Source organism: Oryzias latipes, chromosome 23 (genome assembly GCF_053564925.1).
Source record: "Oryzias latipes strain Hd-rR chromosome 23, Olatipes_Hd-rR_3.1".
NCBI classification, from domain to species: Eukaryota; Metazoa; Chordata; class Actinopteri; order Beloniformes; family Adrianichthyidae; genus Oryzias; species Oryzias latipes.
This window is the reverse complement of record NC_136259.1, coordinates 4,352,325-4,424,080: the sequence shown is the minus strand read 5'-3', so window position 1 is coordinate 4,424,080 and position 71,756 is coordinate 4,352,325. Positions and strand designations below refer to the sequence as shown.

General features: G+C 42.2%; 1 protein-coding gene, 2 long non-coding RNA genes and 1 other non-coding gene across 7 annotated transcripts; 2 read left to right on the top strand and 2 right to left on the bottom strand.

The window, feature by feature from the left end:
• Positions 1–1,562: 1,562 nt before the first annotated feature.
• Positions 1,563–1,634, bottom strand: trnaq-cug (transfer RNA glutamine (anticodon CUG)). The gene has a single exon. It is a non-coding gene; the product is annotated as a tRNA-Gln (tRNA).
• A 24,833-nt stretch (positions 1,635–26,467) lies between these two features.
• Positions 26,468–29,223, bottom strand: LOC144989368 (uncharacterized). Its single transcript, XR_013653516.1, has 3 exons — positions 28,800–29,223; positions 28,490–28,653; positions 26,468–28,416 (listed from the first exon to the last, which is right to left on the bottom strand). It is a non-coding gene; the product is annotated as an uncharacterized LOC144989368 (long non-coding RNA).
• Positions 29,224–35,772: 6,549 nt separating this feature from the next.
• On the top strand, positions 35,773–39,798 carry LOC105355696 (uncharacterized). The gene is made up of 6 exons (XR_002872828.2): positions 35,773–35,947; positions 36,686–36,914; positions 37,043–37,202; positions 37,287–37,354; positions 37,452–37,608; positions 38,640–39,798. It is a non-coding gene; the product is annotated as an uncharacterized LOC105355696 (long non-coding RNA).
• Positions 39,799–42,998: 3,200 nt separating this feature from the next.
• slc38a4 (solute carrier family 38 member 4) lies at positions 42,999–71,433 on the top strand. Of its 4 annotated transcripts, none has more exons than XM_011490891.4 (16): positions 42,999–43,277; positions 55,165–55,393; positions 55,545–55,641; positions 56,010–56,125; positions 57,576–57,649; positions 57,729–57,821; positions 57,903–57,984; positions 58,053–58,135; positions 59,914–59,972; positions 61,165–61,314; positions 61,783–61,862; positions 64,479–64,579; positions 64,651–64,775; positions 67,240–67,384; positions 68,062–68,159; positions 68,259–71,433. In XM_011490891.4, the coding sequence occupies exons 2-16, from the start codon at positions 55,281–55,283 to the stop codon at positions 68,361–68,363; spliced, it is 1,521 nt and encodes a 506-aa protein (XP_011489193.1). In that variant the 5' UTR covers positions 42,999–43,277; positions 55,165–55,280; the 3' UTR covers positions 68,364–71,433. The 4 variants fall into 4 exon arrangements, with proteins under 4 accessions (XP_011489193.1, XP_078797808.1, XP_020569903.1 ...); XM_078941682.1 differs by lacking the exon at positions 42,999–43,277 and adding an exon at positions 43,584–43,722; XM_020714244.3 differs by lacking the exon at positions 42,999–43,277 and adding an exon at positions 49,596–49,894.
• The last annotated feature ends 323 nt before the right edge of the window (positions 71,434–71,756 follow it).

Here is a 71,756-nt window from a genome sequence, read left to right as displayed (position 1 = left end):
TAAGGAGTGAAGTTCCTCCTTGATAGACACAGAGTAACACCGCTGCTGGAGAAAACACACAAATGCAGAAAGGTTTTGCTGATTTAGCAAACACTGTTGTGTTAAAGTGACAATGTTGGCAAACCTACGTATAAATGTGAAATGCAGTAAGCCAGACGGAAGTCTGGTGGAGATAAATGCTTTGATGATGCTCAGAACCTTCTGTCCTTCATCTACGGTGGCCGACAGGGCTCACACTACACACAAAAGAAACAACGCAACGGCATTACCCGCGGCACAAAAAAATAAACCACAGCACAACGGAAATGACGGAAAAAGAGAAAATAAGGACTTTTTTTTTCCTGCCGCCGGAAAAAAAACAATTCAGTTCCAAACAATTCGGCGCTCCTGAGAGCTACGTGATATTTGGACAAGATTAGGGTGTTTTCTTATTAGATAAAGTAATTTACCCAGCTCTCCACATAGTGACATCTCCATCTAACGCTTTTTGTCTTTTTTTTTTTTTTTATTACGCCTTTCAAGTCGTAAATTTACAAGAAGAAATCTCGTACATTTACAAGTTTTAATCTCATAAATTTACGACTCAGAATTATAGATTAACAAGGAAAAAACACCAAAGTTTTCCGTTTATCAGAGCGTAGCTTGAAGATGAAATATGTGGAGCCTTTTCTGAAGCTTTATTCCAGGATAGGTTTTAAAAAACAAAGAGATTCTGAACCTTTTTACTACTCAAAATCAGATTATTGTCAGTGTAGCCGTCTTTCCAGGGTTCAGTGTCGGTAAAGCGGAGTTTCATATGTAAGATAAGAATCTCGAAGACACGTTTGGGTGTAGAGGACCGCTGCAGCCTTTATTTTCCTTTTCATTCACATAACCTGAAGTTCATTTGTCATCTTACGGCATCAACCTGTCATCCAAACACAAATGTGGAAGTAAATAGTGTTACATACGCCCCCTCCTCCAGATGAAACGTCCCGTTTCAACATAAAACAACAAAGAGAAATGAAAATAGTCTGTTGTATTAGCAGAAGAACGTTAACAATCCCAAGTGCTCCTCCTCAGACGAAGGCATCACACAGACGTAGAGATCTGGTCTTTGATGGAGGAAGAAAGGATTAAAGTGGACATCTGCAGGGACACCGACGTCTTCATCATCGGGCTGCAGAGATCCTGCAAACCACCCATCAATAAATAAAACATTAATAAATCATAAATCAAACAAATGAGCTTCCAAACATTTGTAACGTTATCAATAAACATTCAGGTCACCTGTTTAATTAAGTTTAGCTAGCAGTCAGTCAGCATCATCAACTGACTGAGAAAAACACATTGCTCAAGATGCTAATTATCCTAATGTGGTTTAAAGTGCTAGCATTACAATCAGCATGGTGGGATATTTTCTACACTAACATTGAAGAGCATAGAATCTTTACAACAAGAATATGGTTTCTAGAGGCCAGGAAACTGAAGTTATGTACACAAATGTCTGTTATTTTAATTCTTTCGTTTGAGTTGCTGCATTGTTTAGATCCACGTAACAATGATGAGTTAAGAGAGTTTCAAGGTTCCACTGAGATTTGAACTCAGACTACTGGATTCAGAGTCCAGAGTGCTAACCACTACACCATAGAACCCTACAAGCATATGCTTTGTTACATGTTTCTATAAGAACAACTGTAAAAATTGGAAACTATGGTAACCGAGATAAAGACTTATAATTAAAATAAATATATATAAAAAATAATATGACACATTGTGGACACTAACAGTGAAGATCATAGAATTTTCTTTCGTCTGTTCCTAGAGGTCAGAAAACTAAAGACATGTTTGAGGTTGTTTGTTATTTTGAAATCAAAACATTGAAGCACTAAGGAGAGTCAGTTTGGTTTGAAGGTTCTACTGAGATTTGAACTCAAACTCCTGGATTCAGAGTGCTAACCACTACACCAGGGGTGTTAATAGAACCCTATTAACACTTACATTTTACAGCTTAAAAATCCCAACGATGAGTTTTCGTTTGTATCTGGTACTAAAGGTACTGTTTTTTTTTAAATTAAAGATGGCGGCCTCTTTCGGGGTCAAAGGTCGGCGAAACTCCAGAGTTGGTTATAGAGTTAAGCGAGCGGAATGTGTGTAAAATTTTGTGAAAATCGCTGATTAAAAATAGCTAAGATTTTAAGGATAGCTAAGATCGCAACAGTTTCAAATTTGCTACTCACAGGCCGTTACAAATCTACAACTTTTAATTCCAACTTTTTTTCTACAGTATCTCGTCATTGATGCCCTAGAAGTTACAAAACGATCGTTAAGAATCCCAAGGACGGGTTTTTCTTTGTCTCTGGAAGTAAAGGGGCTTTTTTTTCATTCAAGATTGCGGCTTCTTCCCACGGTCAAAGGTCAACAAAACTTCTGTGGTGTCTGTAGACTCAAGCTAGCAGCACGTGTGCGCAATTTCATGAAAATTGACGAACAAAAATGTCGTTTAGAGGTCCTGACCCTCATCCCAGCTGCTTATCACTCTTCCATAAACCTCCCTAATGCATGCTGGAGGTCCTGGCTCAAAGACGTAGAGAGGATTTCCTCTCTACTAGCATGACAGAGTTGAATGCCTTCTCCAAATCCTGAAAGACTGGATGAGCAACTCCTATGAACCCTCCAGCACCATACAGAGCATATAGAGCTGGTCCAATGTTCCACACCTGTCAGGATCAGTGTGGACACAATATGCACGACGCAGAAAGATCCAGAATCCAAAGTTCCTTTTATTAGGAGACAAACTGGAAATGAAGGTAAGATGATCGTAGCTCTCGTACAAACACACAAAACAATCCGACAACGAATGCAAGGGAGACCTAGACTATAAAACAGGAAGAGTGATTAACCCCTGTGCTATCCTAGGCACTTTAACATTGGGAGTTGGGTCATCTAGACCCACTAGACAGTGCTCTGAACCTTTTTTCTTCAATGATTTGTGATCTTCACTGGTGTCCATGGATTACATGAAATCTTTCCACCTTCATCCACCTTTGTCATGGTAGGGAGAACACGTCAATGGAAGGGTGGGGTCATCTTAGAGAGCACAAGGGTTAAACAATTACAAACAGGTGCACACAACAGGGGGGGGGACAGGTGATAACACTGAGGGAGAATTACACTGGGAAGGAGGAGTCCAGACATTTGAAATGAGAGGACAACAGGAAGTAACACAATTAACCAAAATAAAAGCAGAAAAACCGCACTGGCCCCAATACCTCACACAGCCAGGATGGAAACAACACTGTTTTTCCTGGATCTGATCTGTTGTTCCTGGATCTGATCTGTTGTTCCTGGATCTGATCTGTTGTTCCTGGATCTGATCTGTTGTTCCTGGATCTGATCTGTTGTTCCTGGATCTGGATCTTCAACTGTCAGACTAACTCTAATCTCTTAAAACCCTTGCATAGACTTTCCCATGGAGGCTTAGGAGAGTGATTCCCCAGTAGTAAGGAATCACCCTCTGCCCCCCCTCTCAAAGAGGGAACCAGCGCTCCTGTCTGCCAGTCCAGTAGTACTTTCCCCACTGCCATGCAATGCTGTAGAGACGTGTCAACCAAGACAGTCCCACAGCATTCAGAGACTTGAGGGACTTGAGGACTTCATCCACTCCTGCTGCTTTGCCACAGAGGAGCTCGTCGACGACCTCAGTGACTTCAGCTTGGCTGATCTGGTCTTCTTCATTCAGTAGAGGGTCTGGTACGATGGGTTGGGGGGGATAGGCAAACACTTCCAGGTGAGTAGAAGTGAGGATGAATTGGAGGGACTAGGTAGCCATGAAAAATCTAACATTGTGTTGTGAAGTCTAAAGTAAAGCAGCAAAAAAGGAAAGATAAAGGTGACTTAGATGTAACAATTTCCATCGTGATTTTCTGAACCGCTCTTAGTCCGGCTTGTCACCTAGGACCTGTTTGCAATGGGAGACCCTAACAAGAGGGTTAACCCAATACAGCACAGCTTCTAGGATCACTCAAGCCCTCAAACCCCTCCACCACGGTAAGGTGGCGGTTCACGGAGGGGATTTTTATTTTATTTATTTATTTCAACCATTAATAGTAAATACACTGAAATACAGTCAGTACAATAAAAAAATAACATATTTATCAAACTCATTACAGAAATGATGAAATCCGGTTCTGATCAGATAGTTTCTTTTCAAGTAACAAAATCTTTTTTATTTTAAATTGTGTATGTGTGTATGTGTGGGTGTGTATTTGTGCTTTTTCCTGCTTTGCTTTAGCAGCTTGATTTATTTCCAACAGTTTGTCTGTAAGGATCCCAACTTTCTTTCCACTCTGATCCTAAACTTGAACTCTCTGTCCATAGTTCTGTTTTGGTCAAAGAGCGTCTTCTTAATCGTCCAATCATCCATGGCCTAAAGTTTCTTCTCTTCTAGATGTGCATCTTTCTCAAACAGCTGTTTTTTCAAGTCAGCTATTCTTTTTTTCTATATCATGTACATTTTCTTTTGATGTCTTCTCGTCACTGGCAGCCAAATGTAAATGATAACTCTGGTTTTCATCCACCCACCCATATTCTTAACCCGCTTTATCCCTTCTGGGGTCTTGAGGATGCTGGAGCCTGTCCCAGCTACTGTTGAGCAAAGCAACGTTTCTCTTTCTACATTCTAGATGGTTCTGCCGGCCCTCCTCCGCCCCATTCTCCACCTGGACCAATATTCTAACGTGTTCTGGCCTTCAACCACCATCAGCGTCTAGGCTCTGGGTTTTATTCATCTATTGTCCGAGCTTATCCCACCAGAATAAAGACATCATCTGCCCAAAGCCTGACCGCCTAAAGACTATGGACTATTTCAGGAACATTTTTCTATTACACACACATCTTTATTATTTACATTCCTTAGATCTCTAATCAAACTTTATATGTATAGCACTTTTCCATTTGACCTAAATCAAAGTGCTAAACATTAGAAACATTTTCCACATTTAAAAACTAAAAGTGAGACAAAAAAATACAAAAAAACATCATAGAAGAACTGAAGAACTGAATGTTAGAAAAACTTATTCCACTTGACTACCTCTTCAATAAAGGCTTTTTTTATGTTCAGACATTCATTTTTATTGTGATTGAAATATAATTTATTTTCTTTTAATTTGTTTATTTTTTTAGGTTGTTGATGCTTCATTTGCAGAAATGACAACTTTGGAAAGCAAAGTGAAATAAAATGTTTTTTTTTTATTAGTAAAGTCTTTGAGTGCTATTTATAAGTTCATAACTTAGTACATTTCATATAAATGCTTTACCTTTGACTCTAGATTTGTTTCGACTGAATCTCTACTCTAATTCAGTCGACTAAAATTATATTAAAACTAACAGAATCAACAGGACTAAATTGTGACTAAAACTAAAGCTTATTTTAATTAAAATACTATTCCTACAACTAAATTAAATTCTCTGTCACATTAACCCTGGTTTTCTTTGTCTCTGTGATTTCTGTGGCGTGGCTTAAAAAGCTTTTTGAAGCGCTTCCACAGTGATGGTTTCTGTGCTTTGGTCTGTTCAGACGGCAAAGCTTCTGGTTCTTCCCTGTCCTCATGTCCTGACTCCATTGATGGAACAGGCTCTGATGGTGATGGGGGGCTGACTTCTTCCTGAGAAATCCTGAGGTCTTGAGCTTCACCAGTGTCCAGAAAGTCTAGGATGGTGGTGTCCGTTTCCTCAGCCTCCTCCTGTTCTGAGACCACATGTAGTTCTGATGCTGCATTTCGTGGCTCTTCATTTTCAGTCTGAGGGGCTATGATGGCGTCAGTTCTCTCATACTCCGCCTGTTCCCAGACCACTTCTGGTTCAGAGAGATGGTTTTGTGGCCATCCATTTAAATCCTGAGGTGCTGAGAACATGTCAGTTTCCTCAGCCTCCACCTGGTTATTTACCACCTCTGATTCTGACACTTTGGTTTGTGTTTCAACACGAAGCTGGACTTCGTTGGCAGAGAAACTTTGTGCAGGTTTCCCTGAAATCCCATTGACTGCAGTCTCCAATGGGATTTGGATCTCTTCCATCTTGTGTTTCAGATCTTTCTCTGCATCCTCTTCAAGTTTCAGTCTTTGTGCCAGTTGCAGATTGTAAAGGGTTTTTTCCTGCAGCTCTTTCTTCAGCAGTGCCAGTTTGTTCAATGCTTGGATATGAGCCTCTTTCTCTCTCTCCTCACATTCTGGCTGCTTTGCTTCAGCAGCTTCATTGAGATCCTTCAGTTCTTCTCTCAGAGTGACCACTTTACGTTCACACTGGGTCCTAAACTTGACCTCTTTCACCAGCTTTATGTTTTTCACATTGAGTCTATGAAGCTTGTCCCCCCGATCCCTCCGGGCTTCACGTTTTTCCTTCTTCAGTTTAGAAAGATATGCGTCTTTCTCCATCAGCTGATTTCTCAGGTCAGTTATCTCTTTTTTAATGTCCTCTACATTCTCGTTTGATGCCTGGTCCTCACTGGCAGCCACATTTTCTTGGTTATTCTGGTTGTCTTGTTTTTCCAGTTGAGGACTTTGATTGGCTGACTGAGGGTCGGTGCTTTCTGAACGGGGAAATTGTTTGGCAATTTCCCTCAGTTCAACGACACTGGGAATGAAGGGGAATGCAGGGTTGAACAGATGACTGTAGTTCTTCTGTTCCAGGGAAGGGGCTGGTGGATCTTGGGTGATTGTTTCCTGGGGTGGGTATGCAGGTTTGGGGGGGACATTGTCCTTTTTGGGTCCCCAATTAGGATTCATGTGTGGGGTAGGGGCTGGTGGATATGTGGGGTTCCTTCTCTGGGGTGGGGGAACACGGTTGAAGGGGACACGGGGGTTTTTGTGTCCCCAATTTGGGTTGCTTTGGGGGACATGGACTGGTGGATGTGGGGGTCGCATGCCAGTGGGGGGAAATGCAGGGTTGAAGGGGACATGGGGGTTTTTGTGTCCCCATCTAGGGTTCCTTTGGGGGGCATGGACTGGTGGATGTGGGGGTTGCATGCCAGTGGGGGGAAATGCAGGGTTGAAGGGGACATGGGGGTTTTTGTGTCCCCAATTTGGGTTCCTGTGGGGGACATGGACTGGTGCATGTTGGGCGTGCATTCCAGGGGGGGGATATTCCGGGTTGAATTGGACGTGGTGGTTTCTTTGCCCAAAGTGAGGATTTCCGTGAGGCCGGTAGAATCCCTGGTTTGGGTTAGTCGCGTGGTTTCTCTGATTTCCAGACATTTTCCAAACTATCTTTAGATCCTTACAAGAGCTGATCTCTTTGAATCTCAAAGTGAAATCTGGCAGAAAACATGACTCCTATTTATGAACTTCTGACAAGGATGTCATATGACATGTTATGACATCACGACATGCAATACGATGTCATGACGTGACATATGACATAACTAAGTGTAAGTTCACGCTATGACATCGTGTCTTGACAATGATGTCATCATGACGTAATGTGATGACATTGCTGTGATGTCATCGTCATGGGTTGGGTGGGGTTTTCTATGGTGTAAATTCATTTTTGCCGGGTCCTAGGTGTGTGCACATTTTAGTGACTTTTCACACATGTGGCGGGGGTCAAATTTTTGATCAAAGATGCAGAAATCTTTCCAACAGTGAAAACAATCTGGTCCTTGCAGTCAGTGATGCTGCTTCAGGCCATAATAATAATATAATATGGGGAGGAGCCTGTTTCCATGCGGCAACCATGGAAGGGGACCACTGCCACGTAGCTCCTCCCCCTTAGGTGCATCACATGTGCATCTTTCCCTAAGGTATATTATTTATTCTTTAGTTGCCAATATTTGCAGAGAATAGTTCAACTTAAAGCCAAATAAGTAGCGCTATAGGTTATTATGTAAACACTTTATGAACTCAGACAGTAAGCACTGTACCTTATAACGGAAGACGAAGCTCCGCCCACTTATTTCTCAATCGTGACGTGTTTTCCGGCCTCCCCTTAAAAGGGCATTAAAAAAGTGAGGTTCATAATACGTTAAGAAGCTTTTCCAGTTTTTTTCTTTTTTTGTAAAGTAAAACTATCAGCATCTTTAACAAGATGGCCATGAAGTCGAGTTTGTGTTTGGTAGAAATTTGATCTTCAGTGCTGCAAAATAGTGTGAATGGAATTGAACTTTTTTTTTTAAGTGGCTTAACAACTACAAATGGTATCATTTTGTCATATATTCTCTTTTAATTGTACTTTTAAAGTTCCACTTATTGCCCATTTTATCAAATAGTCTTTGTCAGAAATCCAAAATCCTTTTTTATTCTCATTGTTGCACAAGAGGCTTAAGACACAATGAAAATCTTGGTGCTCTCCAGGTATTTAAAGAATTACAAAAGTCAAGTTTGAATAGAAAATATATATAAATATAGATTGAAAGACATAAAAGAACAGAAACATGTAGAGTAAAAAATATATACATGTTTTGCACATCTTTGCACCTCTTCACTCGCTGAGCTACTAAAGTTTGCACAGGATTTGGTTTACAGCTGTTACTGTTTTCATGCCATAACATGACAGAAGTAATTTAGCTTTATGCTGTTATTGCCCGTTCATTAATGTACGCTGTCCTATTCAAATGAACTAACCAACAAATACAGATATTTGATGTTCAGTTTTCCTTTTGCTGACAAATTCAAGGTAAAAAGTGTCCAAAAAAGCTGCAATCCTGCTGTACTTTACCTCACAGAGCGTCTTGTTATTTTTATATGAGACAAAGATCCAAATTAGTCTTCCTCCATATTTGGTCTGTAACAAAACGCAACGGTCTGGCATAGATGGGAACCAAAATGTCAAACACACATCATTACTGATTGATCAATTTATCATTGATTGCTTCAGTCGTGGTCAAACTTAGGATGAACTGTGTAAAGTCTATTGGTCAGACGCTAAGGGGTCCCATTTGTGCCAAAAACAGGTTTTTCTGTCCACTGTCTGTCTACAGTATGTCTACTGAAGATAATTCAGTTAAACACATGTTTATTGAACATGTGTTCATGAGTATGTACTTTCTTCTGCATATCAATGCTTCTTTGATGAAGACTTTGTATTTTCTTGGTGATTTTTCAGCTTTCTTTGCTTTTTTTGTCTTTGCTGTTTACATCGTCAGGAATGTCCTCTTAGCAACCTTTGCTGCAACTTTCAAATCAGAGAAACAAAATGTTTTTTTTTTTACCTTAGCCTCATGTTTTTGATGGATTTGTCTCTTTTTAGAGGAAATGATTAACATGTCTGCTCAGAGAGCTTTTTGGAGAAATGTAAAGTTTAGTTTGGCTCCTGTTGCCAAAAAAATGTCTCCAACAAACATGCATTTGTGTGACTGACAGAGCGTCTTAAAGGCATGAAGACAGAAGCCCTCATGGGCCTCCTACACCAGGCTTTTGGGATAAGAAAAGAAGCTAATTTTAAAAACTTCAAAGATTTATTTGTTGCCAGTTTGCGTATTTTGCAGCCATTTTAATTGAAAATAACAAACCTTTAAAAAATATTTTTTCATTGCTTAATCTAAAATAATGTGCAGAAAACAAGCATCATCAGACAATTGAAACAACTTTTCTTGTTGTCTTTGCTGCTCATTTGTGTCGACACAAATCTTCATTTTACACTAAATGAAAACAAAGCCGAGGACATATCTGATGGTTTGTAGGAGAAAGAGCGCCCTCAAGTGGACAAAAGGAGAATCTCCCCAAACTACTCACCACAGTCGCAGAAAATTAAATTAAAGATGCAACCAGATATGTAAAAGCACCCAAACATAAACAACAGATCAGAATTAAAGGACTTCAAAGAAAAAGGAGAAAAGGTGTCATGTCTCCGGAGACATGGCATTTAAATTAGAGCTTAGCTGAAAGAATAGATGGCTCCATCAGCCGGGCTCTCAGGACCAATGAGAACATCCAGTGGCCCCAACAGAGCATCAAGACCCCGAACGGCCAGCCCCACGCCTCCTGCCTTGTTCCGCAATGCCACACAAGCTGGTTCGGCCACGTTCTCCATCTTCCCTCTCAGCACCAACCTCACACAAGAAGAAATCTCGTACATTTACAAGTTTTTATCTCATAAATTTACGACTCAGAATTATAGATTAACAAGGAAAAAACACCAAAGTTTTCCGTTTATCAGAGCGTAGCTTGAAGATGAAATATGTGGAGCCTTTTCTGAAGCTTTATTCCAGGATAGGTTTTAAAAAACAAAGAGATTCTGAACCTTTTTACTACTCAAAATCAGATTATTGTCAGTGTAGCCGTCTTTCCAGGGTTCTGTGTCAATAAAGCGGAGTTTCATATGTAAGATAAGAATCTCGAAGACACGTTTGGGTGTAGAGGACCGCTGCAGCCTTTATTTTCCTTTTCATTCACAAACCCTGAAGTTCATTTGTCATCTTACGGCATCAACCTGTCATCCAAACACAAATGTGGAAGTAAATAGTGTTACATACGCCCCCTCCTCCAGATGAAACGTCCCGTTTCAACATAAAACAACAAAGAGAAATGAAAATAGTCTGTTGTATTAGCAGAAGAACGTTAACAATCCCAAGTGCTCCTCCTCAGACGAAGGCGTCACACAGACGTAGAGATCTGGTCTTTAATGGAGGAAGAAAGGATTAAAGTGGACATCTGCAGGGACACCGACGTCTTCATCATCGGGCTGCAGAGATCCTGCAAACCACCCATCAATAAATAAAACATTAATAAATCATAAATCAAACAAATGAGCTTCCAAACATTTGTAACGTTATCAATAAACATTCAGCTCACCTGTTTAATTAAGTTTAGTCGCTCTGCTCTACTGCTGTGTGGCGTTCACTTGCTGCTGCTCTGTATGCTCACTTTCACTTTAATCTTGTAAAATTACGAGTTTTTTTCTCGTAAATTTAGCGTTTAAAATCTTGTAATTTTACTTGGCCCTAAAACTCCGTTGTACCGAATAGTTTGAAACAGAATTCTTTTTCCGTTGTGCTGTGGTTTATGTCATTGTGTTGCGGGTAATGCCATTGCGTTGTTTCTTTTGAATGTAGTGTGAGCCCTGTCGGCCACCGTATTCAGTCACGTTGCGTTAAAGAAAAACCATCTGGCTGTTTATGTTCTGTTTGTCAGAATCACCATTTTTTCTCTGCTACCTTTTATTAACGTGTTCTTACTAATCCTATTTTTTTCATTACATTTTCATCTGTAATTATAAACTGACCAATCAAAGTCCTTCGTTTTGAAGCGTTTGACAGATTCCCTTAAGCCAGCTTTCAGTGAAAGGGGTGTGGCCTTCTAACATGCACCCCTCCTGATTGGAGAGAGTGGTTGCCATAGAAATGTAGACTCAGATCAGCACAGACCAACCACGGCTTTTGTAACTTGTTAAGTTTTGAACGCAGAATCAGAAAATGCGTGCGTTCACATCGACTTGTCATTGGAAGTGGTCACTTGAACACGTGTTTCCTTGGCTGGCGTGAACGTAGCTTCATGCGTGTTCCTGGTTTGGACCAAAGACCTTAATTCTGGGGGGACTGAGGATCACATGTTTGCTCTGTGCCACATTCGGCTGAATTTACACCATTCCCAAAACAGACACACTACCTGAATTAGTCAAAAATGATCAAAAACTCTGGAAAATGCTTCTGAGTTGAAAGAGCCAACACAGTTTTTAAATCTGAGCTTTAAATCTGTACTAAACACAACAGAAAAACAAGAAATGATTTTTGTTTACTACTACAGAATCTTTTTCAAACAACGACTTTAACCCTTGTGCTATCCTAGGCACTTTAACACTGGGAGTTGGGTCATCTAGACCCACTAGACAGTGCTCTGAACCTTTTACCTTCAATGATTTGTGATCTTCACTGGTGTCCATGGATTACAGGAAATCTTTCCACCTTTATCCACCTTTGTCATGGTAGGGAGAACACGTCACTGTAAGGATGGGGTCATCTAAGATAGCACAAGGGTAGAAGTCGCAAATTTAATTAACGAAGTAAGAAACACCAACGTTTTCCATTTATCGGAGCCTAGTTTGAAGAAAGATGTGGAGCATTTTGTGAAGCTTTATTTCCGGATAGGTTTTTCAAAAACAGAGAACTTTTTTACTACTCAAAACCAGATTATTGTGAGTGTAGCCGTCTTTCTGGGGTTCTGTGTCGGTAAATGAGGAGTGTCATCTGTAAAATTAGGAGCTCAGAGACACGTTTGGGTGTTGAGGACCGATACTTTATTCTCCTGTTCATTCACATACTCAGAAGTCCATTTGTCTCATCACGTCATGTGTAAACAGTCACATACGCCCCCTCCTCATGATGAAACGTCTCATTTCAACATAAAACAACAAAGAGAAATGAAAATATTCTGGTAGATTAGCAGAAGAACGCTGAAAATGTCAAGAAGAGCGTCACACAGACGTAGAGATCTGGTCTTTCATGGAGGAAGAAAGGATTGAAGTGGACATCTGCAGGGACACCGACGTCTTCATCAACGGGCTGCAGAGATCCTGCAAACCAGTAATCAACAAATAAAACAAAAAAAAATTGTAAATTAAACAAATGAGCTTCCAAATATTTGGAACGTTATCAACAAACATCCAGCTGAACCTGTTCCATTGAGTGTAGTTGGTCTGCTCTGCTGCTGCTCTGTATGCTAACTTCGACTTTAAACTCGTAAATTTACGACAATTTACAATTTACGGCCTTAATCTCATAATTTAACTTTTTTTTTTTTTAGACTCCGACGTAGTTTTCAAGTTGTCTTTGTAAAAAGAAAAAAATCACAAAAAGTCTGTGCTAAGCTGAACAGCAGAGCCTGAGCTTCCTGTCAGAGCAGCCCTGCGACCTGGTGAGGTCAGCACTCGTCAGGAACGCCCTACGCTGTGTGCGTCACATCTTTGGCCCCCCCAGCCGGTGCGAAACTCTTCTTTTCTTCCTCCTCTGACACTGAGGGCCCATTTATGCTGCGTTTGTGTACCTGTGTGCGGCATGTGTCGTCTGCTGACAGGAGTGTGGGTCTGTTGAGTTGACAAAGACAACTGCTCTCCGCTGCCACGTTGCTGCACGTGTGCCTGCAGGGAGGGGTGGGGGGGGGGCATGCACCACACCGTGCTGTCATTGAGGTATGCAAACACACATCCACCTTTACCCAGCAGTCCCTGGGGGGGAGGTGTGTGAGTTCGTTTTCCAGGTAGAGAGCGTGCGCTCTGAATGTGGCCTTCAGTCAAATTCAGGACAGTTTTTGCATCGATTTGAACTTCGTTCAGAGGACACAGTAAAATTAAAGCCCTGCACTCCCCGACATCGACTCCTCCTCCTCCTCTTCTGTCCTCCATCTCCTCTCCCCTCGATAAGTCTGGCTCTTCAGGAAATTTCCAGAAGCCTGCATCATTTGTTCAGCCGCCTGATGGAAAAGTACGGAGCCGGCCTCACACCCACCCACCCGATGGGGCTGCGACAGCACCGGGCTGAACTCCGTCTGGGGAATTAGTACAACTCAGTTTGTGAAAATAGCTGCCGCGTGACTCCGTCAGATAAATCCTTGTTTGTGCAGACGCTCACGAGGAGTGACACAGCAAGAGGACATGCTGGGCCAAACATGCAGCGAACAGGGAAGGATTTAGAGATACTACAGTTGAAACCAGCAACCCAAACTAAAATAAATGACACATTCAGTTTATGAAACAACTTTATTTCCTTTACAGTCTCTGCCTTGTTCTTGCTTTTCTGATCTCTAATCATCTCTGTGTTTCAGAGCTACAAACTCATTTTACCTGATCACGGAGGGTCACATGTCTTTAGACAAGGTCAGACACACGGGCAGATTTTGACTTCCAGTTTGAAGCTGGGACAAAAGCATAAGTGACTGTTGCTGGGTCTGTTCAATGGGTTACCACTAAGTCATTCTGCATTCCATTCAAAGTAAAAACGAATAATTTAATTTCTGAAACCTTCTTGTGGTTCATGCTCCTACCATTCAGTGTAAAAGAGGACTGGAATGAGTGACCGTGGATTTTGAAGGCAATGGTCTGACTTTAGATGTTAACGAATCTTATTAACACTTAGGCTTGTGTCAGGCATCTATAATGCTAATAAATATCTTACTAGAACCCTAAACAATAATAATACTTCTTAATTAGTTAACAAAGGTTGTTAATAAATCTTATTAAGCTTATTAACACTGAAACATTTGTAAGGCATCTATAATGCTAATAAATGTCTCATTAGCATCTTAAAAACATCCTAAAAATAATTTTTGTAAATGTGTTAACTAAGTAATTTAATTAACCTTATTATTGTTTAACTTACATCCTAAAAATTCGATTATAATGCTTGTTAATACATTAACAAAGCTTGTTAAGGAAGGTAAAGTGTTATCAAATTGTTTTTAAAAGCAATTTGGACACCACCCTCACTACTTTTTTTTCTTTTTCTTTTAAACAGCAAATGTGACGTCATCGATTTCAGTGAAAATCTCATTAATATGAGTGCTTTGCGACAATCATGTATGAATCCACCGTGCTCTAAAGATAAAAAAACTTTAATATTTTATTTTAAAAATACATTTAAATCTGTTTTCTTTGCAAAAATTGTTCAAACGCACTGCATTGTGGTCTATAATCGCCAATCTGAAGAGCATCGATGCACACTGTTTTTTTTCTTAGAGACTTATGGGAAATAACTGGGGCACTCGATTTTGGAATTGTAGATTTGTACAGCAGTACAAATTTGCAAACGCACTCTAAAGTGAACTATGTATTGAGTAGTGAAGGTTTGTTTCCATGGCAACCACTCTCACTAATCAGGAGTGAGCTTGTGGGAAGGCCACACCCCTACCCCTTCAAAGGGGGCCCAGGAGAATTATCAGGATTATCATGAACTTGTCAACATTGATATTGATGGCTCTTCTTACCAGTAAATTGACTGAGCAATAGCTGTTCACTTCTCTATAGATGTCTATGGGATTTTGGCTTCTTCCTGTTTGGAACGCCAGAGGGGGGGCGTCACTCTGTCCAGTTCATATGCAGTCAATGGTTCCTACAACCATATGAGTTTCTCTGATTGCATTCAATGGTAATAGAGTGTATTTAGCTCTGCATTGTGACTGACAGTTCTGACCTCAACTTTGGAAAATACAAACTGGTTTTGTTCAAGCAGCCTAAATATGTCCCGCCCATTTTGAGAAAAGCCAAGTTTGCTTCAAATCGATCCAAGCCAGACCTGTGGGTTTGGTTTTTACACATTATCCATCTTTTTTATGGTCCACGATGTCATCAGTCTGTCCTGTGGCCCCACAAGCACGGTTCCTCACGGACAACAACAACTGGACTGCCTGTTGGCTGTGAGAGTAAATTTAACCACACAGACAAAAAAAAACAACTCTGTCCAACAAAACTAACCAGATCATTTTATGTTGACTGTAAACATCAAATCTCTTTAGTTATAAGGTCCAACTTACCTTCTACACAAAGAAAGATGGTTTCATTTAAAGCTCAAATGTCTGTTTCCAAACACTTTAAGTGGGGTTTCTGTTTTGGTGCTACAGCAACTTGAATTAAAGAATCCTATTCATGCTGGTGACTATAATTATCTTCATGCAGATCACTAAGATACGCAATGGGACACGTGTACAGACACTGGACTCACTTAAATAACCTCACAGTGCTTCCTAAATACACACACACTTCAGTCTGGGTAATGCAGGATGAGACAAATCACCAATTTTGCTCTGAATTCTCTTACTCTCAGTCTGCAGAAAGACCTCAGCCGTACAGGAAATGCGAGCCGCTCCAACCATCACTTCACCCCACTTAAACCTTCATAACACACTTTCAGAAGCCGGGAACATCAACAGAACGTTAAATAAACCAGCACCAGTGATCTCAGTAACTGTGGGACAACTTGTTGAGGATTTCTTTGATTTTCCTGGTTGACTGCAGTGTTTTGACAGACCTCAGCTGTTAAAGCAGCAGAGAGAAAACGGCTGAAAAACATTGCAGCCTCACCTCCTCTATCATTCCTGAAATCACTTCAGCAGGAGCAGCTGCCGAGGCCTCATTTCCACTGGAAGCCTTCATCCACACCGGGACACCTTTCCTCGGACCGTCTGCTTCGTTAAAGGCCGTGTCACATGTCCGCTGCGTATCTTTAGTACGATTTGAAATTTCGGTCTTTCGTAATACATGCGTGATATACGTAAGTGTTTCTTGCATTCGTCGATGTGCGCAGGTGTCCATTGAGGGTTTCGGCCGACGGTATTTTACGTGAATTCTGTTTTGAGCTGTTCAAAAAAAAAAATTTTCACACAATTGTGCTCTATTTTTATGAGATGCATACGCAAATATGTAGCTTTCCACGACCGTTCCACTTATGTCTAACTGACTTTTCACGCATGTGCCACCGATGTATGACTTTGATATACCGTTCATCACACATATGTATACAGCACACATATCAAAATATGGAATTGATACATGAATCACTAAGAAGTTGCATATAAACAGCGCAATAATCCCGCACGGTTCGTGTTCCACGTTGGTTTACATGTTCTTTGCGTGGTTTACTCTTACTCCTTCCGTGGTTTAGTGTAGTTTGTTTGTGATATATCTGTGGAAAATTAATGGAAAGACCACAGCTTTTCTCACTTTTTGCACGTATATTCACTTATGACCAGTTTTCTTCTGTGCATTATTGCCTTTGGCAAGTATACTTTATGACACTTGAGTAAGTGAATGGATCGCTAGTTTTTAGGCTTCAACCAAGTCCAAGTCATTCCAAGACTACCCCAAGTCAAAGCAACTGGAAATAGATCTTTTGGGAAACTACAAGGTCGTTGAAGGTCGTCAGATGAAAGATAAGCCTTGTTGGCCCCGCTGAACCCTCACCTGAGTCCTGCTTTAAAGGAAGTGGATTTCTTTAAGCAGCTTGATCATTGTTGTGGTTTTTGGATGCTCTAAGTACGGAGGCCCTGAAGTTCAAATCACCTCAACAAATCACAACATCAATGAAAAAAGCAAAACAAATACTAAAAAAGGAATTTTACATTTTAGAAATCAAAACCTAATTCCAAAAACCAAAACATACTTTCCAAAAAAATAAAAAAGCACTATTTCGAAAAATGAAAACAAAATAAAAAGAAACAACAATAATTTCTGAAAATCAAAATGAAATGTTAAACAATAAAATAAAATAAGAAATAGGAAAAGGTGGGACATCACTGGTTGAAGGATGACATTTGTTCACCTTTTCAATTGGAAGTTATTTGGCAGGGCAAAGTCTTTTTTGACAGAATATTTTTCTTCAAGCGCCTGGACCACACATGCAAACGTCAGCTCTTTACCAGAGTTCAGGCAAAACATTCCTCTGCTTTCCTTCTTCAGAACTCACATCATCATCCAACCAGCGATGTCTTATAGCACCGACCATTTCCCGTTTTTTTTAACCACTGCGCCACGTGCAGCCGAAATTTTGTTTTGATTTCTAAAATGTAATGTTGTTTGTTTTATCATTTCTTTTGCCTTTATAATCGTTGTTGTGATCTATAATGTGCTTTTGTTTCGAGTGATTCGTTGGTGTGATTTGTGCTTCAGGGCCACTGCCTGTAACTGAGACTGCATCCACACCTCTTCACTGACCGTGAAGTGTTGATGGTGGAAGGTTTTTCACAAACACATCCAGTGTGAAGGTAAAGTACAAGCGGTTATCAAAGGCTCATATGCAGTCAGTCTGTGACTAAGCCGTTTGGGCTGACTAAAGAACACCGGCCAGAGCTCCTCTCTTAAAAGTGACCGGGGATGATGGAAGACTCTGACGGGGATGCACAAAGACTGTGAGGGCTAAACAACGGAGCGTACCACCATCACATGATGTTTTGAGACAAACTCTCTTGTAGGAATCAGTATCAATTCTCCAGGGGCGGCAAAACCAACCTGGGAAATACCAGGTACCGTGTACTATCGCCCGTCAATACAGTGGTGTGCGCCAGTCTCACTAAATAAGTTCCATTTTGTAACTCTGGCGTAACCCTTGTGCTATCCTAGGCACTTTAATGTTGGTAGTTGGGTCATCTAGACCCACTAGACAGTGCGCTGAACCTTTTTTCTTCAATGATTTGTGATCTTCACTGGTGTCCATGGATTACAGGAAATCTTTCCACCTTTATCCACCTTTGTCATGGTAGGGAGAACACGTCACTGGAAGGGTGGGGTCATCTAAGATAGCACAAGGGTTAAACGAAGGGACCTTTTCACCAAAGAGAGTGATCTCTTTACGGCCATAGTCCAAGCATGCTATTATCTGCAGTTGTAAGGGTGCCACAGTATTGTTAGTTGTGTCAGCCATGATAAGGTAAACTGAAATGACTGCAGCCAACATTTACAGGAAGACCAACCTCACTCAGAACAGCTCTCCTTGGAGAGTGTGATAATGGGATGGGTAGCGGATGGTAAGGTGGGGGGCCGGATGATATTGGGAATTGAGTGAAAGAGATGAAGGGGTGGCACATATCATCTGGCACCAGAGTCCAGCAGGGCACACGTCTGTATGCCATGTAACATTGTCTCAACACACATCTCCTCCTCTGGGGTTTTGGTGCAGATGGCCACAGTGTTGCCACTGTTGTTTATGGAGGGTAGCAGATTGGCTTTGCAGGGACCCGGCGGGGGCCTGGTGAGGGGTGGTGTTTTTGGAAATACCCTACTCCCAACCAGTTGTGGCAGATCAGTTCCCCCTCCCTGGATTTCTTGCATCTATCTTTGATTTGCTGCCTTCTTGTAGCCCGTCCTGCTTGCCCTGAGGGGCTGAAACAACCCCATGTGGCTGTCCACCCTCATGTTTGCTGGTATATTGACATAGTGAGGCTGCTCTGGCTCCAAGAATGGTTGCACCTCTCACACTTGATCTCATCTGGGTGAAAGCGCACTCTTCGTGGTTTCAAAATGGTGAGCCTTCTGATATCAATGTCTTATGCTGTGAATGACGCCTATGTCCGTCAAAGCGTAAGTAAAATCGCTACGCTTATGCGCTCCTGTTCACCAACTGTGCTGTCACCACAGACAGTTGCCACATTTTCATAAATGTCATCCCTGAAAGTGTGCAAAGCTTCACCTGGTCTCCTGACTAGCTGTTGTAGCTTGATGCCGATGTTCACAACTTGGCCCATACGCAGCATCAATTTCCTCCACAACTTGTTGGAAGCTCCACAACGCTGACCTTGGGTTCTTGTGAATAATGGCTCCAGAGACATCGACCAGGCAGAATCTAAGCTGAACAACTTTGGTTTTCTCAGTTCAGTGGTTAGCTTCTGCAAAATGATATAGAAAGTCTCTCCACGATCATGATCTATCAAAGTGATCTGACTGCAGTATCAGAATTCTCTCATTCTGCACAAACTGCCCCACCCCATCCCCATACATTATCTTGTACAGCAGGTGAGTGGAGGTTTTTTTGGGGGTGACTGGAATTTCACATGAGTTCTGCCCCATCATTTGATGGCCCAGTTACAACTTTGGGTGACCAGTGAACACTGGATGGAGCCAATTTGTTTTTCTGGGTAATGAAAGAAGGCAATATTTACGACATGAAGCCGGGTAATGGAGGTCTGATGGAAACTTGAGGATTGTTCCTAGCATGCCAGTCGTTAAGTGAAGAGATGTGGAGTTTACCAAACCAGCAAGTAGCAGTGGGGGTGGATGGATCGGCAAATGGTGACTTAGCAGAGGAGGATATCCTGGGCCCATGGTTGTACTTTTTGAGGAGGAAAACAACATCCACATGATGTTGTTCATTGGCAGGTGTTATAAAGGGGCTGGTGGAAATGGGGGGGGCGTTGGGAAGAGCTCCTCCTCCACCACGTGATGTTTAACCCATGTGCTATCCTATGGGGTCAAGATGACCATTGGCGTGTTCTCCCTACCATAACAAAGGTGGATGAAGGTGGAGAGGATTTCATGTAATCCATGGATACCAGTGAAAATCACAAATCATTGAAGAAAAAGGTTCAGCGCACCGTCTAGTGGGTCTAGATGACCTCAATCCCAATGTCAAAGTGCCTAGGATAGCACAAGGGTTACTTGGGGCTCGGCGGGTCTGCTCACCCTTGGCAAACATTAGCTCCATACCGTGACACAAACAATCATCTCTCCCTCGTTTATATCTTTTAGAACATTCACGTTCCCCTGGGAATAGTCAGCTTCCGCTATCTCCAACAGAAAAGGGTTTGTGCTGACATTTGTGGCTGTGCTCCTCGTTATCCCTACTGCCATTTTCCTGTCTCAGGCAGTGCATGTTACGCTGTTTTATCCTTCTTCTTTGGTTAGCCCTGCTAGAAAACAACAGTGTATCCCTGAACATGCCCCCAGTGTTACCCCAGCTTTAGGCTTCGGACCATAGTCGGTAACCCCCTGTTGCCCCCGGTCCGGTCCAAACTGTATTGGTAACAGATTGAAACGGGACACCGTTGCACTTTAACAGGGATAGTAGCCTTTTGTTTTCCACTTGAACACAATTGTCCATACAGCCAAAAAATCTGTAATTTCGGTTTCACCAGTTCTAGAGCAACTGCAGAGCAGAACCTCTATTTTGGGTTTATGCACAAATTCCCCCGTCTACCTATCATCACCTGGCGCACAGAGCATTGCCTATTTTTGTTGTTGCGTCGCATCCATAGCAACCGCAGTTCCTCACAACATAATCAACACAATAAAGGGGGGACAGGCTAAGCTGCTAACACCAAATATTTAGTTTACTGATTAAATATTTAGATATCACATAAATCTTTATCTTCCAAACAAACTAAATATTTAGTTTGGAGCTAAATATTTTGTTGCAAATTTAGGACTACCAAAATAAAGCAGGATTTTGACATTTTAACGGCTATTCTTTTGTAAATAGGCTTCTTCTCTGGGCATTGCTACACTTTTAGGACCTGTCGGTCCAGCCTCTGCTGGAACATAGAGCCACTCAGATTTGGAGTTCAATATTTATTAAACAAATAAATATTAAGTCACAAAGCTTTAAATGTTCAGTTTGGAAAATAAATACGTAGGTCAGATCTAAATATTTAATTTGTGAACTAAATGATAATTTTATTAAATTAAATATTTAGCTTGCAAACCAAAATTAAAATAAAATATATGGTCATATAAAGTGCTTAACTTTAAGTAAAAATATTTAGTTTGCTAAATAAATAATAAAATGTAACATTTATAAGTTAAATGGTGAAAACATGCATTTGAAAAAGGAAACCTGTTTTGTTTGTCCTATAAAAGGGTAAATAAACAAAATTATTGCTGTTGATATTTGACTGTGTAACTTTAAAAAGCGCACCCATAGTATCTTTTTGACAGTTTATGCAAGTAATGTAAATCAGACACTTTATATTTTTACTTTATGCCATTATGCAACACTTTAAGTTCAAGAAGCCGCTTCTCTCCACGACAGAATCAAATGATTTTAGTCTGTAAACACTTCACAAGTGTTGCTTAACAGCACATAGCGGCTGTTCTCCACTTCAGAATCCGTTGGGATTACGTTTACGACAGTTGAAGTGTTACGGTTATTAAAAGAATGGAAACGCTCAAAAGTTCTAAAGGGTTAAAGCTAGCGAGAGGATTTCTAAGACACATGGAAACAAATGTAGACGACTTCTATGCTTTAAGAAATAAAGGACTATTTAAAAATATCAATACCAATGTTCTGAAGTATTTTTGTACATCTTTCACAAATCTAAAAGATCTGTGGTTTCCAGCGGAAACCACAGATCTTTTAGATTTGTGAAAGATGTACACAGATACTTCCTGTGCTGACTTCTGTTTACACAAAGACAGCTTTCATCTTAAAATGTTTCAGAATTCTTTCTTTAGTTGAAGCAACTTTAGATTTATTACATGAAAGTCACGCAGCTGAAGAGCTACAGAGAAGCATTACAGGACCAGCAAAGTCGGATAGCATGTGTTTAATTCCCTGTAACATCTTTGCAACCTTAATAACAAATTATGGACCCAAAGAAAAACCCATAGTTGTTTTTGGAGGACTAAAAACTTGTTATTGACCTTGATCTGAGTATTGTTGACGCGGATAACCGGCTGTGGTTTTGACAGGATGTCAGAGATTGAATCTTTGTCTGACTGGGACGCCCATAGTTGAACCTCATCTGTGTGGAGCCACAGAAGCTCAGTGATTATGTCAAGAGCCCTGGTGTAGCCACAGTCCCATCCACAGGCTTTTGTAAAGTGCGAACAAAAAGAAAATATTATAGAGGTCTCGTACCGGTGGTTGAATGCAAAACTCATGAGGTTTGATGCAGCCTCTGTCTCTTGCTGGACCCCTGCATTGGTGAGGAATGGGTCTGGCATCTCATCCCTGGCCTGAACTCTGTCCATGCTACAAGGATGTAACAAAGAAGGCTGAGGAATTTGCCCTGATGCCCAAAAGAAGCTGCCAAACAGCCCTTTGGCTCTAGTGAGTTGAAGGCGGTTGGAACAGGAGAGTCAGGATTAGAAGATGGTCCACCATCTACTGAAAGTCGTGGATGTAACACCTGTGACTAGCTCAGCTGTATGCTGCCGTTCAGGCATTGATCTTGAGATTTTTAGGGAAATTACGTCAATGCTGACCAATGCTTACTGCCTTCAAGAACTTGATAGGGATTGCTGTGAATGGGATTCATACGACAGGATGCATGCCTATTGCCAAATTTACTACAGATGGTCCTCTGGTAAATTTGGCATTGTTTCACCTGAGCAATGTTTCATGAACTGATAAGTGCGTGTGATAAAAAGGGAAAATGTGTCTCCTTACAAGTTTTTTACCATTGAACCTAGGGCTGCACGATATGAGGAAAACTTGCGATATGCGATATTAGTGATCAATATTGCGATAACGATAAATTTGCGGTAAATAAACAAATAGAAAAATAAACAAAAACATAATTCCTATTTCATTGCAACAGTTTAAAAATTATACTCCAAATGACCCTCATCGACATGGGGGACAAACGTCAGGGTGGCTAACCCTGGTCCTCAAGAGCCTCAACCCTGTCTGTTTTCCAATTCTCCATAGACTGCTCGATAATGATAACCAAAATCAGGTGTGTTCAGTCAATCAGGATGTGAAATCACTTGAGTCAGCCAATCAACAGCAAGCTGGTTAAGGAGAGCTGGAAAACAGGCAGGGTTGAGGCTCTTCAGGACCAGGGTTAACATAATAGGCCTCCATCTGATTGGTCAACAATGGGAAGGCGTCCATCTGATTGGTCAAATAAAGGGATTTATTTGATGTGTTAAATGCTTCAAGCTGCTAGAAGATTGTTGTAACACATTTTGGGTTTGCGATTTATTGCGATATTCGCCGTCTTTTGCGATATGCATATTGCAGAGCTGGATATTGCGATAACGATAAATTTGCGGTATATTGTGCAGGCCTAATTGAACCCATTTCAAAACACCGAAATCTATGTGTTTGAGCTCAGAAAATTGAACTAATGGGTAAAAATACTATGGTGGTGTAGAGGTTAGCACTAGGGGGGTGTATTGGCAAGAGCTCAGATCACAATATGACCCAAGATAGTAGCAGAGACAATATTTTACTATTTTCTAAAGAGTACAACTTAGAAAACACTGAACTGAACTACATTTTTGCTTTTAAATAATTAAATATTGTCTTAACTGCCTTTTTTTAATTGATACAAGTACCGTAAATGATGTATCGCAGGCAATATTTTCCCACACCCCTAGTTGGCACTCTAAACTTACAGTGAGAATGCCCTGGTGCAAATCCTGACTGGGTCCTTTCTGTGTGGAGTTTGCCTGTTCTCCTCATGCATGTGTGTTTCCTCCCACAGTCCTAATGCGTGTTTCATTCATTACTAGATTATTTATAAAGTGTCCCTCGAAATGAATGTGAGTGTGTGGTTGAGTTACCCTGCAATGCACTGGTGACCCACCCAACCCTTCTTGGGATAGGCTCTAGCAACCCCTTTAAGAAACTCTTTCCTGAACCTGCTGAGTCACGAAAATAATGGAAATGCTCAAATATATTGGATCATTTACTTAGAGACAATTTGTCTCTAAGTAGTGCAATTTGTAATGCACTAGTGCAATTTGTAGAATTAAATAGAAATAGGGCTGACTAATTTGGCAAGTGTTGCAGTATCTGCCTCAAAGCTTGAAGAAATCAAAAAATGAGTCATTGCATGAGGACAAATTTTTAGCATCCACTTGTCCTGAGATGCTTGAATTGGTATGTGTCTGTTGTTTTTCTTATATTAAAAGAAAATAAAGTTCACAGCAGATGGACTTTAGGTCTACCCGTCTAATGACAAGCATCATAACATAAATATTTCTGCCGTTGGGTTGTCCCATGCTGAGCAATGACTGGAAAACTCCACGTGTGCTCTGTTTTTCCCAAACTCTGCAGGACACTCATGCGTCACGGTGGCGCTCCCGGTGGCATGTTTGGATGTTTGGTGTAGATGGGGCCAGATCCCAACAGACAGCAGGGGGAGGGGTGAGGGGTAAGGCATATGAACTGTGTCACCAACCACCGAAGACCCATTCCTAGACCTGTTAACAAGCAGGACTTGAACAAATCGGACAAACAGATTGCATAAGACTTTATATAACAAGCCATAGAAATTAATAGCTGGAGCAAGGAAGCGGAAGAATCATGGAATTATGTGGAGGCTTTGTTGTATTGTCCCCTGCTCTGGCCAGAGGGGCACAAAGCGGGGCAAAGAGGATCCATAATTAACGCAGCAATGAATGAGGCAGAATGCAAACAAATTAGGAAGTTTGCAGTCAAAGAAAAAGTTCTCACCACCTTAAAAACCACAACTACTGTCCGAAAGACCATCTTTACTTAACCGTTGTGCTGTCTTGTGGGGTCCAGATGACCCGATCCTTACATTCAATTCAATTCAATTCAATTTTATTTGTATAGCCCAAAATCACAACAACAGTTGTCTCGATGGGCTTCGAAGTAAAACATGAAATCAAAAGGATCATGAATACAAAGAGTTCAATAGAAAAATACTAAAATGAACTAACAACTGACTAAGCTATACTGGCATCCCTGCCCTGGCATCCCACATTGACGTGTTCTCCCTACCATGAGACAGGTGGAGAAAGGTGGAAAGATTTCATGTAATCCATGGACACCAGTGAAGATCACAAATCAATGAAGAAAAAAGGTTCAGCACACTGTCTTGTGGGGTCTAGATGACCCCACTCCCAACGTTACTGTGCCTAGGATAGCACAAGGGTTACTGTGAAAACAGTGGACACAAATGCAGTTTGAATCAGAAGCTGAGAAAGTGAGCTGGAGAAACTGCATTTATAGAAACAGCTTTATTTGATTAAATATTCAGTCTCAGTAAAATGTTTGTAGCTGGTTAAGACTGAGACTTTGTTTTCCTCTTATGTCAAAGTGAAAGTGGATTCTAACAACCGGACGATAGTTTCAGCCGTGTCGGACTTTTAAGGTGTGATGGATAAATACATCAAATAAAATGACGGAACCATTGTAAAACTGGTATTTTCTAAATATCATTATAAACGAGAATCCACCGTGTCTGCATCTTTATTATCTCCAAGTGTGAAAAATTTAAGTCAGTTGCTGCATTTATAGGCAAAGCGGCTTCTGGTACGTGGGAACAAATGTCTCAATAAATCCGTATTTGGAGGAAGATTCCTGGTTTTGTCTGTAAATAGCAGCTTTATGTTTCTTTAAAGTTGAAGACCTTCATTCAGTTTCCTCACTGACTCTTGTCTCCCCCAAAAACTTTCCAAAGAAGTTTTATTGTTTGTGTTTTTTTATAGCCTTTTAACTTTAACTACTAACTTTGCGGTCCAAGTAGCTGCTTAAAATCATGTGACGCGTCAAGACAGACGAATGTGGTGAACAGAATCCGGTAGTTTTCCAAAATGAAACATTCCTTTAGAATCAGAAAACAAATGGGAAGTAATCTAAGTTAGCGTATGCATTTTTTTTCTTCCACTGCTTTACAGCATATCCACTACATTAAACAATAGATCACCTTTAGTGTGAAACAAAAACAATCAGTTAAAATCTAAACACAATGATAATTGGATTCAGAAATTCAAGATTCAAAGGGTTTATTGTCATGTGCACAGTAAGAAACGGGTTTCTACTGATCAATGAAATTCTTACTTCTGCTGTCTGCTCCGAATGCCAAAAAAAGTATACAGGAAATTCACACAAAACATACACACACACAAAAAAAAACCCACAAGGTTTCGTGCAAATTCTAAATGTAGCGAACAATGAGAAAGTGCAAGCAAAAAGGCTCAGTTTCTATTGTTTTTGACTAGGAAATGTATTTTTACTTGATATACTGACATACTTTGGAAATTCAAAATCCAGTTTCAGACTATCTAGAGCAGCAAATACAGAAATAATGAAAGGAAAGTGACTCCCCATCACCTTTGTGATCAGTGTTTCCAACAATAAATTAAAAAAGAGGCCAATTTAAAGAGTAAAACCCCAAATAAATATTTGTTAATATTAATAATGATCATATAAGATATATACCAAATGAGACAAGTGATTGTAAAAAGTTAAGCTACAAAAAACTAGGGATAAGGTAAAATGTACAGATTTGTGTTTGATGATGACATTTTGAGGCTAAAACTCTGGAAGTAAAAAGAAAGTGCATAAAACAAACTCAAACAAACATTTTATTTTGAAAAACTGTTTGTTGTTCTAGTGAATGATTCAAATAATTCTAGAGTTTTCAAATTTGTAATTGTGTGTTGAACTGAACATAAATGTTTGTTATTAAAAAATGAACATCATTTCAGATTATGTCTGCTCATGTTCTGCATTTTATTTGAAGTTTTTTTTTTTTTTAACTACTATCCATGTGTTTACATGAATCCATTTTTAGATGGTATCTGCCCTCGTGGTCAAAAAAACATCCATCTGGATAAACATCCATATGTCGGATGGGGGGGGGCTCTGTCAGGGTCCGTGTTCTCTTCTCCCTTGAACCCCTGAGAACTTCTTTTAAGCCAGATCAGGCGGCCAGATGTTGATTGGAACACAAACACATTCTTTTGGACCGACCAGCCACTCGTCTTGTTTGGGTCCACAGATGTGGAACAAAACACAGAAAAATGTCGCAAGTATCAACCCATCCCCCGGGTTTAGGCTGCAGATCTGCATCTGAATTTCCTTCTTTCAGCTCATCTGCTGCTAATCAGCTTGTTCCAGTAATGCCGTTACGGCGTTGCTTACACAACAAAGGCTTGACCAGGAAGTAGCCCACAACAACTGGTGTGGTTGAGACTGAAGGTTGAAACGTTCAGAGTTCAGACAATTAAGTCTGAATCTTTTTTAGAACTTGAAAGTAAGGACAACTGTTGTTATTTGGTCATTTTTCTGTAGGAAAAATGCTTGTCTAAACTAGCTCATCAACAGTAACAAGAACACACTGAGCACCAGAGGGTTTGAAACAAAAAGTGCTTGTGTAACAGTACGGAGTGGCTTTTAGGCCCTTATTCTAAGCGCAACTCTCACAGTTTTTATTGTAAAACTTAAAAACGTCAAAAAGTGTGCTCAAAAAATCGTTTTGCACTTAACATTTTTTTTAAAAAGTGGAAATAAAAACTATTTTCACTCGAAAAATTCTCTCTCTTCTGCGCTTGAAACAGAGCAGGGCACCACGTTACAAATGTGACACAAACGTCCGCCGATCGCAGACATGGACAGGAAGGTTTTTTTGAGCTTTAACTTTAGTTGTAAGTGCAAAACAATTTATGTAGCAGACAAAATGTTTAAAGTTTTGTACATGGAACAATGGCGCAAAAATCACTCCATATAACAGAATGTATGTGAACACCCTTGGAACAGGAGACAAATGTTATTTACTGAATGTATACTGGCTCTCTTGTCCCTCCCTTGTGTCTTGCCTGTAAATGTTTTGCCGCAGCAGGACTAGGTCAGTAATGACACAGACTTAGGGCTGCATTTCATAGTATTATCTATTTCAGGTTGTATTAACCCTTTAACCTATCGTAACTCTTCGACCGTTTCCATGATTAACGTGAATCAGCTGATTCCGGCACAGAGAAAAGCGGCTCTTCATATCGTTTTTGCACCCATGTGCAACACATTGCTAACGTAAAGTGTGTCGCAACAGCGGAAAGACTACTTTCTCCACTTCAGGATGTGCTGGAAATACCCCATATGTGTAAGAAGTTAACGCTAAAGCTCCGGTGTTAAACGTTTTGGGGGAAAGCACTGCAATGTTATACAATGTTAGGTGAGATTTCAATGTTTCTGTCATGGTGCCTCTGGCAGTTCTCCTCCCCCTCCCCTCTCTGCTTGGCTCCTGATGCGACACAGCTGCGACTACTCACCTCATCACCTGCCTGCCTTCTTAAGGAGATCCAGCGCCAGTATTCATCGCCAGTTCGTTGCCCCTGATGGTGCATAGTATGGTCGTCACATTCATAGCTCTCGTTATTAAGCCTTTGCCTAAGTCTCGCCCTCTACCTTGTTCCCAGGAATCCATTACCACGAGTGGTCACCTGAATCTTCCACATTCCCGGATACTCCAGTCACGCCACGAGCCACAGTCGAATCCACCAGTGACGCCACGACCCACAGATTACCATCCAGCCTCATCGTGGGTCCTCCTCGGATTTTCCTGCCACAGCCTACAGCATCAAGAACAAAAATTAAACTTTCAAACCCACCTCAAAACTCACCTGTGTCTCCCTCCGGGTTCCAGCGTCTGGGTCTGTTTCGTCTCGCTAGCCATGACAGTTTCATTGGTACTTTAATGCGTTTTAAGTTAGCTAACCTTCCAAGGTAGTAGGTTTAGGGGATGTCATCTGGACTTGGTTTTAAAGTTGGAAGACGTTTCACCTCTTATCCAGGGGGCTTTGTCAATTCTGAAATAGCTGGTCTAAGAGCTGGTATATATGCGCTCATGGGGGAGGAGTCAGACCTGAAACTGGAGGTGTTGTCCACTTAGCCTACGTGGTTTCGGGTCGTTAATAGTCATTTGTCCTCAGCTGGGGGTTGGGGAGCCAGTGACTCCCTCTCCAAATTGGTCGTCTCTTTCAGCGGTTAACGACTCAGGTGGAACTGGTTTGGTTTGTTTAGGTTTCAAAACACTGCCGTCGATGGATGGAAGAATAAACCTGAGACCACCATTCTTATTAAGAGAAGGTTTATCCTTCTTGACAAAGATGGCTTCTTTCACTCCTCGCTCAAACCATCCTTTCTCTCTGGCTAGAATTGGGACTTCACTGTCCTCGAAAGAGTGGTTTGTGGCCTTCAACTGGAGATGCACTGCAGACTCAGGTCCACTTGGGTTGGCTCTGCGATGTTGGTAAAGCCGCTTGTGTAGCGGTTGTTTGGTTTCTCCTATATACTGTTCATTGCAGTTCTCTTTGCAGTGGATAGAGTACACAACATTACTCTGTTTGTAGCTGGGAATTTTGTCCTTTGGATGAACCAGTTTCTGTCTGAGGGATTGACTGGTTTGAGATGAACTGGGATGTTATGTTGTTTGAAAATCCTTTTAAGTTTTTCAGACAGGCCTGAGATATATGGAATTGAAATACTGTTACGTTTCGGCTCTTGTTCCTTCTTGTCTTGTTTTCCTGTATGTTGGGATCTGGTGAATGCCCACTTGGGATATCCACAGGTTCGGAGGGCTTGGTGGATATGTTGCTCTTCCTTCTTCTTTCCGTCAGAGCTTGTGGGGACCTCCTGGGCTCTGTGTTGTAATGTCCTGATGACGCCTAGTTTGTGCTGTAAAGGGTGGTTTGAGTCAAATAACGGGTACTGATCTGTGTGAGTAGGCTTTCTGTACACTTCAACCTGGAGCTGTCTGTCCTCTCCAATGATCACAGCACAGTCTAGAAAGGCTAGGGTGTTGTCCTTTGTGTCTTCCCTGGTGAACTTGATGTTCTTGTCTACTGAGTTTTGTGAGCTGAGTCTGACTCCTCCCCCATGAGCGCATATATACCAGCTCTTAGACCAGCTATTTCAGAATTGACAAAGCCTCTTGGATAAGAGGTGAAACGTCTTCCAACTTTAAAACCAAGTCCAGATGACATCCCCTAAACCTACTACAATTTTAAATAGGTAGTTTTAGCCGTCTTTTTGTTTTGTGTTTGCTTGATGCAGAGTGAATATGTGTTTATAAATAATCAAATTATTAATAATGAAAGAAAATGTTTATGTGTCGACGCACATTTAACGATCAGAGTTAATGTTGGTTATTTATTTCAATTAAAGCAATCTAGGAAACTACTTCTTTGAAACAAACTTTTGCTTCATCATCTGGGCAACAACTGATTGGGCGAGAGCCTTCCACGTCATCGCCTTTCAGTTGAGCAGAATACGGTAGGGATGAAAAGACAAGCCATCTGTCCTCCCATTATCCAAACACTATTCAGAGAATATGCCTCAAACACCTTGCACCAAGACCGAGTTGGTTACACGTAAAAAGATGGACGAGAGATGTGGTGATGTAACCTTTTTGGTGGATTTAAAGGTACTATTTCAGCCCCACAGCTCTCACCAAACCAAAGCCTTCCAAAAAAAAGGCAAAACAGGTTCAATCTCACCCAGAAAGGTTGTTATGGAGCTCCGGATTTGATGTCTCTCATCAAATTCAAAAACAACATTTGTCAAAAATAAAATGAAAGGATGTACATATAATTCTCTCATATCTCTGCCATAGATTTTATTTCTCAGTAAGCTGTTGAATCATACCATATGTTGGTTTATAATATGACAATGGTTCATTTGCCATGGGAGTGAATGATGACTCACTTGGGTAACAACCCCCTTAGTTCTGGTGAAGGTTCTCGTTCATCCATGTCTTGAAGTTGAGTCATGGCATCTTGACTGAAAATCTTCCGTCTTGAAACGTTTCGACCTTCACGATGAGTGGCTTCATCAGCCTGATGAAGGGGATCCTCTGTAAACTGACCTGACTCCAGTTACTTTCATTTTTAAGCCGGAAGTCAAAGGGTTGTGCCTTAGATATGAAGCAGAAAGACTTATCAGTGTGCATGTCAGCTCTACATGTCAGACGGATGGAACTGCGCATGCTTGCATTTTCTTAGACGGCATCTCCAGAACATGTCTAGAAAGTTTTAGATAAGAGCAAATACTTCTGAGTTGTTGTGTCTCCAGATAAATTCCAAAACACAGGTGGAAATGGTCGTCTTCGCAATAAAATTATACTATTGAAGACATGTATAGTTTGGGTAGGAGTTGGAACATTTCGTTACCTGCTTGTTTCTCAAGGTTAAAGTTGAAAAAGATTAGATTGACTGCAAACAGGCTTGGCCTTCATTCTCACTGCAATAAAACTCAACAATGAGAACAGGAGTTTTCCCAACAGTCTCACCTCTCAGATAGCAGAGAATGTATGACCCGCATGTGGCCTTGATTCCTGGTGAGTGGAACAAGTTCAACTCAGCCAAAGACAAACCAGAAATTTCCCCAAACCTCTCTTTTCTTCAGGTTTCTGGACCGAGTCTGTCCTCCTCAGAACGCGTCATAAATGAGGATTCAGGCATCACCTCAGTCCAGGTTCACACAGCTTTTCCAGGGCCGCGTGACGACGACCAGGTGTGAGTTCACCCTCCAAGAGATTAGGCAGAAAACAGATGCAAAAATGAAAGAAATTCTCTATTTCAGATATATTTTTAATATATAAAAGCAGCCATTTTTGTGTCCAAATCTGAATCAGGCCACTTCCCCAATTTAAGATGTAGTTTTTAGATTATCTGTGTTTCCTAGATGATAATCCTCTATTTTGACAGGTTACTTCACAGCAGTTTAAATAAAAGCAGAGTCACTCACGACACTCTCATCATTTTAAAATATTAAGTGGTCAAACGTAAGTAAGCCTCCACCACAGATTCCGTTCAGAATGGTTGTTGCATTTGTGGCATGCCTTCCTGACATTTAGAGCAGCAGAAAATGAAGAAACGACCACAATTTAAGAAAAACTGAAAATATAATCTCCAATATAATCCATCTTCAGAACCCACTGAACCCCTTTCAGGGTCACAGGGTTGCTGGAGCCAACACAGCCACTGTTGGGCAAAGGCGGGACATGGCTCGATTTTCACACAGGACATTAAAGTTTTTGAGCCTTAACTTAACTACCTTATGTAGAAATTCGGCCTGAATAGGTTCAAATTATTGGGTGGTTAAGGCCGTGTCACACATGTATACCGCACAGAAGAAAATTGGTCATCCGTGAAGGGGTGGGATTATATAAATTCGCTTCTTCCACTCCCTTTTAAGCAATATTTATTAATATGTCTTATTATCCTAAATTTGATTAGTTTTGTATGAATGTATAACTGATGATTGTATTGTTTTTGTGTATTATTCCTCTTTGATTGCTTGAAATAAACCATTTCAAATCAAATCAAATGAATACTCATAGAAAAAGAGAGAAAAGTTGTGGTCTCTATGTGAAATTTTAACAGATGTGTCACGAATGAACCGCATTAAAACTATGGCAGAAGTAAGAATAAACCACGCAAAGAACACGTAAATCAACATAGAACACGATTGCGCTGTTTACATGTATTTCATTTGTGATTTGTGCATCATTTACATCATTTTAATGTCTACGCACTATAAACGTTATACATCGGTGGTGCGTGCGTGAAAAGTCTGTTAGACATACGTGGAACAATCGTGGAAAGCCACAAATTAGCACATGCATCTCACAAAAATCACACCCAGTTGAGTTAAATTTAAGTAAGAATTGTGTACAAACTACATTAAATATGCATAAACCTGGTGATTCTCAACCAACTAAAAATTGTGAACAGCTCAAAACCGAATATAATTATATCATGCCCCTCCCCCCCAACACTGGTTTAGCCTACCAGTCATTCTAGTAGGAACTGAAAAGCAGAGTTTTTGAAAAGATACGCCAAAAATCTGAGCTTTAAATTCCACAAAAACACATTTAGAATGAAAGAAACAAACCGTTGCCAAGTTAGTTAAAGTTTACAGCGATGTGTGAACTCACAGTAGTGACTTATCTCACCCAAATACAACCTTGAAGATAACACTCTACGATAGCCACTTCCACAAGGATGAATCCAAACATTGAGTGGGTGAAAAGAAGAAATGATCCAAAGGATAAAAACACAACCTTTATCTTTTTCTGTTTTTTGTGAGACTTTTGGAGTTTTTCCAAGACGTTTTGGGGTTTCAGTTTCAGCACCATCTTCCAAAACTATTTCAGTGTAAAATGTAGAATTCTGCTGAGCGTGACATTGGAGCACTGATTTGTACTGAAGTTCATGGGCTCTACTTGCTTTTGGTTTCGAAGCTGCTCTTTGAGGAGAAACAGGTTCAGACGGCATTCAAGACATGAGAAGGCTGATTGTAATCTGGTCATTCAAACACTTTAATGACAATGAATAGTGAATAAGATTGGAAGTGACAGTTCAGGATTTGTTTGATCAGTCACAATAGAACGGTTAGAAAAGGTTTTCATGGTTCATTTTTGTATTCAATCATTTTATCATTTTTTTCTGATATTTATAGTTTTTGATGCATAGAATTGTCCTCTATCTTGTTAGAGAAGATAGATCTTTATCTAGCCTGGTCTTACTTGCTTGGTCAGATGAATTTGCAATCCAGACCCTGTTACACGCTGTACCATTTTGTATTAAAGTTGATCCTTGTGTAGCAAAGAAGCAAATCTCTATAAATGTTTCCAACAGTGGGAATAAGTTTTTGTACTTCGTACTTTCTCCTTGATTCAGCCCATTTACATACCAAATACTGTCATCGTAATCTGATTTCTGGATTTTTCAGGTGATCATGAAAACAGGATAATCTGACATCTTTCATCAGATAAAGAAGGCAACAATCAGATTTCCTCTAACTTGTGCTCTTAATTATAAAAATGTTTATGATATTTACTACTAACTTTCATGTTCTATTCCGTTTAGTCCCTTTTGGGGTCACGGGGCCGCTGGAGCCTATGCCAGCCACTTGTGGGCGAAGGCAGGGGTCGCCAGTCTGTCGCAGGGTAGAATGTCCACAATCACACACCCATTCACTCTCACACTCACACCTATGGACAATTTATAGTTGCCAATCAACCTATGAAGCATGTTTTTGGACGGTGGGAGGAAGCCGGAGATCCTGGAGAAAACCCACGCATGCACAGGGAGAACATGCAAACTCCACACAGAAAGGTCAACCTTGATGTTGAGTATTTTTATGTTCCCCCAGCCCAGGTTTTTCATTCAGGATTGCAGAAGCATGTTGTCAACTTGCATCTGTCAATTCTTCATTTTAGGTGGCCAGATTTCTAATAAAGCCAAGGGTGAAAGGTTGAGTCTGAGGTCTTTAAAGACTCACTCTAACCATCTTTTGACATTCATTTTTTTCCATGCTATAAGTTGCATTTAAAAGCCTTTTCTTTTCTTTTTTTTCAGGAAATGACTACAACCAGTGAACCTTATTCTTGGTTAAATGTGAGTTGTTGTTTTTTTGTTTTTTTTCCGTGTTTCAAACAAGTTTTGGTGTTACTGTGAATATGCTAACGTGGCTAACATGTAGCGGTGTTTGAATGTGTTTTTTTCCGTGATACTACCCATAGCAAAGCAAAATTGAAGATGAGATCTCGTTTCTGTCACATTTACGTCTCCTAGACATAAATGAGAACTGTTTGAGACTAAACTGCTTTTCTCATTCTTCTCAAACATTTCTCCTGAGAAATAAGTCTCACAGTGAGCACTGTTTGAGATCTCAGAATTCTCTCACAACTGTCTCTTCTCCAGATCTCAATTAAGAGAAAAATGAGCCATATTATGTTGCGCTCAAGTATGTCTCAATTTGATATCCTTACTTCAAATCCCTTTCTCAGTTACGTCTTAGTGAAAGACATCAATGGTTCTGTCTCTCGTTGCTCAATAATTTAGATCTTGTTTTAGCCTCTTTTTTTATTGTCTCAGCAAAAAGAAAAATGAGAATAGTACAAGCCCTAAAATGAGTCTCATGATGACACCATTACAGTTCATCTCGAGAAAATAATATTTTTTTATTTATTTTATTTATGTTCAACTTAAAAAAGTTGTTTATTGCTTACATATTTATATAACTTTATTACAATTTCAAGAGAAAAAAAGTTAAATCATTAAGACGGTCATGTCCTCAAAAGACATATTTTTGAAACTTTTTAAAAAACATGAAATTTCAAGACAACGTTGCAGTGTCGATTTAAAAAACTTTTTTTTGACTGCTTAGATAAACATAAATGAACAAGAATGTATGTTGGGTTAATGATGCTAGGTTTAGTTAAACACAAACACACGCATGCACTGGCACACATGCATACACGCACAAGTGCATATACGCACACTTATATGTTGGTGGGTATTAAACATTTAACACATTGATGTCTGAACTAAATAAAGGCCATTTGGGATAAAATTTGGATCACCTTAAAGTGAACAAAAAATAGATTTTACATTTTAAACAAACAAATAAAACACATAAATAAAAATAATCAAATAAATAAATCAACTTTTTAGGGTGGTACAGATTTATGGGGTTCAGTTTGAGTTACTTTATCTTTGTCTTTAAAAATCCCCCTTCATGCAGCCTTACAAGCTGAAAATATTTTCTGTTTTCTTGATTTTAGTCTGCATCATATTGAACAAACTGAAGCCTGGAGTAACGCGATTTGAATTTTAAACTGTATCACAGCCTCACGTGACACAGATTTCTGATTGGTTGATCAGGGTGGGAGGGAAAACTCTGTGGTTGACGTCACCAACGGGCCGGACTCTGCAAGCGGGAGAAGTGGAGAGGACGAGAGACTTTTGACGAGCGTTTGTCGTATTTTTTCTGCGTTTTAACAATCCGTGGGATGAATCTCCAACATTTTTTTGCTTGTCTGGAAAAGATTCAAGTAAAATCTTTGAAGTTTGAACGGTAAGTTTGCGATTTCTTTCCTCCAACTCTGAACTCAGTTGAATGCTAAAGGTGTTTTAAGCTAGCTCCGCCACTAATGCAGACGTCTGGGCTACTCGCGGTGGCTTTGGCTGTATACGTAATTATTACATTTTAAAAAGGTTAACTTGTGCTTTTTTAAATAAAAAAATAGAGACATTGAAGAGTTATTTGCAGTGCAGAGTTTACAGAATGAGCCTCGATATTTTTCCAACCAAACGCGTGCCGTGAGTTCTAAGTGACTGGAGACATTTTGCTCTTCAGTTAAGGGTCTGCAGGGTTCATCCCATTCACAGTGTGACGACACCACAGACCATTTCCATTATTGCAAACTTCAAAATGTACAGTTTCACTGTATGTTCAATTTTTACGCTGTAAAAACCTTTTATCTTGTTTAAAATATCATCTTGGAGACGTTTGGCCTGGCATGTCATCTTTTTAAACTGGTCATGGACATGTGTTTAAAGTAAAGTCATCATTAACTGCTCACATGTCTAGAAAGCATAATCTGAATATTTAAGTATGCATATTAGGGAAACATGTTCTCAGCCCTCTGTCAGTGGTGGAGATGTTTAGAGAGCACAGATGTAGCTAAGCCAACCATGTCAACACTGATATGTACGAGGATTTTAGTGAATCAGATAAATCATATTTAAAAACCTTTCCAGATCTTTTGTGCTGTAAAATGTGTGTACACGTTTTTTTCCCCTCTGATTCAAGGTGATCTAAATTCTACACGTGAAAATGAGTGAATCAGAACCCATGTTCCTCCACACTGCCATTATGGAGGTCCTACCAGAGCCACAAAAGACATCCTGGAAGAACATTTGCAGTCCATTGGAATAAATGGAGTTGTATGAGGATCTAGGATTCATAGAAGAGGCTGACTTGCTGCCAGCTTTGAGACCTGTTCAAGCCCGGAAAGGTCTTGCTCTTTGGAAATTGAAATGTGAGTCTCAAACATTACAAATGAGTTTTTGTAATGCACAGAAGTGGATATGAATATGAATGGGTAACACACTGACAGTACAGTGTAAACTTTATACACTTATACTGTTTGTTTGTCTTTTGTTGCAGACCAAACGCCAGAGAACAGCGCATCATCATCTGTTGAGACCTCACCAGCACAATCATCATCACTTTTGTTATTGTCACAGAAAAGTTCATCATCCACATCTTCCAGAAGCTGAGGACTGTACATACATTGACTGGGAGGACAGCTTTGAAATTCCATGGAGTAAGTTTTCTGAGGAATTTGTGCAGAGGGGAAAGGGACCTGGCCCAAGACTAAGGAAGGAAATGGTTTGCACTCTTGTTGCAGAAATGAAGAAAGCAAGACGTTTTTCCAAACTCTAAAAGGCTGCAGATGATGCAAGGAGATTGTATGTGGTAAGTAAAGTTTCAAGTATTAAATTATTCTAAAGGTTTTGTCATTGTACACTGTACATGAGTGACATGTTTACTTCATCCATTGTTCTGTCTTTAGGACAGTCTTGCTTTTCCCCAAGGAGGTTCATGCTGAGTTTGGACCGCTCCATCGTACACAACAACATTGCAGCACTGTGCCTGATGTTCAGAAGCTACTTCTGCTTTAACAGTCATTATCCAACTGAGCTGGCTTCAACCCTGGAGTTTCTGCAAAGGTACATATTTATGAGTGCTGTCATGCGATTGATTTTTGGGTGTGATAGTTAATCATGACTTGCAGTTAATTATTCTAATTAATCTTGTATTAATCTAACTCAGGGCTGCTCATCCCTGGTCCTTGAGATCTACCAGCCTGCCTGTTTTCCAACTCTCCATGAATTGCTTGCTGCTGATTACCTGGACCAGGTGTGTTCATTCAGTCAGAATGTGGAGACATCTGGTTGAGCTGATCAACAGCTAGCAGGGCTTGGAGATCTAGAAAACAGGCAGGGTGATGGATCCCAAGGACCAGGAATGAGCAGCCCTGGCCAACTTAAAATTTAGCTTTGAAAATTTTTATTTTGGGGTAATTTGATTTAAATAGCAAGATTGTGTCACATTAAAAGAAATAAAATACAATTTAAAGGGTGGCTTTATGAAGTTTTCTAAGTATAACAGACTTTTTTCCAACCTTTACCTTTGTACCTCTAAGTGGTAATTCTTCAGTCTCAAACAGAACAAAGACCTAAGCCAAAGTGCTCTACTTTAAAAAACTAATGGAAATATTCTGAACAATCCAAAAAATATTGACCACAAAATTCTTAATCATACCATAATATATATTCGTTGAAATATTTTATTCCACAGTTTGCCGTTCGGCACGATCAGCCCTCAGCGTCCCAATTAAGACATGGGTATTATTTTTCCCTTGTTAAGAGCCAACCATGCAAAATGTGAATTTTGATCATTTCTTAAATGTTTGATCTGGACTGTATCATGAAAAATGAAATGAAACAGATTTGAACCTTATTTGTTAAATAGTTAATGCCCATAGTATGCTGCATTTCAATTCTTTTAACTGAAACAGATGTCCTCTCAAGCAACGTGTGGCTGCTTTTAGGGATGACAGAAACGTAATCTTATGGTAGCATTATGCAGCTGCTTTTATAAAACTAGTTTGCTTCTAGCTTGAAGTGTTATCTTTGTTTGTTATGTGCTGTCTGTTATCAATTTACTCATGCCAGATTTTAATGTTCTTGTCTTACAGCTTATGTCCTGAGATGTGCCACTCTACCTGGTTGGGAACAAATTGAAGAGGCCAAGCTCAAGAAAGCCTTTGTCAGCAAATGTAGGGCCAGAACAGGTTCTAAGGCCACTGCTATGATCTACAGTATGCGGACTGGTTTCTCTTCCATCTTTTTTCTTATTTTTTATTCTTATTTTTTATCTTAATTTGGTTCTCAAATTGGTTAATGGATTTGGTAGACTGCAAGTTTCAGAGAATGTTTTTATCAGGTACTTTTTTACGTGGTTACATAATCTTGTTTTTTCCTTGTACCTCAGCAGTGTACCTGTCAGTGTGTTTGTTGTTTAAAATCTGGAAGTATTCAGAAGGTGGGGATGGCTGGGCACTCTCCCTCCTTCTTTCCACGTTCCACCATCCATTTTAGAAGAACATAAACACTCACCTGAGCACAGGTGTTAGCTCACCTTTGCACTAACAGTTTGCATGACTGAATGACTGAAATATTTCACACTAGTTGGTTTTAAGGCATAAGTATGCGTGTGAACACTATCTGTTTTGTGTACATGTCGACATGTGGACATTTTTGCAGCTAGCAGGTGTGTTTATAACATTTGAGTGTGTGTGTGGACAGGCTCCGCCCTTTTTGTACTACATTTGAACCGTACCATAATGATTAACAACCAGTAAACTTGTTGCTTTATGCTGCTTCATGGTCTTATCCCCCTTCCCCTCTTATTATCACCCCCTACCCCCCCCCCCCCCCCCCCCCCTCTCTAACATCCCTCTCTCTTCTTCCCCTCTTTCCTTTTCCGTCCGGTCCAACACCAAAGATTTTCAGACATGATTGAAATTAATAAAGTTTGGCCTCAATTACAAAAGGGGTTTATTCAGACATATCTTTGGTTTGTCTGAAGATTAATAACCCCTCTTGTTAAAGTAAAATCTGTCCAACACAAGAGGCCCTCAGCTCTCATCTGCCTGCCCAGCTGTTGGACAGGACAAGTTAGAAAAAAAGAAAAAAAAATCTGAAAGTATTCATGACCAGCATGTCAGCCACATTGAGTACGCCACGGTTCATGTACTTAATGCATTTAATATTTTAAAAAGTGTCTAATACTGCTACCACAATTCAAATGCTGTACTGATGATGGTGCTGCCCAAATAAAGTGTAAAGCATTTACATTTCTAGTATTGTTTTTACTGTTACTGTATATCAGTGGTCTCCCATCCTGGTCCTTGAAGGTCACTGTTCTGGATGTTTTAGCTGTTTTCCTGCTCCAACAGATCTGCTGCAGTGGTTGAATTTCCTGTTCAAGTTCTGCAGGAGGTGGTTAATCACCTGTTGATTCACATCTAAATTCTCTTTTCTTTCTCAAATATATCTCAAATATCATTCTCATTAACGGCTTTGTTAAGACATTGAAGAGAAATGATTAAGACATGAAAGAGACATCAGACAGACAACGATGAGATCTCTTTTAGGACTCATTCTTCTCAGATTTGTCTCATGAGCGTCTTAGGTTCGTCTCTCCCACTTCTTAATTATTGCTCTAACAGTTGTCTCAAATCAACCTCATTTGTCTCAGTGATGTCTTTTCTCATTATAGCTGAACTCTTGCTCCTAAGGGACCCTTAGGAGCAAGAGTTCAGAAGCAAATGATCACAGAATGATACAAATATGAGACGTTCAAACTGATCTCAAGAGACGAGATCAAGCAATATATGAGCAACAGATTTTTCCTATGGGTAACAAGGTTGGAGTCACAGTAACATTTGCTTTAGCAGTATCAATCTGTTTTTTTTTTACATAGTGCAAACAAGGTAGGAGAAGTTAAAGGTATTGCAAATTCCGTAACATGTAGCATGTTACAAACAAAAATCAGAGTTACTGTGAATAAAGTCTGACTAACTGATCTCTGACTCTTTTGTGTTGCTTCATGCTCCTCATAGTTTGGTGCGACTGATCCATGACAAAAGTCCAAAAATAGACTTTTCATGGATAGTGCGCCTTACAGTGCAAAAAAGCAGAATGGAGTGAAGCAGGGAGCCCCCCCCCCCCCCCCCCCATTGTATTTTCTACCTACAAATACAATCTTTTTTCAACTTTTCGCCTGCGCCTGATTCACCCTAATTTGAATAAGGAAATACCAAGAAATGCAATTTTGAGCATACTTTTCTCTATATGTTCATCATCGTGCATAAAATGCCACAAGAACATGTTAAAAACACTAAGAATGCCATGGAGTGGGTCTTTAAATAGACTCCGAAAATAATATATCTGCTAGGATTTCAGAAGAGTATGTTAATGCATCAGATATGACTATTATGGATGTTATTCTTTCATGTTCTTTGTTGTTAAATGACTAAACAAATATATACCCTGACTTGTTAAGGGGCCTATGTTATAGTTTTTTAAGCCTTTTGGCGTAAACGTATTTGATAATATATTACCATGGCACACTAAAGAAATTTTTTTTTAAATATTAGTTATTTGCACTACTAATTTTGCTACCTGGAAGTAAGACGACTCAATCTCTGAGGCACCGCCTTTCGCTCCTTGTGGGCGCCGCCCATTTTCTGTTGGCCTCGGCAGTGTGTCTGCATTTCGTCCATAAAAACAATAAATTTCTATTGATTTTTAAAAAAAAACAAGATTTAACACAAATGTACATGAAATCAAACTAAATAAGTCTTACAAAGACAAAAGAAAATAAGACATGACATGAGTGTAAACAGTAAGATCATGGAATGATCAGAGAGTTTTGATGTACAGTCCATCTGCCCCATTTTTTCTTGAATTTGCCCTTCTCTCAATCTTAAAGCGAATCTCCACCACTATTTCAGTCCAGTCTGTGATCGTTGGTGGTTCTGGCTATAGCTATCTTCTAGTTATTGGCTTTCTTGCTGCAATTAGCAATATTTTCCCCAGATACTAATCTTATTCAGAGGTTTTACCCAGATGTATCACTAACTGAGTGAAGGGGAATGTATAGTGCGGAATATTAGGTAAAACATGATGGATGGAATGCCAAAAGGACCCAATTTGCAAACAGCTCCAGAAAACATGGGAAGGATTTGCATTTGCTGTATCCCATTGTCTCCAACATGTCTGTGGATCTGCGGATAATTTGCTTTTATTTGAAGGTGTGATAAAGAAGCGCACAAGATTTTTCCACCATTTCAGTGATGTGGTAGAAGAATGAGTTGAGTAGCATTCTTCATCTGAAACAGTGATGGACATTTTCTTTTTCCACTTTCCTTAACATAGAAATTTGTGTTTTTCTGACATGAAATCAACAACATCCGAACGTCTACAAAGATGGATGTCCATGTTGTGAATGTAAAATGTTTCTCTGCGGAGAAAGTGGGAGTGTGGGGGCGGTGCTGGCCGACTCTTCCTGGAAGGGGCGGTTCCTCACTTTGTGATGTCACAATGTGAGGGCCCACTCATTTTCATGGATCGGGATGGGCTGGTGCTCAGAGAGAAATGGAACAAAGGTTGTGTCCGAATTCCCACCCTGACCCCCAACTATTAAAACAAACTATGTAGTGCTGCACTGTAGTGCCGGGAATTTTTTAAAAGCAATTCGGACATCATGCTCACTGCTTTACATGAAGTCACCTTCCACTTTCGGCTTCTCCCATCAGGGGTCGCCACAGCGAACAAGTCGCATGGTAAATTTGGCAAGTGTTTTACGCCGGATGCCCTTCCTGACGCAACCTTCTCAAACCAGGCTTGGAACCGGCAGAGGTAGAGAAGGGAACAGGGAGCAGCCCGGAGTCGAAACCTGGTTTTACGGACGGAAGGCGCCGCAAACCAGCACGAGTTAAAAGTTAAAATCTAATTAAAATGAGCGTTTTGCAACGATTATTTATGAGTCCACTGTCTTATGAAGAATAAAATGTTGATGGCTTATCAAATTAATACAATTTTTTGGATTAAAAATGTTCCGACGCAATGCATTGTGGTCTATCTTCACCGATCTAGTGAGCATCGATGCACACTGGTTTTTCGCAGAGACTTCTGGGAAATTTCCAGGGTACTCGATTTTGGATTTGTAGATTCGGACGGCACTACAACATGGCGAACGCACTGTATAGTGCAGTATGTAGGGGTTAGGGTTGGAATTCGGACATACCCAAAATACTGCTTTGGGATTGTATTTCATGAGGAATTAACAATATAATACACCTAAAAGCCATAAATAGTTAATTTTGAATGACAATGGCACTTCTATTCTGCCAACAACACAGAGTCCACGGTTGGTGTGAATGGAGTTACAACCGTTCATAATGCGACCTTCCCAAAAATTAAACATGGGTTCCCATCAGTCAACGCCCACTCAACACGCCTGGCGTGGTTTCCTTCAAGTCAAGCTCATGTTTGTAACATCACAAAAAGCACAGCACTTGTAGCAGCTAAGCTGTCTCTCAGATGTATTAACTAGTCGCAGCGCGGGTAGTTATAGTTTGTCTGGTCAAGGGGGTCTGAAGGAGGAGGCTGGCGCGCGCCTGAAACTCGACCTTTCGTTGGTTGTCACATGTTGAGTGGAAATTTCCACTTCGGCTGCTGCTCGTCAGACGGAAAAGCCCTCGGTTCTTGTAGTCCGCCTGTGTGCCTCTGCCCGCCGCAGCCGCCGTGCCACTTTCTCCCATTCGGTAAGACCGTTAAACTATGATGAAACGCGAACCCTGCCGCTCTGCTCCGGCCGCGCTCGTAATTATCTGGTTAACTCCGACCACCATATTTGATGGGCTTGAAGTTGAAGCGCGCTGTTTGATTCGGAGGAGAGTTTCTCCGTGGAGGAGGAGGGAGGCGGCCGCGAGGGCCTCGTTTCTGTTGGCGGAGAAGCGAGTTCCTGCTCCATCATTGCTTCTCTGACACGTTTTAATTGTTTATTTGGTTGTTTGCTGAACACTTAATTTTTTAGCAGACATATTTGAGTCGGTGGCTGAAAAACCGCCACGCGCGCGGCGATTTCCTACAGAGTTCTTGTTTGTTTACTTTTGTTAATTTGTTTCCGAGCTGAGCTGTATCCTAAAGTTCCTACAGAAGGGGTTCCATCCATTTTTTCTAGCCACTAAGGAAGCACTGAAAGGGAAAGTTAGTGTCTCTCTTTATTTTGTTTACAGATAACTTGAGGAGGAAACGCTGCCTGCTGAAAACTCGCCGTTACATAGACTGAGTTGTGTAACAGGCGGTTAGCTTAATTTGTTTAGCAGAACAGCTCTTATGAACGTCTGTAGCTGATGTACAGACCTGCTGAAAAAGTGTTTTATATGATACCTGCGCTTGGGTTCCACCTGGTTGATGAAAAGAGGAGGTTTCCTTTTGTTATCTTTGGTGTTTTTACCTGATTTAGCCTCTGGTGTTGTGTTGCACAGTCAAGGAACTCACTGTCCTCAGACAGACAGACAGATGATGCTTCCACTCTTCTTGGTCCACATTGTTTCCTCCTCTCACTAAGCCTGTTTGGAATCATTGTTTCTCTCTAAAACTCTTATTTATTCAGGAAGTGTTAATGAGTTGATACACCACCCGCTTCCTGGTTACTTGAAGGTCTCCAGCTAGGAGGTGACAGTTTGGGACCAGATGCTGGCCTGGCCTCGATCCTATTTTTATAATGACTTATGGATCCAAAAATTGCCCATCTGTGATTATAAATACCCTGTTGCCACACAGAGAGGATTCAGATTTTTTCCATATAGAAAGCCCTTTTTTTAGTTCATTTGTTGTTATAAAACCTGACTGTGATCATAAAAGCAGAAGGAGTTCGTGGCTTGAGTTGGGTTTAAACAGACGTCTGGAGGGTTGTGACACCAAATGGTTGCCATGCTCAGCTGTGGCTGCAACCCCCACCCACACCTCCACCTTATACTTTTTCCCTCAAGCTTTTTAAATTCTGCAACCAAGTAAAAGTGATATTTTAAGTATACCGTCAAGTGTTAAACCCTTAAGTTTGCCCTGCATGTGGTGTTTTATGTGTCTTTTGTAGCAAACGGGTGAAACGACAACTGTGCTTTTGGTATTTTATGAAATATACTCTTATTGCAGCTTGTAGTCTGTACCCAAAAGTGTCTGTTCTTATAATTTAGTGACATTAATTTACAAACGGAGACTGGTTGCAATGCAGTGAAATCTGCATTGAAGACAGATTTGTGTTCCTTTTTTTTAATTGCTTTTCATTTTTGTTTGATTTACATTTTCATGCCAGCTCAGACTTAAACTGCTGTCAGCAGAGAAAAGGCTGTAGATCTCCGCCACCTACTCCACGGCTGTGTCTGAACCTGAATGACAGATGTAGGTTGAACCCTGCTGAGCAGCTGTTGGCTGTGGGGGGCTGCTGGGCTGGTGGTGGTCATGACGTCCGTGCTGAGTTGGCTCTATGAAGAAGAGCTTCTCAGTGACACGAAGATAGAAGACTCTGAGAGGCAGTGCCACGAAGGTTGAAGGCATTTGGCAGTTTAGAAATGCGGCTCAGTGTACAGTCCAACAAGCTGTTTGCTTTCACCGACTCGATCATATCATTTACGCGTGTACAGAAAAAAGAAGTATCCATCAGACGCCGGTTGAACCCGATTGCTTCAAAGCTTCAATTTTTTGTTTCTGATGTCCGTACAGGAAGAATCTTTTACTACACACCTTACACACTTTTCTCAGACAGACATAAAGATTTTTACACTTTTCTCTTTTGTTTAAACTCTCAACCTTCATAGAAAAATAAGTCCAGTATTATAGAATGAAAACAGATTTGATCGCAACCGAGGATTAGTGTAGATTTGGCGAACTGAACGCATTCTGTACAGGAGCTAAGGAGGAGATTGATTGACAAGGTCAGCAACCAATCAGGAAACAGAACACCGTGTGCTGTACTAAGTGTGTTTTTATGAATGCCTTACTAGGGTAGTTTCGTTATTCTTTAGCCAATTATATCTTATGAATAGATTGAAACTGGATTGTTGAGTTTAAACATCTTGGGAAATTAACTTTTTTAGAACACTAAAGCCTTGTTTCCACTCTGCGGTAAAAAGTACAGTCTAGTGTTTAGCGCCGGCTCACCACCTGGACCATGACAGTCCATTAGGCCACCAAGAACCGCTCCTCCGGAAGCTGTCAGAAAGAACACAGCGTGCTGGACGGACTGCCTCCATAACAGCAACATAGTCCTAGTTTACCCAGTCATGGTTCTGTTGTTTCATTTACTTTAACATCTCCAGCTTATGATATCACATGTGCATGGCATTACCTAGCAGCCAGAACGCAAGGGTTAACCGTCCCTGATGAAGAAATATTCAACCTTTTATCATTAAAAGTTCATGACTGAGCAGCCATGGCAGGAAAAAAACCTTTCTATGCCATATTTGTGGAAGTCAATTGTGAAATCCGTCTTACATAATGTCAAAAGGCTCTTTCAGTCTTTGTTAATCAAATTTGGCATGCAGTAATTGCATTGTATATGAATGTGCTACAACTATCTTTGTGGGGACTATAAGATGGGTTTTTTTCTCTCTAAACGTTTCACTGTTTTTTACTACTTTATCAGTTTTGCTGAAAAAAACGATGGATAATTGTGTGAATGTGGTTTTGAAAGTTGAGCGGAAGTTCTTTGAGGTTGAAAATGGCGTCACCTCCAGAAAGGACAGCTTGTCATTCGCCTTTTCCCTCACCCCACCAGCTTAGAGTCAAGGTTGAAACCTTGAGCATGAGAATGGGACGCCGGCGACACGACTGGCACACGAGCTGGCAGATCAATAGTGACTGATAAGACAAACGTGGAGTCTCCAAAAGCCTCACTGCGGGCTGCGCCTCATCAAGGTTATGTACAGAAGGCCAATATGATGTTTACCTTTGACCAACCTTTAAAGACACACAGCAATGTTTTATAGATGGATCCATTCTGCAACTCAATCTGGACAATTAATGTAATTGACTTAAAAAAGCTTTGGTGCTGTGACGCATCCTGGTATTCATTCCTTTTACCGTCTGAAGAAGAAGCAAGCAAAAGGGATGAGGGTCGGCAGAAGCAGAACATATCACGTGTTTGTACTACGTCACAGTGTGTTGTTGTCAACTTTGTGATGCTTGGAAAAAGTTGACGGCTGTGCTTTTTGAAGGGAAGAAAAACTGGCTTTTTCCAGGTCTGGAAGAGGAAATGTTCAAACACAGGGACTCAAGATGATGGATATAAAGCTTGAAGATTTTTTTTTTTAAATCCCTATTTCAGTAAATTTCTTTTAAAAATATTGGTGTTTATTTAATCAATTATTTCAGCATTTTGTCACATTTCTTGTAATCCTTTTGTCTTAATTCAACCCTAAAAGGGGACAGAAGCATGACGAAACAGTATGTTCAAGTTCCACATTGATTCCCATGTGAAAAACCCTTGAAGGCTACAAATAATTGGGTTAATAATTCAAATGCAAAAGGTAGTTGTCTTAACTTGTTAGAGCTAAATTACTCGCAGGTAAAATCTAGTCAAACGTGACTTTCAGCAGGTGGCCGCTTGTCTCTGAACCCTGTGGAGGAGCTCCACATCCTCAGAAAGGGAATACAGTCTGGATGTGATAGCAGCTTCATTTAGATCCAATTTTTTAGGCTTTAGGCGACATTTAAAAAAATAAAATCCACTGTTGCTGCTGGAGTTCTCGTTAAAACAGGAGGTGTACATTCTCTGGTGTTCATGTCGGGGCATCACTAAACAAAAGCTTGTGATTGTGTTGTAGTACTGGAGACTGATGTCCTGCTTTCTCCCGTCTGGGTTTAAAAACGACATTCACTGTCTGCTGCATCAACCATCATCTCTTTGCTGTGCAGTAAATGATAGTTTTCCAAATTGGCTGTGGGATCCGTCTGTGTGTCCAGACTAGAACAACTCCGTTTGAAAGGAGGAAACTTTTAGGATTCTTTACCCTTAGACCAGCAAAAGATTGATGCTGCTTGGGTTTCTATAGTTTGAAATGAAAATAGTGTTTTATTAATTTATGGAAGTGTTTGGCATAGTCTCTTCATTAAAAAGAAATTCTTAAGTCTCCACAAATGTTTTCACCTGTTGGACAGCAGCTTCATTTTTTGTTGGTTCAAATTAAATTGTGAGAAGAAAACAATTCTCATTGCAGATTAGAAGGGAAATTGTTTTAGCTAACAACTCATCTATGGATTATTTATTAACAGATTAGTCCAGATGGTTTTAAAAGTACCTAACAATGTTTTCTTCGATCAAACATCAGTTTGAATAGTGTAGCAGCAAAAATCTCTAGTTTGGAGTCGTCTGTATTAAAATTAAACCGCCTATAGCGTATACCATGTATATGATAATATATTACCTTAGGCTCACAAAAGAACAACATTTTTATATATTGTTTTAAATATTGTTTTTTTTCCCTCAGTTTTTTTCCAACCCTGAAGTAAAACCACTCGATCCCTGAGGCTCCACCCTTCTTTTTTTGTGGGTGCCGCCCATTTCATGACATCTACCTCAAGCCCGGCCTTGGCAGCGTGTCTGCGTGTCACCCACGAAAGCAAACATCCAAATCTTTGCAAAGATGGATTTGCATATAAAAAGAAAGCGTTTTTTGCCAACTCACCGCTAGCTCCATGGAGAACGTTGGGTGTGTTCACACCCAGGCGATTTTCACTGACGATGAGCGGAGGGAACATGCAATTTCATTCCCTGACATTAGATGGTGCTTAATGTAAAACAGAAATACTCCTGTACACAAGGTGGCGCTGCGCAACTTTACGCTTCTTAAAGTCGCTTTTCACTCAGAAGAAGAGAGCAAGTATTTACGCGCTTGTCAGAATAATACAAAGAAAACATGAATATTTCAAGCACCAGTAGCTCCAACTGGTGCTTGGTTCGGGGATATTTTAGAATGTCCGTCATTATTTCTTCGCGGCTGTGTAGACGCTACTTGACGTCTATCTTCTTCGCTGGTATGTGTGCTCAGCAAGGCAGTTTTGTGTTTGAGCGCCCCCAAGTTGTGTTTTACTGTAACTTCAGAGGCTCCAGACACGTGTGCAAAAGCGCCGTTCTCATTGGTCGAATAGATTTCGACGTGAGGCGTCAAAAAAAAAAAACGAACCCAAGGCGTGTTTTTTTTTTTGACGCGTGGCGTTTTTTCGCGTCGGTGTGCACACTCTCATTGGTGCCCTTTGTTTAGTCACGAGGCGTTAAACGTCGGCGAAAATCGCGCGCGAAATTCGTCCCGGTGTGTAAGGCTGGGGGCGGTACTGAAAGAATAGACTTTATAGAATGGAGTCTGTGCCCAAACTGCAGCATCTGCACCAGTTTAAATAAAATTTGATTTTGTTCAGAAACTGCATTCTTTCATTTGCTAAGAAGATTGTCTTAAAATGTGTGGAAGCTGTTTTTATGTGAAGATGTGACAGACTGTAAGCAACCTAAACGAGAAAGAACAGCATCATATGATGGACGTTACGTCACACAGCAGGCCCGATAACATTTGACATGGAGACGATAGTTATTTGCCCCAGAAACATGACATTCTTCAATAAACACCCGTTATCTTAAAAGGTTCCTTAGTCTGAAACATGCAGACAAACGTATTCGTTTAGTATTTTGAAACCTACTTAATGTCACTTTGTCATTGATTTACCAGAGGACTGTTTTTAGTCTCGTGGGGTTGGAAGGTCTGCTTAAGAAATAAGCCTTTCAGGTTCAGTTTTAGATCAAAGAATCAGGCTAACCAGGGTGAAGATGAGCTTTGCTGGTTCTGTTGTTTTTTCTTCTTTTTTTAGGTTATTTCTTGTCGAATTCATGTTATTGCTGCCTTAAACGGTGACAGAGAAACCTTTCTGTGGCCCCTTATTGACGAGGCGATGTAAACACACTCTTGGTTTGTTGTCTACAGAAATGACGTTATCTATCAACGTCAGACGTCTGCTTTATTGGAAATTGGGTAAAGATAGGGACTATTTCTTAATCTAACAAAAGCAAACTAGGGTGAGCCTTATGTACTGACTGAAGGCTGTACTTTAGAATATGATCTGAATAGTTTCTGCTTTTTTATGTTTTAACTTTGTCCAAACCTCTGCACGTTGTGATGTTTAGGCAGCAAGTGGTAGTCTATCAGAACCCACTTAGAGACCCAAGTAAAGTCAGCGGCAGCGGCTGGGACCATCAAACATTTGCACAGGAAGGCGTCTGACAACGACAAAGTGTTTTTAGTCCACCTTTACATAGAAAAGGATGTGTTTTACTTTGTAAAACACAGCATTTGCAGTGAGCTTCCTCAGCTCTACTCCTTTCTGTGCTGTAAGTAGATACATCTTTTTACAATATTTCACTGTCTGGTAACAACGGACTGTGTGGTTCCCCTAACTCAAATGTTTGTTCGCAGAGCAGGAGGGTCTCAAACTGTGAAGTTCTAGAATAGATTGGGGTCTATATTACATATTTGAATGTCTTTTTCTTTCCCACTGGTGATGCCAAAGTAGCCACATTCTGCTGTACCGTAAATACATCAGCGCCTACTTGCCACAAGCTGGTACTAAAAGTATATTTAACTTGTACAATGTTTGACCTCAGAAACATCCCCTAAACGTTTGCCTGGAATGTCGATGGGCCATGAAGTTTATAGAACTCTCCCTGCAATGTTGCAGATTTTTCTGCTTTCTAGTTACACTTGATATTGTCCAAGAATCTCTGTGATTACCCATACTGTACTGTATTGGAGCTAGTACATTTCCATGCACAGTTCAGCAGTTCTCAGACCCTTTGGGTTGAAACTGGTGCTCCGTTTGGTTTTGTCTTCACGTCTGAACATGTTCCAGGCGAGGAAAGCCTTGAAAAGGTTCCTAAATAAACCGTGCAGCTCAGAACTTGGTTGCTGCCCGCTGGTTGCATGAGTCAGACGCTGCTGCAGTCCCTCACATGCTGCGCTGGTTTGTGTAGCGTCTGCCAAGTTAGCAGAGATAACGAGCCCCACTTTGACACAAACATAACCTTGAGCTCAGTGACATCTCAGTGACTATATGTGATTGGTCGGCCTTTGGTACGTCCTCCACTCCACCCTCTCCACCTGGGTGTGTGCAGAACACGCTAACTGTAGAAAAGAGACAACAGTGTGATGGATGAACCCGCAGACACTGTCATTGATTTGAAATCGGGTCAGTTTAAGGCATAATGTGGTTTTCACTGTTGCCGATGCCTTCAGTGTTGCTAATGCACAAAATGCTGTTTTTTCTGCACTTCTGTTTGGGCTTTTGCAACATGCTATTGATTGAGAGTGAGGCCTTCTCCTTCGAGCAGACATGTGTGGACATGTGGGTGTACATGTTGGCGATAGGGCTGGCGGGTTGAGACCATAGAAAAGGAGGAGCACAGAAAGTTCATAGGCTGGCTGATGCCCGGCCCCCTGCATTTAAAACCCGGCCTTTCTTTACCTGAGTTACAATTGAGTCGCAGCTCTTTACTCATCCGCTTGCTTGTCATCTTCTTTTTTACACGCCCTTTCAAAAGAAGAAGGGATTAAGGAGCCTTGCTGGAACTAAGGACGCCTCTTTAAACTGCTTTAAGGCCTGTTTTGAGTGAGTGGACAATAAAGGTTTTCTTTACTCTCTTCCTTTGACCAAGCTCGTGTTTGAGTGACAGCAGGATTTGCGGCGTAGCTTTGAGGAAACTCAACAGTTTGGAAGGGCTGCTGTTCTCATTTGCAGCTGACCTTTTTACAAGACAGGTTTTTGCAGGGCGACATTGAATGGAATTTTACTGAAGGCTGATGCAATAGGGAACTTGCACATTTTTGTATTTTGTTGTTTAATTTTTACATGTTAACTTAAACATTTAAAAGTAACAGACGTAAACTTGAGGGTTGCCTCGTTTATGTTCTGCTGATAAAAAACTTCTTGTTTTCTGTTTTTGGGTTTATACCACATGTTGGTATTTACTTGTTTTGCATTTAAATATTTACAAAAACAATTCCTAAATATTGAAATGTTAAAGCGAAGTCTTTCTGGACATAAGTGGGAATCAAAAAGTAATTGAGAAGCATCTCGAATCTTTTTGCTACACGCAACATTTGTGCAGTCCAGTTCAAATGTTTCATCTGTGTAGGAACTAAATCTGCACTTTCCACTTCAGATTTATTTGCATGAATTATATCCTTTTTATTAGTCTACAGTTGGTGGTTTTTTTTGGGCCATCCTGTCAGACAGGTTCATCCTCTTGCCAGCCAAAGATGACCCTCCTGCTGTTCCCTTGCTGGGCTCACAGCAGAGAACAACGCAGTGAGATTAGCTGTACCTGCATGTGTGGTAGGAATTCTTGTTTAAAATGCTGTATGAAAGCCTCTTAATCTCTGTTGACAGAGTTTACTTGTCAGCAACGCACAAACGCAAAATGGGCTGTCTATCAGTAACTCAAATATTGGCTGAAAGATCTGGTCCTGTGGGTCAGTGCGCCTCAGTCTAGGCAGGGTGGGGTCCAAGTCTGGAGAGTGGTTTTCTTTTTTTGCTAAAAGTAAAATTTGTTGCTGATCCATCATTGCTTGTTGACTGTAAACATGAACTGTTATAAAAACTTTATGTTGCTTGAACAATCTCTTAGAGGTTTGAAAAAGAAACCGAATCCGAGTTCTTCCCATTCCCCTCTGGCTTTTCTCTATCCCTCCAGTTGTAGGGCATGGGGGTGTGCGAACTCCGAAACAGTTTTTTTGTTGGGGAAACCCTCGCGGCGAAGGGCTCTGTATCCGCGTTGTGCCGCAGAGGAGAAATGCATTTTTTTACGTGAGTGCACTCTGAAGCACAGAAGTTTACATGTAAATATACAAGTCATGACTTTTTGTTTTAGCGTGACTTTTAAAAATGATTACACTTTTTCCTTTTTTTAGAGCACTGGCAGCTACTCGCTAATGTGGATGACCGCCGGCTATTGATGATGTCATCTAAAGTGGGAGTGACGTTCGATTTAGAAGGCACTATTTCTCTATAACTCTTCGTTTGGAAGGCTAAATGTAGGAGTGGCGAAAAGTCGTAGCAGGGGAAGAATTCAGATTCGGCCTAAAATTGTAAATATATAAAAAAATAATTTTTTGTGTTTATCCATTTTGGCAAAAAATCTTCTATTTTGTTTAAATAAGCTGGTGATTAAGCTACCAAGTAATCAGATCAATATTTAGTGTACACCCAGAACTGGTATGTAGTCGAGTAGGGTGATCTATATCTAGAAAACTAAACATTATATCATAAAATTCCTTTTCTTAAAGCGATTTCCTGCATTTTCTCAAGCAATCACCATTTGTTCTGTTGGTAAGAAGTCTTCTACATGATATAACTATTGTTTGACCTATCTGTTATCTTTATCAAAATTAAGGATTGTGGACAGAAAGACTGTCCGTAAGCAGAATCTGCTTCATTAAAGACCATCTGCTGTAATGGGTTACGGTCAGGGCATCAAAAAACACCGTAACATCTGTTCAACTCAACACAAGTCAGTAACTGTAACAATGTTTGAACAAGAAAGCGGGAGTCTCAACAACGGCATGATGAAAATGTGGATAAATGTCCTCGTATGAACCTGTTAGTGGCAACTTTTATTTTTGATAGAGGTGTGGTTTCTGTTGAAAGGTCTTTATGTGGTTACAACCAGAACATACGTGTAGCATTTAAAGAGCCCTTTAAAACCCATTGACAATTCAGAATAATTCCTGATGCCGCATTTATTTAACCAGCTGTTCATTTGACAAGGGAAGCTATTGTGCTGAAGTAGAGTGGTCAACCTTTGATTGGAATATCCCAGGTTAAGTTCTCACCCTACCCACTCATGTGTCCAAGTGTCTTTAGGCAAGACACTGGATCCCTAAAAACTCCTGGTGGTTATGGGTTGGCGCCGCCATCAGTGTGTGAATATGGATGGGCATGAGTGAATGGGACTGTGACTAAATCATCCCGGGCCTTTGAAGAAGACCATTTAATCCTTCATCTGTCATCTTCCTTTACAGTTGAGAAATGTTCTTTACCCGTGTTAACTGTCCGTTTTTCTTTGGTAAACAAATGTTACCATTTAACCCTTTAGCACCGGTGACACCTAAATAACACATGCTCTTTGACAAATGACACCTCTTTAACCATTTATGCAATTAACTTAATTTCAGCTGATTCTGAAGTGGAGAAAAGCGGCTTTTCATATCGATGGTGCCCCCAAGGGTTTGGTGCAACACATTACTAACGTAAAGTATTTTATATCAGCACAAAGCCACTTTTTTCCACTTCAGATTTTCCTAAAATTGCGTTAATTGCGTAAACGACTGAAAAGTAACACTTTAACACTGGAGCTACACCTCTGCTGTTAAAGGGTTTAAGACTGTTTGACATTATATCTACAAAGAATTCCATTGAAACGAAAGGAATCCATGTTTTTATGATTCAGTTTTATATTTTCTAAGGAAAACAAACTGAAAGTCAGTTAATGTCCCTTGTCCTTGTTCTCACATGCTGATGTCTAAAGGTTGGACAGAAAACTCACAAGTTCATTTTTTAGAGGTACATTTTCAAAAAAAAGCTTTAGTTTGTTAAACAGCTGCTTTAACTAATTCCATTTTCCTTTTTGTCATTAATTTTCGAAGTTTTGCACATTACTGACAGCGTCCAAATGCATTAATGTCATGTGTATTAATGTGCATGATCAGGAAAACCAAAAGGGTCTTGACCCCTGCAACCACGGCTTACTGGTTGGTGAAGCTCATGACTCACTTACCTAAATTAGCTTTAGACATCGTGAGTGTCGTGAACACTGCAAACCAGCTCAGTGTGGTTGGAGTGTCCGCCCTGTGACTGGAAGGTCGTGGGTTCAAACCCAGGCCGAGTCATACCAAAGAGTTTAAAAATGGGACCCTCTGCATTAAGGGATTGGATTGGGGGGTTAAATCCACCAAGTGGTTCCCGAGAGCGCGGCTGTGTCTGCAGCTCACCACTCCTAATGTGGAGAACGGCACACTTTCCTGTAATAAAAAAAAAAGGTGCACACATTTCTTTGCTGCTTAGTCTTTAGGTGTAATACAGTTGAACTTGTGAAACGCCTCTTGGTTACCAGTTTAAGCGCACGAAAAGAGATCTGGCCCTGATAAATGCCATGTAATCAAAGCAGAAGGGAGCTGTGACTACAGAAGAATGAGGGCTGTGGGCCTCTTACGTCTACACTGTTGATTGAAACAAACATTAGCGACTGGTGTCAAGTTGGACTGAGCCTTCGCTGACAGTTCTGTAATAGAGAAGGGTCGAATGATTCCCTGGTGGTGTGTTCTGGACTCTTTTCCTGTTTTTGTTGAGTACGTTTTTAGACTGACAGAATAAGGGAAGGTGCCTCAGGGCAGCACTGCATTCCAGAAGTTGGTCTTTATGCTGCGTTTTGTGATGTGAGGGCGTTGGCAACAGAGATCTAGCCACACGTGTGACTACCAAGCAGCTCCATGAAGAACCAGTCTGTAGCTTGTATTAATACTTGCTGAGAGCCTGATAGGCTCAAATAAAACCTGTAATCAGATACAAACTGACACCTAATGTTGTCGTTTTTTGTCCTTTTTAAAGGTCATCTCTCCAAGGCTTGGATCAAAGAGAAAGCCAGTCCTGTTACCCGTTTGTGACGCCTGAAACCCTGAAGCTCCACATTTCTTGACTCTTCTTCATCTGCTGGAAGCGTCAACATGCCGAGATTCCCGGAGCGGCTGGAGTTAAAAAGAGTCGCCACTGAGCCCGACAATGACAGCACCGCAAGCTTGGACGACCACTTGGACTCAGAAAAGGGGGTCCTCAACAGGTCAGCGCGCGCAGCCCCCCCCCCCCCCCCCATCTTTATTGTTTCTGCACACATGAAGAGATTTAAGGCTCTGCAAACCCCTTATAAAGTCATCTTCTAGCACACAATGCAATGAGGTGAAGTTAAACCACCCTGCTCTGCGTTTCTACAGCCAGTTTGTCAACGAAAATGACGACGGAGAGAGTGACCGCTTCCTGTCCAACGGAATGATGAAGAAGAAGAAATATGAAGAATACCAGGAGGAATACGTAAGTCTGTCCAGAAAACCAGCAGACTTCTAAACGTTCTTTTTTAACTCGTAAGATAAATCAAATGCAGAATATACACTGTTGATGTGATGCAATCATTCAGTATAACAGGGGGTTTTTAAAAATCAATTTATTCATCAAATCCATGAATTTTGTCTTTCTAGCGTTGGGCAAAATACGCTTTTGGTAAAACTCACAAGTTTAATACTAAAGGTTCCACTTTATTCAGTTTAATTGACTAGTTGTGTAAAAACTGGTTTTAGAACGAAAGAAATGTTGCCTCAGACATTTAGCCGTTGCTGCTGGTAAAGGTCTGCGGGTTGTTGTGCTGCATCATTCATAACTGGACTCTTGTCTAATCCGAGCAGCATCCTGGCCACGCCTCCTTTGGCATGTCAGTCTTTAACCTGAGCAACGCCATCATGGGCAGCGGCATCCTGGGCCTGTCGTACGCCATGGCCAACACGGGCATCGTTCTGTTTACGTAAGTAAGGCGCCGGGGGGGACGACGACGACGAGGCTCATGTCTTTTCTCATATGCTGTGACAAATGTAACTTTGAGATCCTGGATCCTGTTGCAGCTCTGACCTTTAACCCCTCAGCAACCCCCTTTAACATACGAATAACCTGACAGACCCCCCCCCTTCCTCCTCCAGTTGGGATCAGTTTCTCAGTTCCCTGCAGATTCACACGTCCCTGCCTTGTGTCTTGTCCTCATATCCGCCTCATTTCAGTCCATCTGAAACCAACTTTGTCTGGTTGTAAAGGAGAGTTTTCATGTAATTAAATAGGATTTCTGCTTCAAATCCAGCAGCAGAGCTGTTATCCTCTGCTGCAGGCCTGCATAATAAATGTAAAAGTATCGTTATCGTGAAATCAAGATGTGCAATACGCATATCGCAAAAGTTGGCAAAAATTGCAATAAATGGTTACCTTAAATGTGCTAAAACGATCTTGTAGTATTTAACCAAATAAATCCATTTATGCATTTGACCGATGGGATGGACTTTGTCTATAATAGATGCTCGCCTCCTATGTAGACTAGAGTTATTTGGAGTTTAAATCCAGTTTTTTTGTCTCTTATTTAAACTGTTGCAGTGAAATGGAAATGTTTTTGGTTGTTTTGCTATCTGTTAATGTAAGTTTATATCGTCATCGCAATATTGATCACTAATATCGCCAGTTTTCCTCATATCGTGCAGCCCTACTCTGCAGTAACACAAACAAAGCAATTTAAGCCCCGAATTAAAGACCCACTCTGAAAATGGGGTTTTTAACCCTTGTGCTATCCTAGGCACGTTAACGTTGGGAGTTGGGTCATCTAGACCCACTAGACAGTGCTCTGAACTTTTTTTCTTCAATGATTTGTGATCTTCACTGGTGTCCATGGATTACATGAAATCTTTCCACCTTTATCCACCTTTGTCATGGTAGGGAGAACACCTCAATGTAAGGGTGGGGTCATCTAAGATAGCACAAGGGTTAACATGTTCTTGTGACATTTTCTGATGATGGAGGACATGTATAGAGACATTTTGGCTTAAAATTACAGTATTTCTCCATTCCAATAGTTGTGAATCAGGAGCGGACGATAAAAAAAAACAACGCAGTTTGAAAAAAGATCGGATTTGTGACGTAGACGGCACGCTCTCTGCTCCAAGCCCTTAGCGATGAAGAGGAGGTGGGGGTTGCTCCACGCCAACAGTCCCGCCCACAACTCAGAGGGGAATTTCTAACGAATTCCTGCCGCTCTGCAGAAACTATGACTATGAAATCGCACAGGTTTTTTCTTTTTTTGGGGTAAAAGCGGCATAATCATGATGAAAAGACAAGATGATCGTAGTGGGACTTTGATGAATCTGTGTCACCTCTGAAATCATTTTAAGGGATGTTTTAAACCCACAGACTTTTCTTGTCAACATCCATCTCTGCAGAATCCTCCTGGTGGGGGTGGCCATCCTCTCCCTGTACTCGGTGCATCTCCTGCTCGTGACGGCCAAAGAAGGAGGTCAGTATCGGTGAGGAGGAGCAGCGGCCTCTGCTGCGTCTGAAGGCAACAGGTTAACGCGTCCCGTCTGTCTGGGCAGGTTCACTCATCTACGAGAAGCTCGGAGAAAGAGCCTTTGGGTGGCCCGGAAAAATGGCCGCCTTTGGATCGATAATCATGCAGAACATTGGCGGTAAGAGAGACCAATTTATTTTAGATTCTTTTAGAAATAACAGTCTGTGAAAACCTCCAAGTTGTTGTTCTCCCCGTGCAGCCATGTCCAGCTACCTCTTCATCGTGAAGTACGAGCTGCCGGAAGTGATCCGGGCCTTCATGGGCTTAGAGGAGAACTCCGGGTGAGTGCCTGAAGGTTCAGTGTTCAGTGTTCAGCCGGCTGGATTGTAACCCTGGTCTGTGTTTGCAGTGAGTGGTACCTGAACGGAAACTACCTGGTTGTGTTTGTGTCCCTCGGGATCATCCTGCCGCTGTCCATGCTGAAAAACCTGGGTGAGCAAATCCATCTTACGGCCGTTTGAGGTGTGGTTTGGGGGTGTCTGTGCAAGGGGGGGGGCACTGAAGAGGGAAGTTTAGTTTCCACAGATGAAATGAACAAAGAACGGGATTGTGTTGTGTTTGTTGTGTTTGAATGTGTGAAGCAAAACAGAAACCAGATGGAAGCAGAAATAAAGGAACGTACAAAAACACACAAACTCAACAAATGGTTACACAACACTTTTGTCTAAATCTGAACTGATGCATCAGCTTATATAGTAAAGCACTCAGTGCCCTTGTTGTAGAGCGTCTGCCGCGAGAGTGGAAGGTCGTACGTTCAAATCCACGGTCAAGTCAAACCAAAGGCTCTAAAAACTGGACCCGGTGCCCCCCTCCTTGACGCTTAGCATTAAAGAGTTGTATTGGGAGGGGGGGTGTTGAATCCCCACATGGTACCTGTGTCTGGAGCACCCCCCCCTCCCAGGGGGGATGGGTCAAATGCGGAGAACAGATTTGACAGACCTCAGTGTGGGACCACCACTGACTCAGAGAACTGGACTTATCGAGTGTGAGTTTACTGCTGATTCCAGCGAATCAACTCCTCTCAGTCGCCATTTTTCGGAAACCACCATGTTGGAACCAGAAACCGTCACTTAGCAGTGACAGTCTGAGTCGGTCTAAATCATTGTTTTCACGGCAACCACTCTTACCGGTCAGGAGTTGGCTTGTTTGAAGTCCACACCCCTCACACCTGAAAGCAGGCCACACGAAATCTCTCTGACATTTCAAACATTTGATGTGAGACCACAAACCTTTATTGAGGCCTCTGGTTGGTCAGTTTATAAACTGAATATTTGCACTACAGAAAAGAAGGATCGTACAAAAATGAGGGTTATCAAGAACATAGTAAATAAATAAGTTATCAGAGTAAGAATGGTTGAATGGCTGACCAATAGAATGAGTGATAGCTGTTTATTTCTCTATAGAAGTCCATGAAATTTTGGCTTCTTGGAGCCAGCAGGTACTGGTTGAAACGCTGGGGGGGGGGGGGGGGGGGGGGGGGGGGGGTCACTCAGTCCAGTTCTCATGTACAGTCAATGGTGACACCTAATGGGACTTGAGCACGTATGAGTGAATGATAAGGAATGTCCTCTACAGGTGTGATGAGCCTTTGTTCTTGTGTGGATTTATGTTCATAAACCTTCATCCACGTTGATTTTCCGTTCTGTTCACTTAATATAATAGTGAGAACCTGCATCGATCCGTGTATTATAATGATCTGAGGGGGTTTTGCTCCTCTTTTCAGCCACTTTTGAACTTTTTTTCTCTTTTTCATTGAGCTTTTTCCCATCCATTCTCGGGAAGCTTTAGCTGGTGTCCTTGCAGGTGTTCGTGTTTCCCCGCACAGCGAGTCATGTGATAGCGGGCCAGTGAGGGGCTCTGAATCGGCTTTCAGTAACATGACCTTGCAGTTCAGGTTGTAGCCCGCTGCACTGCTCTGAGCAGATTTACGAGGCGCCCTGCAAATAAATCAGGATGCAATAAGAAGGCGGGTCAGACGCAAACGGGGCCAAAGTAGCTGTCTGTACCGTTTACTAGCCTCCTGGGCGTGTCCTGAAATATAAAAACTTCCCTCAGATCTGGAATCTGCTTCTGTGTTCTTGGAAATGTTCTGGAATGAAATGTGACCCAGGTCTTAAAAATAGAAATGAACCTGGGGGGTCTGATTATCTGCGTGTCACAGGTACTGGGGACGGGGCCTCAGTGTAATGTTTTCTATTCTGTCACTGCAGGTTACCTGGGCTACACCAGCGGTCTGTCCCTCACCTGCATGGTCTTCTTCCTAGGAGCGGTACGTTTTTTAGGATCCAAATAAAGATATTTGGTGTCTTTTATGTATTTTAAGTAAAATTGTCTGAATTCATTGCTGAATGAAAACCAGTTAAAGAGTTAAAACCTAATAAAATCAATGTGTTACCTTATCATTCTTCTAATTTAGCCTGGTTTACTCTCATCAGACATCGAACGCGATTTGACTCAGAAATTATTTTCTCAAGCAAAAGAAAAATAAAGTTTTTTTGACTTGAATGACATCCATGTTGAGGAGGTCTAACACTTAAACATAATGTGGCTGTGAATTCAATTTAATCAGGTGAATATTTTAATTTAAGTTTATGCTTTTTTTCAGCAAACTAAACGGAAAAGAAGTGAATTAATCTTTAAAGATTTATTAAACTAGAAAATCAGGAGCTCTGGAATCAAATTAGCACTTTGTTTCTTTTACCCTTTAACATCTGAGCCATCGCCGGTGACGGGAAATAACAAACGCTCCTCCAACTACCGTAACTTTTCAATCGCTTATGCAATTTACTGTAATTCCAGCAGATTCTAAAAGGCATTGCGTAATATTTAAAGGCTGCTTTTCTCAGAACCTGCTAGAATCATGTTGCCTGCATAAACAGTTAAAGAGTTACGGCTGTCGAAAGGACAGTGTAGTCAAAGCTCAGGGGTTAACGGGTCGACACATTTATGATATCCCTGAGTTGGTCTTTAAAAGGATTTTTTTTTTCTTTAATTTTGTATAAAGTTAGATTGACACCTGGAGCAAATATTTGAAATATGAGAAACTTCTGGAAAAGGCCAGAGCAGGGAGCCGAGCTGCTGGTTTAGGATCAGAGACCATAAAGCCGCTCCGACAGGTTCCACTGGAAGCAGCAGGAAAGTTTTGAATCTCCGTTCAGCTTCACTGCAGAAACGTACATGAAACATGACACTGCAGTCGTCTTTAAAGCAAACAGGGCAGGCGTGGAATCCATAAAAAGGATCTCCACCAACTTTCCTTTGCTCCTCATTTGACCTTTAATGACCTTTCCCACCATGACTGGTCTGCTTGACTCTGGAAGGTTGATGTTCAGACGTGCAGCAGTCTGTAAGCTCTGTTGTTTGTGTTACTGCTCCTCTGTTTGGCCACCTTAGCAGGTCCTGAGTGTGTAACGTCTTTCACAGAACAGTGGGCATCCATGCTGACCTCTCTGTTCTTCCAGATGATCTACAAGAAGACCCAGCTGCCCTGCCCGCTTCCCTTCTTGACTGACAAGGCAAACATCAGTATGAACATCTCTGACCTCCACAACGTCACCAACGACGACGACGACGACATGTGCACGCCAAAATACTTTGTGTTCAACTCACAGGTGAGTTGGAGGAAAACCTGCAGCCCAAACTCTGATTTGCCTCCGTTTGGTTGGTTTCACTCCATCCGACTTGGCGTGAAGCGGTGTGTAGCACAGAAGCAGCAGAGGATTCGCTGAGTCATGTTATGGAAAGGTAGAGCGATCTGGGCGCGTTTGCAGCCTTTGTGCATGTGTGCTCATGGATTTACAGATTTACATCTGACCTTCGTTATAAACCTGGATAAAGACGTGAGCTGACGTTTTTAAAGCCACTGCAGACAAAAGCTTATTCATGCTGAAGTGACTCACACTGTTGCTGAGGAGAGGCGGGTTTTCAGGGCCTCTTAAAAAGGAGCACTGACCTTCAATTACAGCCCGCTGTCAAAGAAAGCCTCTCCTGTGTTTGCCTCAGATTACACAACTGGCTGTTGGTTTATGTAACTTCATCATGGCATCATCTTCAGCTCATTTCCAACGTTTTTTCCACAGACGGCGTACACTATTCCTATCCTGGCCTTTGCCTTCGTCTGCCACCCTGAGGTCCTGCCCATCTACAGCGAGCTGAAAGAGTAGGTTCTCCTCTTCCTCCATTGCTGACAAACTGCAGTGATTTCCTAAAACAAACCCTCTGATCTTCAGAAGATCGAACTTTGATGTTTTTACTGAGAATTTAAATGGTTCTCTTATGCAGCTTCAGCATGAAGATCAAAACAACAACACAGCTAGAAATCCTTTCTATGAAGGCATGTTTTAATGTCTAAGTGTGTGTCTGCACATTTGTGTCTTTGTGTGTAACCGCATGTGTGAATGTGTTTTTGTCGCTGCGTTTGTCACTGTCTGCATACACGTACGTGCGTGCGTGTGTGTGCATACACGTGTGTGCGTGTGTCTGCATACGCGTGTGTGTGTGTCTGCCTACACGTGTGTGTGTGTGTGTGTCTGCCTACACGTGTGTGTGTGCGTCTGCATACGCGTGGGTGCGTGCGTGTGTGCATACACGTACGTGCGTGCGTGTGTGTGCATACACGTGTGTGTGCGTGTGTCTGCATACGCGTGTGTGTGTGTCTGCCTACACGTGTGTGTGTGTGTGTGTGTGTCTGCCTACACGTGTGTGTGTGTGTGTGTGTGTGTCTGCATACGCGTGGGTGCGTGCGTGTCTGCATACACGTACGTGCGTGCGCGTGTCTGCATACACGTGTGTGTGCGTGTGTCTGCATACGCGTGTGTGTGTGTCTGCCTACACGTGTGTGTGTGTGTCTGCATACGCGTGGGTGCGTGCGTGTGTGTGCATACACGTACGTGCGTGCGTGTGTGTGCATACACGTGTGTGTGTGTGTCTGCATACACGTACGTGCGTGCGTGTGTGCATACACGTACGTGCGTGTGTGTGTCTGCATACACGTACGTGCGTGCGCGTGTCTGCATACACGTGTGTGTGTGTGTCTGCATACGCGTGGGTGCGTGCGTGTGTGTGCATACACGTACGTGCGTGCGTGTGTGTGCATACACGTGTGTGTGTGTGTGTCTGCATACACGTGTGTGTGTGTGTGTCTGCATACACGTACGTGCGTGCGTGTGTGCATACACGTACGTGCGTGCGCGTGTCTGCATACACGTGTGTGTGCGTGTGTCTGCATACGCGTGTGTGTGTGTCTGCCTACACGTGTGTGTGTGTGTCTGCATACGCGTGGGTGCGTGCGTGTGTGTGCATACACGTACGTGCGTGCGTGTGTGTGCATACACGTGTGTGTGTGTGTCTGCATACACGTACGTGCGTGCGTGTGTGCATACACGTACGTACGTGCGTGTGTGTGTCTGCATACACGTACGTGCGTGCGCGTGTCTGCATACACGTGTGTGCGTGTGTCTGCATACGCGTGGGTGCGTGCGTGTGTCTGCATACACGTACGTGCGTGCGCGTGTCTGCATACACGTGTGTGTGTGTGTCTGCATACGCGTGGGTGCGTGCGTGTGTGTGCATACACGTACGTGCATGCGTGTGTGTGCATACACGTGTGTGTGTGTGTCTGCATACACGTACGTGCGTGCGTGTGTGCATACACGTACGTGCGTGCGCGTGTCTGCATACACGTGTGTGTGCGTGTGTCTGCATACGCGTGTGTGTGTGTCTGCCTACACGTGTGTGTGTGTGTCTGCATACGCGTGGGTGTGTGTGCGTGTGTCTGCATACGCGTGGGTGCGTGCGTGTGTGCATACACGTACGTGCGTGTGTGTGTCTGCCTACACGTGTGTGTGTGTGTCTGCATACGCGTGGGTGTGTGTGCGTGTGTCTGCATACGCGTGGGTGCGTGCGTGTGTGCATACACGTACGTGCGTGCGTGTGTCTGCATACACTTATGTGCGTGCGCGTGTCTGCATACACGTACGTGCGTGTGTCTGCATACGCATGCGTGCGTGTGTCTGCCTACGTGTGTGTGTGTGTCTGCATACGCGTGGGTGTGTGTGCGTGCGTCTGCATACGCGTGGGTGTGTGTGCGTGCGTCTGCATACGCGTGGGTGCGTGCGTGTGTGCATACACGTACGTGCGTGCGTGTGTCTGCATACACTTATGTGCGTGCGCGTGTCTGCATACACGTACGTGCGTGTGTGCGTGTGTCTGCATACGCATGCGTGCGTGTGTCTGCATACGCGCGTGTGTCTGCCTACGTGTGTGTGTGTGCGTGTGTCTGCATACCCGTGCGTGTGTGTGTCTGTCTGCACATGTGCGTCTGCGTGTGTTTCCATTTTTTTTCTTGAATACGTTTCTTTTTCTTGGATCGCTTTGGTTGTGTTGACCGTGGTGAAGCTCCTGCCAGCAGAAGCAGAAGTTTCAGGGTCAGAGGCAGAGGCTTAAAAGGACAAATATCGTTGATTGTTAGTCCCAAAACGTGGATCAAGGCTCGTATCAGACCAGTCGTCTGTCTGACCGCTCCCCCTTCAGCCAAAATTAAAAAGTCAACTTTCTTTTTACTAATTGGGATGTTTCCAATAGTCGAAAAGCAGAAAAAAAGCTCAATAGAGTCTGTAGAGATAAAAAGTTAGTAAAACTGTAGAAGGTTTTGTTTCTTGTGAGATATCTGACGTTTGCAGGATGACTTTCATACTTTGCTTGAGGTTTTAAGGCCAACAAAAGCAGAGCGGTCCAAACCGGTTTCAGTTCCGTTTCCATGTTTCTCTGCAAACAGCCGCAGCCGCAGGAAAATGCAGAGGGTCTCCAACCTGTCCATCATGGCCATGCTCATCATGTACATGCTGTCGGCGCTGTTTGGTTACCTCACCTTTTACGGTAAGATACGCCCTTTTGCTCCCACCAGGACGCCCCCCCCCTCCTAACGTCCACATGTCTACGCTCCACAGGTAGAGTGGAAGCTGAGCTGCTCCACACCTTCACCAAGGTCTACAAGTTTGACACCTTGCTGCTGTTGGTGCGTCTGGCTGTCCTGACCGCCGTCACGCTGACCGTGCCCATCGTGCTTTTTCCCGTGAGTACGCCACGCCCTCTCTCTGACCTCTATGGCAGCCTGTTGTTTTGTTTTTTTTGGGGGGGGGAGCATAATTGGATTTGCGTCAGAGCACCTGGCTGTTCAGGAGACGCACAAACACGTCCCACCCCTGTAAATCGAGCGTTACGGCCGCTCTGCGCCATCTTCTTCTGGATGCAGGGTTGTTGATTTTTTTCCACCTATTTTGTGAAAAAGGAGGACTTTATGTCCCCACACCTCTGAATCCCTACAGTCCACGCAGGCCTTCCCTGAGGAGTCAAAGGTCACGTCCGCTCACCTCATCCTCCAATCATTCCCGCCGCTTTTGCTTTCCACCTCCTTTTATGGTGGCGGGATAATTTTAGCGCGTCCCCTATCTGACTCCAGGACAACGGTGGAGGTTCTGTTTTTAGCGCTCCAGCACATCATTTATGGCGCTGTCCTGCACTGGCGGGGAGCCGCCACTGGGGGGCAGCAGAGCCGCTGCTTTTACTCCGGCATCACTGGGAAAACCGCTGAGCGAGAATGATGCAGCACAATGACCTGTCAGGCATCTGCGCTGTCATGCAGGCGCACACGCAAGACATGAACACTGCAGAGGAGAGTGGAAAAACACCCGACCGCCTCCTCAAAGCACATGAGGGGGCTGCAGACGGGGGGGTGGGTAGACATTCCTCCACATATCTGGTCTTAAAAACTCCCCCAGAGCTTAGAAATTAAAGAAACAAACGCTGGAACCGGATGATGAGAGGGGGGGGGGGTGTTATTAAAGTTCTGTTTTTAGAGGAATCTTTTTGTAGCTTCATGTAGCTTCAGAACTCAGTGGGAGTCTGCCTTGGTTCTCAGTGTGGGACAGTCCTGACTGTGTTAAAAAGATCCTAAACACTTCAGCTGGACTCAACAGTAGAAGCCTTGAACATAGAGTTGGACCCGTCCTCTGTAGTTACTGACTGGAGCTTTAAACTGCTGGTTCTGGAGATCCGCGTCTTCCTGTGAGTCGGCGTGCTCAGTTGCTGTGGAACAGCAATGTGCCGCATTGATGTGCAGAGTTGGGGAGCTTTAATGAACTCGTTAAACTCGGTAAATTCAGCAGAGCTGCCCAAACCTTCTCTGGGTTTCCATGTGACCTTTGAGTCACGGCGCCGTCCTCTTCTGCTGCTGCTGCGGGTAAATGTTGGCGACCTTCAGCTGGAGATTAAGGTGTGAGCTGTGTCTGCGGCTGCCCTTGGCTCCCGTGGGGTCCTGTGGGAGAGAACAGCCCCGGTACAGTCGGCGGGGGCTTTGCCTGGATTCTGCTCATAATGGAGGGGGGGGGGCTTTATGTGGAGGCCGACATGTCCCGGTTCTCAGGCCACGGCCAGAAGCTCAGACCGGGGGAGGGGGCTGCGGTTGGTCGTGTTAACACCTACATCAGTGCATTGAACATACCAAAGCCTCAGTGGAGAACCAAACCCAGCTCCAGTTCAAAGGTCTCTGCATACACCTGCGTCTGCACGAGTGCAAACGCAGGTGCGTGTGATCGGTTCTGTGTTAGTGTGTCTTTTTGTGGCCACGGAAATGCGACTGCCGTATGTTGGCTTTGTGTGCGTGTGTGTGTGCTTGTCTGTGTATGCAAGTGTGGCTGCGTCTCTGTGTGTCTTCTCGCATGTGCGTGTATACATGTCTGCCTGTATTTGTGCGCTTGTGCTTCCATCTGCGTGTATTTGTGTGTGTCTGTATCTCTGTGTTTGCGTGCATGTGTGTATGCACGAGTGTGTGTCTGCGTGTGTCTGCGCAGGTGTGTGTAAATATTCCAGTTTGAAAGTCTCCACTGCAGGTTGACGGTTTGCCGTCTGCTAGTTTGATGCCTCCCAGAGAAATTCATCACTGAGACTCTAGTTTTCCACTTCTGCCATTACTGTCAGACAGTGTGTGTGTGTCTGTGTGCGTGTGTGTGCGCCGGGGGGGGGGCAGCAGACTTTAGAGAGCTCTTCAAAGTCATTTTAGGTGATGTGCAGCTTTTATTTTTAAACATCGTCAGCCCTAAATATCCACTTCCTGTCTGTCACCTTCACATCGGCTGCAGGTTCTATTCCCTGTACAGTTGAAGGAGTCTCGATGTGAAAAGAAACTACTTATGACTCACCTCCCCGCCCCCCTGCTGTCAAGCCCCGCCCCTCCTTCAGTAGTGGCTGATGCAATCCCGTGCCTGCATTGCACTGTGGGAGATAATCTGCAGCCCTCCTGAATGGCAGCGGCTGCTGGAAGTCGGCTGTGTGGCCTGATAACCTGCAGCGCCTCGGCTCTGCTCGAACCTTTAACTTTTCACCCAGTGAGGACTCCAACCCGCTGCTTTAGGAAGACGCTCAGTAACCGTGACGCTCGAAGTTTGAGAAACGGTTTACAAAAACCCAGAAACGGTCTGAGCTTCTTTAGCTTCCCTCTGGGCTTCAGCTCTCTAACAGGATCCTCTGTGTTTGCTCAGATCCGCTCCTCCATCAACATGCTGCTCTGCAGCGGCCGAGACTTCAGCTGGATCCGCCACATGCTCTTCGCTCTCGCCATCCTGGCCTTCAACAACACGCTGGTCATCTGCGTCCCCAACATCAGGGACATCTTCGGCTTCATCGGTCAGTCCCGACGCCCCCCAGACGCGAACACGACAGACGTCTTCACCTCCTCCATGTTGAATGTCGAGTCTTTCAGACTTGAACCAGTGAGGACGGCTGGGTAGCACCAGTAATGTCCAGAATCAATTCCATTCACTACAGCTTGGATCGATTCCATTTGCGATTTTCTTTTATTCTCCGATTCAATTCGATTTTGAGGATATTAATGTGATACAGTTCACTTACTGTAACATTTTAAAAAGAAGAAGCTTCAACAAAAAGGTGCAGATCATTCTGCTCTGCCTCTCCTGGAGGCCGTTTCAGTTTGGCCACTAGGTGGAGCTCTATAGCATTACACTTTATTCCAGAAGATTTGAGCAAAAAAACTGCTTTTCAGTTTAAAGCTGTTCATTTAGTCAGCAATGGATGTTTAGGTCGACTGAGCGTTAGCATTAGCCGTCCTATGGGAAATCCCATTATGCGTTAGCATCAAGCTAACAAACTTGTGTTTCCTGCTGTTTTGCGTTAGGTCAGCGGAAAAGGAAAGGCATAAAAGATCAATCTCTACTTTTATAGATCGATTATTGATCGATTTATTGATTTTATCAACCCAGCCTCACGTTACCATGAAGTATGGGCGTGTCTGTCATGCATGGATTGTGTAAGTTTTATTGGTTGAATCTTTCTTGTCCTTTCAGGAGCTTCTGCTGCCACCATGCTCATCTTCATCCTTCCAGCCGCCTTCTACCTCCGCCTGGTGAAGTCATTGCCGATGCTCTCCACACAGAAGATCGGCGTAAGTGCTCCTTCGCTGTTTTAGCTCCTCCCACAGGCTGGCGCCGTTCACCTGCAGACGCTGACTCTCCTCTTCTTCCTCCTCCACCTGTCGCTGCAGGCCGCCATCTTCCTGGTCGTGGGGATTTTCTTCATGATCGGGAGTTTGTCGCTCATTATCCTCGACTGGATCCACAACCCGCCAGGCTCTCACAAAAAACACTAAACCCGCCCCCGCCCCCACCTATCTGCGTCATGTGGAGCCAGGACTCCACGGAGGAGCGGTGTTTTTTTTCATCGTCGTTTTTTTAATGTGACATAACCGAAACAACTGAATGAAAAGCTGGAGAACAAACTTTGCTGTAAAATGTTGCCCCATCATGAAGTTATCACCCCTCATCTATGAAGAGACTGGGCGTGTCTGCAGCCTCACCTGCTGCAGGTGTGTGTGTGTGTTTGTTTTGAGGGGCTGCGGAGTCTGCGCCCTCCCACAGCCGAGGGGCGTTCAGAGAGCAGAAGCACTTGGAGCAGGACGCTTCACTACCCTCCTCTACATGCCAATGCATTTCAACAGTTAGAAGATGTCACGCAGTGGGAGGAGCCATCGAGCCCCACCCCGGCGGTTCGAATTCCAACTGTGAAGCTACGTTTACGAGGGACCTGAACAATCTCACCACCAAGACGTGCCTCCGCCGTGTAAAGTAGTCCTTTACGGCCTTCCAGTAGTTGGTCTTTTTATGCTGAAATATTTATCAGGAGCGGAAAAGAAGTGACATCACTTCCTGCTGTTACAGATCGCAGAGAACAATCTGTCAAAACACCAGATAACACTAAAAAACAGTCGCTGTTAGCATTTCTGTTAGAAGCTTTTTAAAAATACCACAACATTTCCACACTGTCCACAGAATTTTCCGCACAATCATTTTTACTGTTTCAGTTACAAGTTGACCCTTTGACACTGTAGAGGTCGCGCGCGACACAAAATGATGCACGTTTTTCTGTACTATCGGAACTCTTCGACTGTTAACGCAAGTTCCATTAATCCATTCTGAATTCTTTGCTTCAGTCACTTGGTTTTTCGCATAAATCAAGCTAATCTACGAAAGAATAACGTAATCGCCTGGAATGACGTTAAAATATTTGCGTCAACGGTCGGAGAGTTGCGTTTATTCGAAAAACGCTAACACTGGAGCCCCCGTGTTTAACAATCAGTGAAGATGTTTCGTGTAGAGGTCGTGCGCGCGACACAAAATGATGCACGTTTTCTGTACTTTCTTAATTCTTCAACTGTTTACGCAAGTTCCATAAATCCAACGGATTCCGAAGCAAAGAAAAAAAAAGCAGCTTGGCGTCAAATGGTGCCAGGCCTTTTTTTTTTTTCTACGCTTCAGAGTCACTTGGTTTTTCGCGTGAATCAAGCTAATCTATTAAATGAACGTAATCCCCTAGAATGACGTTAAAATATTTGCGTCAATGGTCGGAGAGTTGCGGTTATTCTAAAACCGCTAACACTGGAGCGCCGGTGTTAAAGGATTAACTGAAATGTTTTGTTTCTAAATGTTACGCAACATCACTGCTGGATCAAGAAAAAGACGAGCTAACATCGCAAAAACACGATCTAAAATGGTCCAACCACAGATTTTAAAGTCGACAGTCAACAAGTCAACAGTTCTGTTTGCCGATCAGGGTAAGCATGCTAGGACAACTCAAAAAAACGCTAGCTAATACATGCTAACTTGACTTTTTTTGGTGGTACGAGTGTTGATACATCGCTAGCTCTCTTGCAATGTCTCTGTAGTTAATAATCCGACGGTTTTTTTTGCTCGTTTTTTAGTTTTAGTCTTGGTTCTTGTGCAAGATGACTCATGAAATGTTTTATCTCTAGCTAGCTAAGAAACGCTCAGGTTCTGAACCAAATCCCTTTTAACGAGTCGGGCACAAACCTGCCAAGAAGTGACAAACGTTTGAAAGTACGTAGAAACTCATTTTTACTCGACTGATCCACAAAGTTTTCAAAACTGTAATGTTTCACGTTCAAAGCTCACATTAGGTTTTGCTTTCATTGACTTTATTTTGAGCCTTTGTCTTAAAATTTTACCCTTTTTATATTTACTCTGTGACCTTCCAGATCCGAGATCTATCCAGCATTTCCACTGCGTTCGCCTAACAACCCCCCACCCCCCGAGGAAATGAAGCAATAAGAAGGGATTTAAGCCTTAAAGTAGCAGTAAATTAGTGCTGCACTAAACACAAACTTCTCAGTGAGATCGATACGACAACCAACGCCGACGGTAGGCTGCCAGGTCTTCCTGTCAGCTCTTTTTTTAACGTTCCCCTGACTGTGGTTCTGAGCGGGGCGTGCCGCTTCACTTCAGGTTTACATGTCCGCATCGGTGCCTTTTGGGATCGTCCCTCTCGCCGCCTTCAGCAGCAGACCGCAGCCGTCGGCAGAACCTCTCGTCGTTCGCGTGTCGCCAACACATCCAGCCAAAGTGGACAACTTTATAGATCTTTTGTGGATCTAAGTATGTGAAAGAAATGGATATTTCAAGTGAAATAGTGTATTATGTGCTTTGTTTTTTGGACAACTTTGGTCTTTTTTTGGACAACTGTACATGCTGTGTAAATATTCTTGATTGGATGGTACTGCAGCGCTCGCAGCATGTGAGCGGGTCGTTGGGGTAGATGTACCTGAAAGTATCAAACAATCCAGTGTTTTAGTACATTATATATATATATATATATATGTTTGTGTTAGTCTCCTGTGTTCTTGCTGTATGACAGTAGCCTTTCTTTCATCTGATGCCTGTATATTTGTAGAGATGCTCATGTCTGAACCTCTAGTCTGCGTTCAATCAAGAGCCGACTTCTTCACAAGCTTCTCAGAAAGAGCCAGAAACGATCCGGTGTGAGAAAACATCAGACGCCGAGGATCGCCGCGCCGCTGGAAGAGCAACAGCTGTGAAAATGTGGCCTTATTTTCCTTCCATGACGTTACTTGAAAGTTCTCTGCAGCGATGAAGTCAGCAGTCTGGGTCCCGCGGGTGCAGCCGTCGCTGACTCTTCACCTGAACCCCTCTCAGGTGTTTGAGGCCTTCATGGAGTTTTAACCTCATTTGCGTGATCGGCTCAGGCTGAAGTGGAGCAGAGAGGGCTGATGGGAGGAGAGGTGAAGAATCAGTGTTTGTGGATCAGGCTGTAATTTATCCAAAACAGATGGAATGTTTGGGGTTTTTTGTATCAAATATGCTGTTTTTCTGTATGATGAACAATAAAAAAAAAAATGGCCGGAGGAACTGTTTAGTTTGGCGTTTATGATTTGTTCTGTGCAGAAACTCTGAGGAGAGGCCTGTTAGTGTTTACCAAAGCAGTGTTACTCCTCTAACTGCTGTCTGGATGAGCCACGCTCTTGGCATAGCAATAAGGTGATATTAGGCCTTCAAAATAAAGTGCTGCTTCTGTTTTTTATCGTCTACTGTAGACATGTAGCACCTGCCTCAATCATACAACTCCAATGAGATTTCATAACCGTCCTTATTTACCGTCATTTTAAGCCAGAAATTGTTCAAGTTGTTGCATAAAGGTGACTGGAAAACTTTATGTAACCCTTGTGCTATCC

Coding starts and splice junctions, on each gene's coding strand:
- slc38a4 (XM_011490891.4), top strand. CDS start 55,281: ATGCCGAGATTCCCGGAGCGGCTGGAGTTAAAAAGAGTCGCCACTGAG. Junction 57,822..57,902: donor AATCATGCAGAACATTGGCG/GTAAGAGAGACC, acceptor CTCCCCGTGCAG/CCATGTCCAGCTACCTCTTC. Junction 61,315..61,782: donor ACTTTGTGTTCAACTCACAG/GTGAGTTGGAGG, acceptor TTTTTTCCACAG/ACGGCGTACACTATTCCTAT.